General features: G+C 30.3%; 3 protein-coding genes and 1 long non-coding RNA gene across 7 annotated transcripts in view; 1 reads left to right on the top strand and 3 right to left on the bottom strand.

Moving 5' to 3' along the window:
- Positions 1-20,384: 20,384 nt before the first annotated feature.
- LOC128292610 (transcription factor bHLH162-like) lies at positions 20,385-21,754 on the bottom strand. Its single transcript, XM_053027458.1, has 3 exons — positions 21,622-21,754; positions 21,167-21,490; positions 20,385-20,691 (listed from the first exon to the last, which is right to left on the bottom strand). Exons 1-3 carry the CDS (start codon positions 21,712-21,714, stop codon positions 20,599-20,601), a joined length of 510 nt encoding a protein of 169 aa, XP_052883418.1. The 5' UTR covers positions 21,715-21,754; the 3' UTR covers positions 20,385-20,598.
- Positions 21,755-45,742: 23,988 nt separating this feature from the next.
- Positions 45,743-49,046, bottom strand: LOC108450375 (uncharacterized). The gene is made up of 4 exons (XM_053028913.1): positions 49,009-49,046; positions 48,834-48,909; positions 48,115-48,437; positions 45,743-46,476 (listed from the first exon to the last, which is right to left on the bottom strand). The coding sequence occupies exons 3-4, from the start codon at positions 48,417-48,419 to the stop codon at positions 45,930-45,932; spliced, it is 852 nt and encodes a 283-aa protein (XP_052884873.1). The 5' UTR covers positions 48,420-48,437; positions 48,834-48,909; positions 49,009-49,046; the 3' UTR covers positions 45,743-45,929.
- Positions 49,047-51,647: 2,601 nt separating this feature from the next.
- Positions 51,648-53,851, bottom strand: LOC128292698 (uncharacterized). Its single transcript, XR_008282638.1, has 2 exons — positions 53,695-53,851; positions 51,648-51,849 (listed from the first exon to the last, which is right to left on the bottom strand). It is a non-coding gene; the product is annotated as an uncharacterized LOC128292698 (long non-coding RNA).
- Positions 53,852-67,467: 13,616 nt separating this feature from the next.
- Positions 67,468-72,089, top strand: part of LOC108453016 (uncharacterized) — a 7,881-nt gene continuing 3,259 nt past the window's right edge. The window contains exons 1-11 of one of the 4 annotated variants that reach the window (XM_017750886.2): positions 67,468-67,890; positions 68,729-68,798; positions 69,134-69,754; positions 69,835-70,014; positions 70,135-70,248; positions 70,331-70,389; positions 70,650-70,716; positions 70,848-70,899; positions 71,014-71,106; positions 71,290-71,373; positions 71,495-71,919. In XM_017750886.2, the coding sequence (XP_017606375.1) occupies positions 67,829-67,890; positions 68,729-68,798; positions 69,134-69,754; positions 69,835-70,014; positions 70,135-70,248; positions 70,331-70,389; positions 70,650-70,716; positions 70,848-70,899; positions 71,014-71,106; positions 71,290-71,373; positions 71,495-71,919 (1,827 nt within the window). In that variant the 5' untranslated portion in view covers positions 67,468-67,828. Of the gene's footprint in view, positions 67,891-67,911; positions 68,112-68,728; positions 68,799-69,133; positions 69,755-69,834; positions 70,015-70,134; positions 70,249-70,330; positions 70,390-70,649; positions 70,717-70,847; positions 71,107-71,289; positions 71,374-71,494; positions 71,920-72,089 lie in introns of those variants that run through there. The other 3 variants (XM_053028306.1, XM_017750885.2, XM_053028305.1) reach the window with 3 other exon arrangements.

The raw sequence follows: 72,089 nt of genomic DNA, 5'->3' as shown, positions 1-72,089 counted from the left end.
AATTATGTTAGTGGGCCTCTAGAAGGCCCAAGCTAAGATAGAACCCGTAATTTTAGTTAATTTTTGTTCCATAAGAAAAGGGAGTGAAATTATGAAATAGGACCTATGTGAAAATGTTTGAAAATGCTATAGGCTAAATTGAAGTGGCCAAATAAATAGGAGTGCAAAATAGGAGGACTTGCATGACAAACCTCCCATTTTACATGAAGTGGCCAGCCATCATGTTGTTGTAGACAAAATGTACACTTGATATCCATAATTTATGGTACAAATTGATACAAATTGATAATAGGTTAGGTAAATGTTTCATGATAATAGGTTAGGTAAATGTTCCATGATAATAGGTTAGGTAAATGTTCCATGATAATGGGTTAGGTAAATGTTTCATGATAATGGGTTAGGTAAATAGTTCATGATAAGAATTTCATGTCTTTTGTATTAAAGAATTAAATGGATGAAATAAGAAGTTTTATTAAAAGAAAAAGGGGTGAAAAGAACAAAGTTTTGTCCATCTTTGTTCATCATAGCTGAAAGTTAGAGAAGAGAAAGGAGAGGAGAAAGCTCTTGAGTATTCGGTCATTAGGAGGAGGAAAATTGAAGGTAAGTTCTTGGTACCTTGCTTCTATTTTGAGGTTCATGAGTTCTTCTTGATTCTACCTTAACTCTTGAAGTATATTTTGATTTTTAGTTGTGTTGTGAGCATTTAGTCATGAATTAAAATGAAGGAAATGGTTGTTGTTTCATGTTCTTTTGATGAAAAATGGAAGATAGGTGAAGTTGAGCCAAACAAATGAGCATGCATGTGCCTTAGATGTTAAAGGAAAAATCAGCTAACATGTTGTGCTTTAAAATGATGAAATGGAGATTATACTTAAGTAAAATCATAGATATGTGATGATTGATTGGTGATATACATGTTTAAATAACATGCATGCAAGATAGGTGTATGAAAGAGTGATTTGGTAATAAATCTGCTTGGGACAGCAGCAGTAACGTGACTTTGGAAAATCACCATAAATTGTGGGAGATGAATTAGAAGCTGCATAAATTATGTAATTAAAGCTTGTTGAGTCTAGTTTCAAATGAAATAAACGAGAACATATTTTGAATTCTTTACAATGAGAAATTTGATTCGTAATGAAGAGTGGTCAGATTAGTCAAACAGTGAAACATGGGAAACTTTGAGAAAAATCTGGTATTGATTGGCTAAACCAAAAATTCTGAAAATTTTATGGATAGAAGATATATGAGTCTATTTTCAAGGAAAATTAACGGCACTTGATTTGGAGTTTCGTAGCTCCAGTTATAAATGATTTAGTGACTGTTGCTTAGGAAGACAGGTTGCAGTGAAATTATGATCATGTGGTAAACATTGACAAAGATTTGTTAATGAGTTGCTTATTGTTTTCTTATAAGCTTACTATGATCTGTAGGTGTGGTTGGCCGAATATTGTAAGGGGTTAATACGTAGTTTGTATTTGAATAGTTAGATTAACGTGTTAGTAATCCAATTGTAGGCAGTTCGTGTGTGGATCTCACAAGATATCGTCGCAAAATGTGTGTAACTAACACCCTCTTTCTTAGTCTAGATCGGCAAAAGCCAAAAGCCGAAATGCCAAAACCGATATTTTGTAGATTTGCGAGTGTGCGAATGCTCGTGAGGTAAATCGATTAATGTTTTTGGTAAGCTGCAATGTTTGGACTGCACATTGCATGATTTACGTGCCTCGATATTTTTGGGCTTAATGGGCCAAAATTGGAATGATGGGCCAACGGGCCCAATTCGTAAGAACCCTCGATGCGTGATTCTGTTAGTACGTGAAAAGTAGGAATATGCATGAAAAACCCTAAAATAGATAAATTACTGAAATACCTTTAAAAGTGAAAAATTTACAGTTTTACCCCTAGGAGATAAATTACCGACATACCTCTAGGGTTAAATTGACCTAAATGCGTGTTTGATCGTTGTTATTTATTGCATGCCATGTTGTTATTATCTCGATGCATGGGACCGGGATATTGACGGAGGAAGTACTGAAAGTGGCTTGTCCACGCATCGGAGGCTTTGTCTCAATTTATCGTTAACGAGCAAAGCAAGGTCAAAATCGTGGAGTGTTGGGTGGGTGGGTTGAGCTATTCCCCACATGGAGTGTATGGCTGGTAATGGGTGGAGTGTAGTGGTTGGTGGGTTGAGTAGTCTCCCAAATGGGCTTGCATATGTTATTGATGTTGCATGTATTTTGAAATGGGCCTATGGGCCATCTTATTATCTGAATAAGGGCTAAGGCCCGCTTTATTGTAATGAAAAGGGCTCGCCTAGTACCACTGTTACCCAAATGGGCTTGGATATGTTTATCGATGTTGCATGTATTTTGAAATAGGCCTATGGGCCATACTGTTATCTCAATAAGGGCTAAGGCCCAGTTTATTGTAATCTGAAAAGGGCTCTGGCCCAGACCATGTTACTGAATGGGCTTAGGCCCAATGGGCTTGAGCTGACATGGGCTTTGAATGGGTTTTCCTTACATACTGAGTTTCCCCAAACTCACCCCTTTTATTTTCATCCACGCAGGAAATCCCCAACCATAGTGGGCTTGGAGCTGTGAGGGAATTCGGAGTGGCCACCCGCTCAAAGTTTGATTTTCTTCCGTGAACTGGACATCCTTTTAATTACGTTTGAGGTTTTGGGCTTTTAAATGTAATAAGGCCGCTTATTTATTTTTTATGGTTTTTAATATGTATTACTAAGATAGGTAACACTTATTTTAACTGTTAAAATTGGATAGCTTTAGGGCGCATTTTCAAAAACAACAGTTGATTTCAAAATAATACGACAACAAGCAAAGCTTCCGCAATGAAAGTATTTTCCAAAATTAATCACTTTTCCTAAAAATGACTTAATCGAATAAGTTTCCTAGAAATATCCATGACGTTAAGGTGTGGCAATGGCGGTATGCATGTCTAGGATTGGATCCGAAGGAGCTTGGTACTTAGCGATCCGATGGACTCACCACCTCTTTACTGGCTTCCTACCGGTGCACGACTTCCATTCACTTTAATCCTTAATGAATTAATCTTTTGAACATCAAGTACGATTTTCTGGACTTAGAATGGAAATTTTTTTTTTTTACGTTTTTGATGTGGCATGCCGGATCCGGCCATAACTTCTGGGCCAGGCTCGGGGTGCTACAGAGGCAATGTTCGATGTTCGAAAATTCGAGAAATCGTGCCCTACTGTGCTGGTTTTCGGTTTTTCGTTGGACTGAATAGTTGGGCATCCTTTTGTCAAGTTTAAATTGTAAACTTTCGGACATCGAAACAAGAAAGTTTTGGTAACCAACTCGGGTTATTCAAATGTTATTAGAAAAGAACCACATTTCAAAAACATTTTTAATTTTAGACATAAGGACAGTATTTAATTGATTTGGTACCAATTTTGGGCATAGTAAGGGTGCTAATCCTTCCTCATCCATAACCGACTCCCGATGTAACGCCCCAATTTTTGGGAATTCTGTGAATGTTGGCAAAATTTCATGCTTTAATTTTTGTCATTTGTGAGTGAAATTACGAAATAGGACCTATGTGAAAATGTTTGAAAATACTATAGGCTAAATTGAAGTGACCAAATAAATAGGAGTGCAAAATAGGAGGATTTGCATGACAAACCTCCCATTTTACATGAAGTGGCCAGCCATCATGTTGTTGTAGACAAAATGTACACTTGATATCCATAATTTATGGTACAAATTGATACAAATTGATAATAGGTTAGGTAAATGTTCCATGATAATGGGTTAGGTAAATGTTTCATGATAATGGGTTAGGTAAATGTTTCATGATAAGAATTTCATGTCTTTTGTATTAAAGAATTAAATGGATGAAATATGAAGTTTTATTAAAAGCAAAAGGGGTGAAAAGAACGAAGTTTTGTCCATCTTTGTTCATCATAGCTGAAAGTTAGAGAAGAGAAAGGAGAGGAGAAAGCTCTTGAGTGTTCGGTCACTTGGGGAAGAAAATTGAAGGTAAGTTCATGGTAGTTGGCTTCTATCTTGATGTTCATGAGTTCTTCTTGATTCTACCTTAACTCTTGAAGCATATTTTGGTTTTTAGTTGTGTTGTGAGCATTTAGTCATGAATCAAAATGAAGGAAATGGTTGTTATTTCATGTTCTTTTGATGAAAAAAATGGAAGATAGGTGAAGTTGAGCCAAACAAATGAGCATGCATGTGCCTTAGATGTTAAAGGGAAAAATCAGCTAACATGTTGTGCTTTAAAATGATGAAATGGAGATTATTCTTAAGTAAAATCATAGATATGTGATGATTGATTGGTGATATACATGTTTAAATAACATGCATGCAAGATATGTGTGAAAGAGTGATTTGGTAATAAATCTGCTTGGGACAGCAGCAGTAACGTGACTTTGGAAAATTACCATAAATTGTGGGAGATGAATTAGAAGCTGAATAAATTATGTAATTAAAGCTTATTGAGTCTAGTTTCTAATGAAATAAACAAGAACATATTTTGAATTCTGTACAATGAGAAATTTGATTCATAATGAAAAGTGGTCAGATTAGTCAAACAGTGAAACATGGGAAACTTTGAGAAAAATCTGGTATTGATTGGCTAAACCAAAAATTCTTAAAATTTTATGGATAGAAGATATATGAGTCTATTTTCAGGGAAAATTAACGGAACTTGATTTGGAGTTTCGTAGCTCCAGTTATAAATGATTTAGTGACTGTTGCTCAGGAAGACAGCTTGCAGTGAAATTATGATTATGTGGTAAACATTGACAAAAATTTGTTAATGTGTTGCTTATTGATTTCTTATAAGCTTACTATGATCTGTAGGTGTGGTTGGCCGAATATTGTAAGGGGTTAATACGTAGTTTGTATTTGAATAGTTAGATTAACGTGTTAGTAATCCAATTGTAGGCAGTTCGTGTGTGGATCTCGTCAGCATATCGTCGCAAACAGGTGTGTAACTAACACCCTCTTTCTTAGTCTAGATCGGCAAAAGTCGAAAAGCCGAAATGCCGAAAACTGGTATTTTGTAGATTTGCGAGTGTGCGAATGCTCGTGAGGTAAATCGATCAATGTTTTTGGTAAGCCGAAATGTTTGGACTGCAAAGTGCATGATTTCTGTGCCCTCGATATTTTTGGGCTTAATGGGCCAAAATTGGAATGATGGGCCAATGGGCCCAATTCGGTAAGAACCCTCGGTACGTGATTCTGTAGTACGTAAAAGGTAGGAATATGCATGAAAAACACTAAAATAGATAAATTACTGAAATACCTTTAAAAATGGAAAATTTACATTTACCCCTAGGAGATAAATTACTGAAATACCCCTAGGGTTAAATTGACTTAAATGCATGTTTGATTTGTTGTTATTTATCGCATGCCATGTTGTTATTATCGATGCATGGGATTGGGATATTGACGGAGGAAGTACTGAAAGTGGCTTGTCCACGTCTCGGAGGCTTTGCCTCAATTTATTGTTAATCGAGCGAATGTCAAGCAACTGTGGAGTGTTAAATTTGGGTGGGTTGAGCTATCCCCACATGGAGTGTATGGTCGGTACGGGTGGAGTGTAGTGGTTGGTGGGTTGAGCAGTCTCCCAAATGGGCTTGCATATGTTATTGATGTTGCATGTATTTTGAAATGGCCCTATGGGCCATATCATTATCTGAATAAGGGTGAGGCCCGGTTTATTGTAATCTGAAAAGGGCTCGTCCAAGACCACTGTTACTGAATGGGCTTAGGCCCAATAGGCTTGAGCCGACTTGGGCTTTGAATGGGTTTTCCTTACACACCGAGTTTCCCCAAACTCACCCTTTTATTTTCATCCACGCAGAAATCCCCAACCATAGTGGGCTTGGAGTCGTGAGGGGATTCGGAGTGGCCACCGCTCGAAAGTTTGATTTTCTTCGTGAACTGGACATCCTTTTATTTACGTTTGAAGTTTTGGGTTTTAAATGTAATAAGGCCGTTTAATTATTTTTGATGGTTTTAATATGTATTACTAAGATAGGTATTACTTATTTTAACTGTTGAAATTGGATAGCTTTAGGCGCATTTTCAAAAACAACAATTGATTTCAAAATAACACGACAACAAGCAAAGCTTCCGAATGAAAGTATTTTCCAAAATTAATCACTTTTCCTAAAATGACATAATCAAATCGGTTTTCTAGAAATATCCATGACGTTAAGGTGTGGCAATGGCGGTATGCATGTCTAGGATTGGATCCGAAGGAGCTTGGTATTAGCGGTCCGATGGACTCACCACCTCTTTTCCGGTTTCCTACCTGGTGCACAGCTTCTATTCACTTTAACCTATAATGAAATTATCTTTTAAAACACTAAGTAAGTTTTTCTAGTTCAACAATATAAAATGTTTTGAATGCTTCGATGTGGCATGTCGGATCTGGTCATAACGTCTGGGCCGGGTTTGGGGTGCTACACCCGAGCCCATTTTCTCATATTTTCGTTGTTTTAGTAAACTAAAAATGTTTTATTTTTAAGTGATCCAATCACACCAAAACAAACGATCGGTGGCGACTCTATGCATTTGTTTTTGAAAAGTCGATTACCCCCTTTTTTTTAAATTTAAAATTTTTAAGCCGAGGGATGGTTTCGAAAATCTGTTTGTATGCGTGCTGTTTGTGGGGATGTACACACTGAGTTTGCGAAAACTCATCCCTTTATTTATTTTATGTCAGGCAATCCTCAGCAGTAGATGGATCGGTGTGGCGAAGGGCTCGATGGTGACTATTGTTAGACTCATGCATTTTTGAGTAACGTTTATTTCATCTGTTCAATTTTTTTTCCTATATTTTTTTTGGGATTTAATATTTGGACTTGAGCTATTTGTTTTGGGTTTATTTTGGGGGTTTTTAAATTGTTAAGTTGTTGATTTACGAATTATTGATGTTTTAGCTTTCGCGTAAAAGAACGATTTTCAAATAATTAATGGAACAAGGATTTCCCAATTTAAGTAAAGATAATAATCTGAACGATTTTAACTTACTAAGCTTTTATAAAAACACTCTCATGTAACGCCGCCAGATTCGACTATAACGTTTGGGCCGGGTTTGGGGTGTTACAACCAAGCTTATTCATATTTGGCCATAGTATTTATGGCTTCATACATTTCTTTCCAGCATACATATTTAATATTAAACTACAATTAAACACGTTTATTTGCTTATAAACTTATCTCGGACGTTATAGAACGGAGCAGGGCAGCTAGTCGACGACTTTCGTTTTTTCCCGATTCAAATTCGATTTCTTTGGTTCTTGATCTAAACATATTCAAATTAAGCTCGTTCAAACATATTTTCATTCAATTTAGTCCAAAAACACATAATGGGAAATTTACCATTTTACCCTTGACATTTACAGTTTTTACAATTTAGTCCCTATTGCACAAAACACAAAATACACAAAATTTCAAGATACCCATGTTTGGCCGAATCTTACCCATTACCATACAAGTCCATATATTTTATTTATTTTAAATTTTAGTCCCTCAAATTATTATTTTTGCAATTTAGTCCTAATTACTCAAAATCATCAAAAACTCTAATACAAAATATGTTAATCTAAAACATATCTTTCATATTTCATCATCAAACAGCAAAAATCACAAGCCATCAATAATGGCATAACTCAAAATATTCATCAAAATAAAAAATTAAAGCTTGGGTCTTGAAGATTACTAAGCAACGATCTCAAAAACGTAAAAATTATCAAAAATCGAACAAAAACGAACCTTGATTGAGCTTGATTATAAGCCGAACCCTAACTTGTCTTCTTTTTTTTTATTTTATTAAGTTTCAGCAATGAGAAAGTATATGCACTTATGTTTTTGTTTTATTTTTTTATGGTATGTTTTATATTATAACATATTACCACATAATTTACTAATTTACCCTTAGCTTAAGTTATTCATATATTACCTATTAATGGCCGAATGTGTCCATGCAATGATTCAAAGGTATATTTGCATTATAAGTGCCTCCATTAATAAAGACAACAACAATTAAGTACTTTCACATTTAACCACCAAATTTTTATTTTACGCGATTAAGTCCTTTTATTTAATCGGACACTCAAACGATAAAATTAAATCACGAAAATTTCACAGATATAAATTCACACAAAATAAACACAGAAAATAATTTTTAAATATTTTTCTAACTCAGATTCGTGGTTTCGAAATCATCGTTTCGATTAGGGTCTAAATCGGGATGTTACAATAATAGCCATGAGATTTGGCTTGCTAATGATGTAAATGTTGGTGTGTATTTGGCCATTTAAGTTGGCTTAAGATATGTGTTTGATAAGTAATATATGCGATTTATATATTGCCGTAGGTGTTGGCTTGTTTGGTATGGTTATATGGTTGCTCTTTTGGATATTTGTAAGTAGAAGTATTATTGCTCGGAAGTTGGCATATTGGTTTGATTTTGAAATGATGATATGGTGTGTTTTGTGACATGAAATAGATGATAATTTGATTAGCATATGTATTTAGAATATGTGTAAGTTTTGATGATTTTGGCATAATGATTTGGTAAGTTTTGAATATGGAATTAAGTAATAGAAATGGTTGAGGATAGATGGTTTGATATGTGTATGTTTTGGCATGTTTTGGCTGCCTATAAATTTATGGAAATGGCATGAAATGTCTTGTTGTAGGAAGGCATGAGGAAGATGAGAAATGTGGCTTAAATCAAGCTTATTTTCACTCCACACGGCTGAGCATACGGGCGTGTGGCTCAACCGTGTGTGACACATGGCCTTGGTACACGAACATGTGTCCCGTGAGGAATAATTAGAAATTTAAGTCAGTCTTGTGCACGGCCTAGACACACGGGCGTGGCTGGTGGCCGTGTGAGGCATACAGCTTTGGCACATGGGCGTATGTGGCCAATTCGAAAGGTACATGGGCTAGACACACGGGCGTGTGGTCGGCCATGTGACCCAATTCAGTAACCCTTCTAGATTTCATATGGCTTGGCACACGAGCGTGTCCTTGGTCGTGTGGTGCAAGTCGGTATGTATGCCCTATTTTCACACGACTTGTGACACGGATATGTCTGGTAGCCTTGTGAAGCACACAGCCTGTTCACAAGGGCGTGTAACCCTGAGTGCATGATAATTTTCTAAGTTTTCAGAAATTTTTATATGTGATCGGTTTAGGCCCGAACCTCTTTTAAGCATGTTTTAAGGTCTTGTAGACCTATTTAAGGGATGTTGTGTATGCGAATGAATGATGTGTGATAATAAATGTTTAATGAGTTGTGAAATGTTAGATAACTGTTGTGTTTGATCGGTAATATCTCTTAACCCTAATCTGGTGACAGACACGGGCTAAGGGTGTTACAGTTTTCTTTAATAAGACACTTAGAAAATTACTCAAAAAAATTCTTAATTAAGGTTTAAATTAAATTATTATAATAAATTAAGCAAAATATAAAATGTTTGAGATGTAAAAAAATAAAAATAAGCAATCTAACGACCCAATTTTGCCCGGCCTAACCCAAACTAAACCAAAAAAACAAATAAAAAATTAAATAAAAAAACAAAATCCATTATTAAAAGTCCAATTACAAAATGGCCAATAACCCAAAGCCCAATAAGCCTACAACCTAAACATTTTTTCGAAAGTCAGAATTCATCATGTCAGCGAACACGCCGCCCGAGGTCTGACACTATCTCTACCACCGTTACACCAAATAGCAAAGGCACGAGTCCCATCGTCACCATTGACTTCTGTCACCACTACCAGCAAAGAAGAAAGAAGTAAAACAGAGGCAGAAATGGCATAAACAGCAAGGAAAATACAGCAAAAAATTTAGATATTATGAATATATGGCTATAAAAGCCATAACAGTGCATGTATTATTTACAAAACAATCAAACACACACAAAAAAAAATACAAAAGAACAAAAAGCGTTAAAAGAAAAAAAAACAAAGGTGATTCTATTTTTTTTTCAAAACATTATAAATAAAAAGATAAAAATCGTCTTTTACTTGAATCGCTTCACCTCCCTCCGTCGTCCGAGGCCTTTTCCGGCATCGAATCTCAGAACCCATTAAGGTTCGGCCTAGGCTTCGATGGAGCAAGGCCTAAACGGCATGAAAAGAGTCGAAAGTTTTTTTTTTCGCGAATAGAAGGCCTTGCCTTCAGATCAGAATTCAAAGGGAATAAATAGTTTTTTTTTTTTTAAAAACGCTAAAAGGTACTTTTCTGGCCACCGTCACCGATGACTGGTCGACCACGGCGAGGTGACGACGGCCCTATGGGTGGACCCTGGGGCATGTTTCAGAGGAAAAAAGAGTGTTTTTTTTAAAATGCAGTTGAAATGATTTTTTTCTGAATTTGTTTACTTATATAGGGCCTCGGTACAACATCGTTTTGGCTTGGCTTCAGAGGCCCCAAAACGGCTTCGTTTTGGCGTTACCTGACGACCCGACCCGAATTGCATAGGATCTGTGTGTTTTCGATATGGGGGTTTATTTATTCTTTTGGTCCTTCTTCTTTTTAATTGCATTTCAATCCAGTTTTGTTTCTTTTTTTCTTTTTCTTTTTTAAAATTAATTCTATGAGATTTTGGATTTTTCGTTTCGGTCCCTCTTGGAATGGTTTGTTTAGGGGGTCTGGGAATAATTTCCCATTTGATCCTGCTCCTTTTCGAGCGTTCAGTTTTGGTCCCTTATTTTGCTTTATTACTTTATATTTTTATTTAAAATTTATGCCCTTAATTTTATTTAAATTTCAATTTAGTCCTTTATTTATTTAATTTCAACCTTTTCTTTTTATATATTTAAAATTATATTATTTACATTTCCTTTTATTTGTGCATTTTTGCTCAGTTATTATTATTGTCGTTATTTTATTTTATTCTTGTTATTTTATTATTTCTTTTATTACTCTCACGTCATTTATATTTACCTTCGTAATTATGCATATTTCATTTTTATTTTTATTTTGAGTTATCTTATTTATTTTAATATCTAGCATGGTATTATGATTGTTATTGTTATCCTTATTGCTACCAATCAAAGTTATCATCATTATTATTATAGTTATATTATTCATGATACATTATTATTGCTATTGTTACTATTATTTCATTTCTTATATTTTATTTATAGTATTATTTGAACTCAGTATAGCAACTTCATTTTTGCTAAGCATTCTATTATACTTCCATTTTATTTTATTTTTGCTACAACCATGCCACAAACCTTGTTTAAATATACTTATCCATTTTTATACTTTGCCTGAATAAGTTAAATGCACATTACTTTAAATGTTACATTCATTTTTACTCGATGCATAAAAAAGGGAAAATTTTAAAATCAATGCAATGTTCTGTATTTGGAGATTCGCGAAGTTGCGCCCTAACTTACAGGGTTCGACTTTCTCTTTGAACCTAGATAACTGAACATCCTTTTTTAAACTAAAATGCGTGAGATTTAAGTAGTAACTAATTAATGAGCAAGCTTATTTTCGAGGATTCGAGATGTCGTAGCCTAACTTACGGGATGTGATCTTTTCGTTTTGGTTAGCTCGAGATAAGGAGTAATTTTAATTAAAATACCATTATGCAAGGTGGGATCGTGTTTTAAATTCTATTCAAACTTTCAATTCTCGACACTAAGACATCAATTAATCAACTAGGTACCAAGTTTAGGCGTTACGAGAGTGCTAATCCTTCCTCGTACGTAACCGACTCCCGAACTCATTTACTAGGTTTTGTAAACTAAAAAACATCGTTTTAATGAATCTAAAACTTTTATTAAAATGATCAAATACAAAGTGATCTTGTAATGAACCGAAAGTTACGGTATCGAAAATCGAGTCTTGAGTACTGTTTCCGTGAAATTATTTCATGAATATTTATTAGAAATATTTATGAATTATAGTTGAGTGGTTGATTAATGCTTGATTAAGTTAAATAGCTTGAATTTAGAATAAGGACTAAATTGCATAAGGTATAAAAGTTTAATTATAGATTAAAGATTAGTAAAGGGCCTAATCTAGCAATTAGACCCTAAGTGACATGTGTGTGTTAATATTGTATAACATGTGTAATAGTTGGTAAAAATATTAAATGTGTTAAAGTAGTTTTTCTTATAGATTAAGTTATTTTATTATAATAATATTATATTATTAATATTATTATATTGAATATAGATTTATGAATGAAGGAAATGAAATAAAAAATAAAAAGAAGATAGAAAGAGTTACTGGAGTAAACGTGAGAAAAAAAAAAGATTAGTAATGGGAAAAGGACGAAATTGAAATTTTTGTAAAAGTTTGATAGAAAGTGAAAATGTGTTTTATGAATTAGTATATTGATGATTTTTAATTGTATGATTGTCCGTAGCTAACGTAGCACCGGATACGTCATCCAAGAAGGGAAAAGAGAAAGTGAACGAAGATATCGATTAAATTTGATAAATAGTGGTTTGTATTTCTATAAATCGAGCTTAATCGTCATTGCTATATTTGATATTTATATTGTATGAAAATGTGAATGAGGTAAGTATTCTTACCATATTGAAATGAATGTGATTTTGAATACCCTATTAACAGTGTCGGGCTAGTCGGATATAGTTGACATGTCATAGGAATTGGAAGTATTGGGATATTCCGACATTGAGTCGATGAGACACTATGTGTCGACTACTGTTAAAGTTTTGGATTTGTTCCGATGAAGTACTTTGTGTACTATAATGTTAAAGTTCCGGATTTGTTCTGATGAAGTACTTTGTGTACTATAATGTTAAAGTTCCGGATTTGTTCCGATGAAGCACTATGTACTTATCCCAGAGTGTGGGTTGAATCCGTGTATCCGTCAGTGTCCGAGTTATGTTAATAAGGGTAAATAAAGTAAAGATTATTAATGTACTGATTGATTGACTGTTATTGAAATGATGATTGATATTGAATAATAGCAATAATGTGTTTGAATTACCATGTTTTAAAGTTGATTAAGCTATTGTTTATAGAAATACCATCGAGAGTATTCTCAAGATACGGTTTGTTTCGTCATGCATGCCCTAGGAACGAAAGTATAAGGACTCAACATACAAGCCGATCCCCGAACTCAAATTGGTGAAGTTTCTATCTTTTTGGAAAATGGCATTGTACCTAGAATGTCTTTTGGTCATTTTAAAAGTACCTAAGTTGTTAAGTGATATTTTGGTATGTTTTGTAAATGTTACCAAAACCTTAAGTATGGTATGTTTTTGATATTTTAGTGAAGAGTAATAAGAGGAAGTGGTGGTAAATATTGTAGAGAGAAGAAATGAAGATGTTATAAACTTAGTTATCAATATTTTATACTAAAATAGATTTAGACAATGTGAGTCCAATTTTAAAATTACACCAAAAATAGCATAAAATGAATTAGATGATGAATAAAATATTTAATTGAAGCTTAATGAATCTATTTTTATATGAAAGAAACAAAATAGTAAAAGAGTTGTATTTTATGAGATATTTACGTTTTGGTGAAACAAGGTTAGAGCAATTTCTGGATTCCCTATTCTGATTTTAGAAATTCACCATAAATTGTGTATAAATAATTAGAACTCACACTTTATATATATGAATTCCGTATTGAGTCTATTTTTAATTGAAACAAACAGCATAGTTATTAGATTTCTATACAGAGAGAAAATTGATTCGTAGTGAATAGAGGTCAAAGTAGCTGAACACTGAAATAGGGGAAACTTTAATGAATAAACTGTACTAATTGGCCTGACAAAAAATTTAAAAAAAAAATATTAATAAGTAGATATATGAGTCTAATTTCAGGTAAAATTTACAGAATTGGATTTTGAGTTTTGTAACTCAAGATATGATTTTTTTTAGCAACCGTGACGCAGATGGATAGTTTACTACGAGAATTGTTTGAACTTGTTTAAATGCTAAAATAAGTTTTGTAATGTCTAATGCTCGACTCCAGCAACGGTCTCGGGTAAGGGGGCGTTACAGATTTGATCACACCTAATAAAAAGAATTGGTGGCGACCCTATTCTCGTTTTTTTAAATAAAAAGTCAATTTTAAAAAAGGTTTCGACAAGTAAAATACACTACACTCTCAAAAATAACATTAATTTGATATAAATATACAAATTTATTAAAATGTACATAAAACAAATTATCGACTAGTCAAAATTATATAAAATTATAATAGTTTCAACACAAAGAAAAAAGGTGAACCCAATATAAAAATATATTTCCTTTTAAATTGAATATTTATGATAAATAATGATAAATATTATGATAAATTATCAAAATAGTCACTTTTGTTTACCTCAAATTACATTTTAGTCACTTACGTTATTGTTATGCTACAAAGTGATTACTCAATCATTACCTCCCTAACGGCAGTCCTATGTAGCAGTCCAAATAGGTTTTAAATGTCAACTTGGATGTTCAGTTGCTGGGATGAAAATAGGTTTTTAATTAAATAAATTTTATTTAGACTGCCGTATAGGACATCCAAGTTAGCATTTAAAACTCATTTGGACTGCTACGTAGGACCACCATGAGGGAGATAATAGAGCTTAACGGTAGAGTGGTCACTTCGTAACAAAGCGATAATATAAGTAACTAAAACGTAACATTTCAAACATAAGTAACTAAAACGTAATCTGAGGCAAACAAAATGACTATTTTTATAATTTACCCTAAATATTATAATCCAAAAATAAATTCACTTCATTATTTAATCTTCATAATTAAACTTCTTTGTAAATATAACAATTCATTTAATTATGATTCAAAATTAAATTTATTGAAGAATATAAATAAACTAAACCATATAATGATGGTAAGACTCAATTTATGCCCCGCCTTACACAAAAACTAAAAAACAAATTAAAATATAAAAATAAATAAATAAATAAATAATAAAGTCCAATGTCCATTTCTTACATAGCCCAACAACCAAAAATAATATACCCAACAAAATACATGTCCCAAAACAACAATTCCTAGCCTACTGCCTAGTGCTGCAACATACACCAGCAGCTTCCGCAGAGTCCCCAGCCTCCATGCTCCACAACGGCTTCTACGCGCATCATTGCTCCTCCACACACGTCACGCCATGCACACCTACAACAGACTAACAATCACAACAGCAAGCAGCAATTGACAGCAAATAATAGCAAATGACAGTAGGAAAATTTGTATTTTTGCTTATTTATTTTATTTTCTATTTTTAGCTATAAACCCGAATGAAAGGATGTAAAAAGGGGGGGATACGCATACAAATCTGTATAAAAAGTTTGAATAGAGAAATGAATTCAAAAACAGTTTCCAAGAGGTGATTTTAAGTCCCGTTTTTTCTCTTGATTTGGCTTCTATTTCTTCTTTGATTTTCATTATTGTAAGTAAAAAACAAATAAATAAAGGCGTAGATACTTATCTTCTCGAAGAGGCTTTGAAATCCTTGTTTGCTTCGTGGTAGTCGAAGCCTAGATGAGGATTAAGGTTAAGCCTAGCAAAACTCTCGGATTCATGTTCGAGCGAGGCCAGATTAGGCCTTCACACGATGTCCGCCGGCTAAAATATGGAAGCAAAACCGCGATGGGGCAAGGAACCGTCAGGTTCGGTTGAATGAGAGAGAGATGGGAAGGGTTCTTTGTTTTGATTTTGTTTAGAAAAATTAGGGATTCATTTTAGGTTTTTTTTCCTTTTGTTTTTATGAAATATTTGAAGAGGTGCCGTGTAGAAAAGGGGGAAAATCCGCGTGCACACCCAATCCATGTACTGGATCCGCGCTTTGGCACTTAGAATGGTCAAATTGCGCGACTAGTCCTTCGTCCTCGCGCAAACCATTAAATTGATCCTTATTTACATTTTATTTTGTTACAATTTGTACCTAGAATTTGCCTGTCTTTGCAATTAGGTATGCATCTAGGCGCCATGTTTTGGGATCTGGGTTATTTTCAGTTTTGATCCCTGAACGTTCGCACGTACTGTGATTTAGTCATTATTTCAATAGTTTTTTTTATTAATTATCTTTTTAAGTTTGATTATACTTCAATTAAGTTTTTCTTTCATCTCAATATATTTTTTTTAATATTCATTTCTTTAGAAAATTATTTATATATACATTTTGAATTGCTCTAATCATTTTTTTTACTTCATTTCAATCTATTATTTCATCTACATTTGTTTTTTTTTATATTTGGTTAATTATATGGTTATTATTTTAAGATATTCTATATTATCATATTGTTTGAAATTTTTCCATAATATTTAATTCAACTACCCTTATGTATATACATTAGTAAAATATAATTTATATTAAAATTAGTTTTATATTATAAACACTATTAATTATATGTTATTATATATATATATATATATATTTCTTTTAAATATGTTTATTTGTATTTCCTTTTAAATTTATTATGTATATAATTTATTTTTTAAAAATACGTATATTATGATTTCTTTGTTATTTAAGATTCTCTCATGTATATATAGTTTTATTGTATATTGATTTGTTCTTCTTTCATATATATTGTTTATTCTTTGTTATTATATTATATTTTCATTATATATTGTTTTATTGATTTTTATTATTGTATGTACATTAATACCTTTAAATATATAGGTCTCGTTTTTAAAATATTCTTGCATGTTATTAGCTCCAAATTTTCTTCTTTAACAATGTTTATTTTGATATTCATTTACATATTCTTAGTTTTATTTTATATATGTACATCATTTCAAACACAATCATGTGTTGTTCATTTTGTAAGTTTTCATATATTTAATAGTTTTCAAATTGTTTCCAAATTGTTTTGTGTGCTATGTGTCGCTTTTGTTTTCATATTATTCCATGTATTATTGTTTCATATTGATTATTAGCCTTTTTGAGCTATTACTTAAATTTTTGTCCATCTATGTTCGAAACTTGTTATATTTCCTTCTAATTTGTTTCTTGGATGTGAGCCCATTGCTATTGTGCGTATGTTAATTTGCTCTTTTTGTTTACTTGTATAATATTTCATATAGTAATCCATGTTTGCAACTTTGATTTTTCCTATATTATTGCATCGTGACTCAAATTTCAATGTTTTGATTGATATTAGTTGTCTCATTTTTATTTCAAGAAAAATAAATGCGTTTTGAGCAAATTTCTAATTTTTCTTATTATTCAGAAATTCTGAAATAAGGCAATATCCAATATTTGGGAATTCGAGAAATCGTGCCCTACCGTGTTGGGTATGATTTTTTCGGTGAACTAAATATTTGGATATCCTTTTATAATTTTAGTGTACGAGTTTTTTCATATTTTTTAAGGTATAAAGGATCGTATCCAATCGTGCTGGGTATGATGCTGCATATCTTTGAAACGAGAGAATTTTGACAGTTAACTCGAACTATTCACACATTTTAAAGAACCGTGCTTTGAAAGATTTTTTTTAAAAATAAAAATCTTTGACATAAGGATAGCATCGAATCAATTTGGTACCAATTTTTTGGGTGTAATGAGAATGCTAACCCTTCCTCATACGTAACCGGCTCCCGAACCCATTTTTAAATTTACGTGGACCAAAATTGTTTTAAAATGTTTTATTAGGTGATTCAATCACACCTAAACAAAATATTGGTGGCGACTCCACATTTTTGTTTTCAAAAGTCGATCCCCATTATTTTCAAAATAAAAAGGGTTTCGACAATGATATTAATCATGATTTTTTATTGAAACTTCACAAAGAAAGCATGTAAAAGATTCATTAATATTATGGATCAATTTTGAAAGAAGATTCATTAACATTATGGATCAACTTTGAAAGAAATTATTATGATGAAAATTTGTCCCAATTACATGTGCCCCACCCAAGTGAATGCAACATTGCATAATCAATTGCTAAGAAAGTACCACATCATTATATCTTAAATGAATCTAAACTCAAATTTAAAAAATGTTTTTGAGATTAATGTGGAACAAAAAAAAATTAAGGCCTAAGTTGTCAAATTTAGAGATAAAATTTTGCTTTATCCTTTATTATAATAATAATAATAATAATAATACTTTAATACATATTTGGTCTCTAAACTTAATACTTTATTAAGATATTTTTGTCTTTTGAATATTTTTGTGTTTATTATTTTGATACTTTTTAATGATGATATTAAAATTTAATGGCTCATGTTATCACTTCAAAATTAAAATATATAAAATTTAAAAAATATAAAAAATCTAAAAAAACCTCAAAAAGGTACTTCCTACTGCTATAAATCAAATATTCTGTCATAAACTCTGACAAAAATTTAAAACCCTATTTCTCAAAAACATTGTGAACCCTCAATTGGGTTGTACTATTTCGGTGGTTTAAAAATGGTGCAATCTAGTCAGAGACAAAATGATGGATCGGAGGCATTGAGTCTTGTTCACAACTTCAAGTTCAAGCTACCATGTTTGAAGCGGGAAAATCAAATGCTAAATCGGCTATTTTGGTAGTTGATGTGCTGAAGCAAATGGTGGGTTTTCTTGGAAGGATCTTATGAATTTCTGAGAATAATCTCAAACTTTGGGTTGAAATATTCAAATTTATATATAAGGAATAATGTTTGGTATTCATTTTAGACGGTACAAGTAGGATTAATATTGACTAGTGTCCTATAAAAATATAATAAAATATTAAAAATAAATATTTAAAAATTGTGGAATAACAGTATACCAAATATTAACTATATATATATATATGCGGTCTATCTATGTTATATATAAAATGAATAATTGAGTTGGTATCATTAGTTAACTTGATACTAATTCAACTGTAAAATTTTCAAAATACTCTTATTTTAAAGTATAATTAATATTATTATAAGGTATTTTATATAATTTTCAAAAACAACAATTAAAAAGCTTTATTTATAAATCAAACACAAAATCAACAAATTATATAAAACCCTTATCACTCCGCTAATAATTATTTGTTAATTTTATTTCATAAATAATATTTTTAATATAATATATTTTCATCATGAGTGTAGGCTTCAAATTTTTATTTAAAGTATTTAGTTTGCACTAAATAGCATTTCATTGAGAATTATTTGAAACCTAAATTTCTAAACTTTAAGCTTTTATTTAAAGTTTTAGCTTTTATATTTTAATATAAATTTTAATTTTTATAATTGTTATATTTTCTAAAATTAGTTTTCAATTTTCAAAGATGACATCCTTACGATGTTATCATCATTATGACTACTACAATTTTGTCATGCTACGTATCATACCAGGGAGAAGCTAAGGGATTGGCATGGGTTCCGCCCTCAAAAAATATAAAATTATTATTTTGACCTTTAGAATTTTTAAAAATTTTAAATTAATAAAGATAAAATTTTACTTTGGCCCTTTAAAATTATAAAATTTAATGTAATTATTTATAAATTATAAAAATATAAACTATAAAAATTAAAATTTCATCCGACCCTCCCAAAAAATTTTCTAACTTCACCCTTGTGTCATAATAATAATAATAATAATAATAATAATAATAATATTCTATATTCTTATTTAAACTTCAATTGATGCCACGAATTAATCAGCCACTAATTTGATAAACGAAATTATAAAAATGCCTTTCATGTAAAAATAAATTACATTATTATAAGTGTAATTTTGTCTTTTTACATTTTAAATAAAAAACAGTAAAAATTTTGCTTACAGTGAGATTTGAACCCATGCTACCAGCATCTATAAAATATTTTTTTTTATGAAACCCAGAGCTTTTACTTGATCCAGGATAGTGTGATGTATATGTCATTCGGAAGTGATCTATTAATCTGCTAATAAGCCGTTTAATGGCAGTTCCATCTATCACTTTATTGTGAAATACCATATTGGCCTGTTCTGCCATAAATACCCCCTTATTCTGCTGAGTGGACTTCGTCAATAGGTTTGAGTCAATGATTGGAAAACTTCCGTTTCTCGATCTTGATTTTGGTAGAAAGTCGGGTTAGGAACTGGGGTCCTAGTTGAACTAAAGAGACTCGAATTCATATTGGTGTCATAGAATTTTTTAGCTTAGATACCATATGATTGGGTATCATATGAGTAGGCTGGAAAAAACCCTTGTATAGCTTCTTCGATTTCTCGGTAAAGAGAAATGTGACCAATAGTGGTTCGAATGTATATACAAAGAATTTTTTGACTTCATCCAAAACTTTTTTTGATATTTTTATACGTTCTAGTGTTTTACACAAATTGTTTCTCCTACATTGTTTGTATATATTGAGTCACAAGTAAACTCAAAACAAATTCAAGAAAAATGACCATACCATAATAAATAATTGGAGTGCATTTAATATTATTAATCATATTTATTTCCCAATTTAAGTTTCCTTTTATTTACAATTTAAATTAATTTATTTTATTTTAATTTAGTTTATAATGCATACATGTTATTATTATTAGTTATAAACTTTTTTTTTAGAATTATTTAACGTGATTTATATACTCACACATGATATAATTCTTTGTAACAATAATAAAGATTTTTTTGCTGGTAGAAAATAGCTAATTCAATGAGAACTTTATTCTTCAATCACAATCCTCAATCTCTGAAGCAATCTTGAACGATCAATTCCATTTATATAACTGATTCCATTTATATAAGTGATTGCAGCCTGTAGAAAACCAAGAATGCCAAGGTTTTAGCATTAATTAAAAGCAATATATATATATATATATATATATATATATATATGAACTAAAACATTTATATTAGATGAAAAAATTGATGAATACGTTCAACACCATTTTATTTTGATGAATATAGTGAATAATATATATATATATATATATATATATCCATGAGTAAAGCTTTGTCGAATCTACTTATTCTTTCAAAATTAAGGTTATTACTTACCAACATTCTAGATATACAAAATGAAGCAAATGCATTATAGTCGGATCTCTGGTTCTAAAAGGTAGAAACCAGTTTACATTTTTTTCATTAATGTATTAACAATTTTATTATTGAATTTATCTATATTTTATGCACACAAAGTTTTGAATCAATTCCATATTACGAAATGTGTAAAATTAATGTGAGTGTCTCGCATATATATTTGAAGGAAAATGGAAATATTAGAGATTTACCTCACAATGAATGGTAAGGATGTTCCTATTGCTTCCATTACTATACGTAAGGGTTAGAACTTCAGCTCCTTCTTCTTGAATGATTCTGATAATCTCATTCAACGAAAGATTCAACTCGGATTCCGCACTTAGATTTATTTCCATACCAGAAACATGTGAATATTCTGATATATTTATAACTGGGGACATCATCGTCCTCCTTCTACTTGTCCCTATGTTACCCTCTTCAAGTTGCAACCTCCTTTGGTTAAGTCCCTCTAAACGTGTTCGAATCTGGTTTATATACACAGTGGCTTGCTCCAATCTGTCGGGAATCGCCGACCTCTACAAATACAAAAAAAAAAAAACAACAACGAAACCCATGTTCAAACAAAGAGAAAAAATCACACTAGAAACATGAATCCAGACTTAACTGAACTAAGAAGGAGGAGGAGGAGGAGTTAACAACAACATACTCGAGTGGTGGGAGGAGGAAGGAGAGAAAAAAGCCTGGAAAAGAGATGTCTCATGTTGGATCTCCGCTCCCTTTCGATTAAATTCCGGTTCATTTTCGATAATTGAGATAGGTAGGGTTTTTTTCTCTGGTCTCTCCAGGTATTTGATCTTTGATTATATATAAGAATTACGATATACCGGTTCCAACCCGGAAAACGCGGAACATGAATCTTTTTGCAGCTAATTACAAATAACAGGCGTGGAATTTCCTTTTTAGTACTGTTGCCAGACTCTGCTGTCGCTTTATGTTTCCTTACGCCTCAATTTTCTTCCGACTTGGCCCATTGTTTCTTTCTGGGAACCCAACAAACAGGGATTCTTATCATTTAATTAATTAATTTTTAAATATTGTTTTATTACTATTCACAAATCGGTTCTTGGCATTTTGGACCTAGATGACACAATAAATTAGATCCCTTTAAATATATATATATAATGTAATACAATAAAAGTTTAAAAATTTTTAGACCTTAAAAGATAAAACATTTATAGTAAAAATTAAATATTTTAAATATTTTATTATTTTATTTTAATCTAAAAAATTTTCTACATGAAAAATTAAAAATATTTTTTTAGACCTATCTTATTTTAAACAGCACTCTCAAACAACCCCAGGCCTCGCATGATATTACTATGTGTATTAATATTTGTAATCGAGAGACCATTAGTCAGACATATTTATGGTTGATGACAATCCAGAAGAAAACTTTGCTACATTTTTTGCTTGTGCCCTACTATTTACATTGCACTTGGAAAAATATTCAATTCATGAAAAAATGTGGTTTAAAATTTTATTTCTTTTACTATCACTCATCTTTGGTTGATTTTCAGTGTTAGATTTATTTATCGGTCGGGCTATTAATTAGGCTTAAAGGCTCATTCGAAATTTGAGAAGGTTTGGGTAAAAATATTAAGCTCGAAAAATAAACTTTGGCAAAAATTAAGCCCATTTAAAATATAGGCTGAACTTGGGCTTGAACATTCAAGACTCAAGCCCAGCCCAACCCATTTTTAAGTTTATAATACTTTATACTATGTTATGTTTATATATTATGAAATTTATAACACTGTTAAAAAATAAACTTATAGTGAATATATAATATTACTCTAATATAAACATTAAAATAATGCGAGGATAGTTATATAAAAAAATTTTAATAAATAAAAATATATAAAACTATTAAATATTAAATTAAAATAACATAAATATTTTTAAAAAAATAAAAATAATATGGGCGGGCCTAAATAGGCTTGGATTAGTATTTTACAAATATGAATGGGTTTGAGTAAAATTTTAGACCCATATTTGAGGTCAAGTCGAGCTTAGGCAATCATAAAGTATATTAATATCATGCTTAGGCATAGCTCGACCCATGAGCTCCTCTATTCTGGGTTTGTGGCTATCCCTCCCAACAATGTTGTCTCTAAGGTTTGAACTTCAGTTTTCCCCTTCGAAATGTAATGTACTTTACCATTACAGTTGATTTGATGAAAATTAATTGTCAATATTATTAGGTTTGAATTTTTCGTGATTTTGTTAATAGAATAAATTTAGTGTTAACAGTGTATTTGTTTAATTATGCGTTTAATTCATCAAATACAATTCAAACAATGGGATGTAATTCAAGTTTTAGGGTTGATTGATAATATTATTAACTAATTATAAATTTTCATCAAATTAATTCTAAAACTTGAATTAAACACAAAAATGTTAACATTGTTACCTTCATATATATGTGCCAAAATGTATAACTTTTGTCAAATACATGTACCACATTTGATATAAAAAATACAAATACTACATTAAAAGTATCAAATTCAAATGCCAATTTATATATTAAATCTAAAAAATTAGAAATGAAACATTTAAATACATAGATTGAACTACTTGTCGGACCAAAAAGACTTGGCTCATACAAGATTAAGTGTGGGCTTGGATTGACGGTGAGTTTATCTATGGTTAGTGTAAAAAAAAGGTAATAGTGATATTAGATATTTTAGTGATACTATAACGTGAGATAAAAAATAAACTAAACACACCGCACCATCCATCTAAACTCACAATATAAATAATAGTTTTCTAATACAAGCTAACTCAATCCAACCCTAATTAATAGTTATCAATTAAAATTTTATGTTTTATATTTTTCTTTACAACCATATTAGAATCAATAAATGGAGAAGGAAAATTAGATTAAAAACACAACCATTCTATCTTAAACCTAAACTTAATCATATGAAACCGACACAGTTTTTTCAGACTAATTTGATTGGTAATTTTATTAATATATATTTTAAATTAATGTTTTTATAATTGATTTGATTGGTGGGTGGATGAATTAGGCCACCAATTTTTATTTGATTGAATTGTCTAATTTTATTAAATAAATTATTAAAATTATAAAAATATAAAATTATTTAAAATAAAATAATTGGTTTCACCGGTTCTTACCAATTCACCAATTAACTAATTTTACTTCTTTCTTTGCTCGATATACTAAACGATTCTCAATCCAACTAATCCAATCTGATTTCAATTACTTTATTTTTAAACAACCATTTGATCTTTCCGATAAACCTAACGGATCCCAACTTAGTAAATAATAGCGTAATAATAATAATAATAATAAACTATTACCATATCTAATAATAGCGTAATAAAATAGAAGATACTTTAAATTAGACTTGTTAATGGGTTGGATTACCTTCCTAAGCTTGAAAGTCCACTTAAAATTTGAGAGGGATTGGGCAAAAAAATTAAAATCTTTTGAAATATTAGCCGAGTTTAGGTTTGAGCATTCAAGGGTTGAACCTGGCCTAGCCCTGCCGACTTTTAAGTTTGTAAGGTTTTATATTATATTATTTTAAAAATATATTATGTAATTTATAAACATAAAAATTAAATCTATAGTAATACATAATAATACTATAATGTAAACATTAAAAAGTTAACATAATCAAATATAAAATTTTAATGAATAAAAATCATTAAATATTAAATTAAAATAATATAAATATATAATTTTAAATTTTTTTAAAATAATATAAGCTAGCCAAAAATAAATTTAAATTAATTATTTATAAATATAAAAACCTTAAATAATAATTTTAAACTCATATTTCAGATAAATTGAGCCTAAATAATTACAAAATATATTAACATCGTATTTAAGAGAGAGAGTTTAAATAGTAAAAACGTTTTATGCCATATAATATATGTACTATAAGCACTGACGCAGCATATTCAATAGTTTTGATCACGTGCAAAGCCGCAACCCAGTATTTATTTTTTATTTCAAGTTTTCAAATCTAGTTTCTAACTTTGATTTTGTTTTCAACTATGATTTGTCAACTCTTAAATATGCGCCTAGCTATATTTGAACATAGGGTGCTGTATAATAGAAATTGAGTTTTCTAGGAGTAAAACTATAATTTATTTTTATTTAAAAATTGATAAATTAATATTTATATATTAGATAAAAAGTAAATTAATTTTTTGTTATATTTATTTCTACTATTAAAAACTAATCCTTATATATCAATATAAGGTACATACAAGACATTATATGTAATTATTTGATTATTCCGTTAACCACACTAATTTTTAACGAAATGATTAGATTCCTCTTTGAATGTACAAGCACTAATTTACTTATTTTCGGTGAAGAAGGCAAAATATAATCGACTACTAATACAATGACCTCTATAATATTTTTGCTGATATAATAATCTAAAACTTAAATAATTTTACAAATTTTCTTGATGTTTTAAAGGATTAATATTTTTAAAATCCGTTATATTTTGAATAAGAAAATGTATTAATAAAACCGAAAAAGTTAATTTTTTATTCGAGTTGATTCGAATAATTTGATTAACTCAAATAACTCAAACTATTTAATCCAAAATTTGAATTTTTTATCGAATTTTTCGAATTGAATCGAATTTTGCTTACCCTAACGAAATGTATTCGATTTTTATCATGGTATTGTTATCAATATTGAGTTGGATTCGATTAATATTATTAATATATATAATTGATGGATGTAAAAAGTGAGCATAATAAAATTAAAAATATATAAAGAAATGTTCAAATAAATCATTGATTGAGTGGTCAATTTATGACTTTTAACCCATTTTTCATAGGATTGAATCCCACCATATCCATATTTTCTATTAATTTTTTAATTTAAATGACTAAAATACCCTCAAATAATATAACTTATTTTAAATATGAAAAGATATTTTAGTAATTTTCTTAATCGAGTTGGTGTCCTGTTAACCCGACATCAACTCAATCAATGATTTAAATAATAGTATAAAGAATTTTGAGAATTAATTAATAATATATATTTATATATAGCACGAGTTTGGAGAAACTTTTGAACTAATGAGAATACCCTTTATTTTTCACCATATTATATAATTCACATTTAAAAATCATTATAATTTTAATTTAGAATTATTAGTTAAAAATTGAAATAAAATAGAAGTCGTGATAATTGCACATTAAAAATATTAGAATTTAAATTACAATTATTAGTTAAAAAATTACACTACTTTTAAAATAAATTTATCACTCGATAGAACTCTAAGTATAAAATATAATAAAAGTTTGTTATAATTATAATTTACAATTATTTTTTATATTGTGTTAATTTTATTGTTGTAAAATAAAATTATTACTTGAATAGAATTCTAAACATATTAATTAAAATTAGAATTAATTATGCTAATTAAAATAAAAATATCATTTTATGCTAACTACTGCAATTAAAATAAGATATTTAAAACATAACTAAATATTAAATATATAAAAGCAGATAAAATGTATATACCATTAAAAGCTAATATAATAAAAATATAAAGTAATTTAAAAATCATATAAACAAATATAATTACATAAATTAATAAAATTTGAAACTTCTCCAAATGAAAAAAAAGTTAACAAACATGTAAAACTCCTTAAAATTATGATAAATAACTTCTCTTTCAAAAAATAGATCAGTCTAAAATGAGAAAATTAAAATTTTAAAAAAGAAACCTCGGTGGAAAATAATTTATAAACGAGATTAAAAATAATTTATTTACTTTCCTTGATTTTTAATAGTTTAAAAATATTTACCCATGGTCGATTGAGTCTTAATTCGATTGACATTGGTATTGTTGTCAGTGCAGGAGGACATGAGTTCAAGCGTGTTGAAACGTGTTTATCTTCTTATTTAAAGGTTGAGGTGGATTATAGGTAGTTCTAAACATTCTATCAGCTTAGAAACTTTCAAATGCTTTCACAATTAAATTAAATGTTGAAAAAAATATTTACCTACGAATTTTTCAAGAAAATTAAAATAAACTAATTCATCAAATTATCAAAGTCAATTGTTATTTTTGTTACTTATTTATCAATATAAATTGTTAAATTAATATTTTTTATCATATAAATTGGGGTTGATTATTTTCAACTCAACAAATTTAATTATAAAGTTTAACAATGATAATTTGATTAAGTCACTGTTTGGCAATCGGCTAATAGCCGATTGCAATGGTTGGTTTGACTAACTGATTCTATTAATTGTTTATTTAAAAGTGTTTGATAAAATATAGTTGATAGTTGATAGTTGAAAGTTGATGTGTGTAAAATGATAAATAAAGGCATTGCAACAACCCATTTTCCAGTGGTGTTGGAAACAATGGTTTCAGTACCACAATGTCGACGAGTGAGTCTATAGATATATTTAATTAGTATTTATGAGTTAAATATAGTATAAGGAATCATGATTTAACAAATTTTATTTATTTGGTCAGTTAGTTGATGTACAAGTGGTGTATATCGAAAGTCAAGTGGTTTTGAAAAATGAGGTATCGAAATCTCGTTTTTGTAAATCGAGTGTAACACCCCAAACCCAGCCTGGACATTATGGTCGAATCTGGCGAAGTCACATGAGAATGTTTTAGAAAATGAATTGACCTTCAAATCGTTCCATTTATTAACTTTTATTCGGTTCGGGTATCTGAGTTCTAATTGATTGATTTAAAACATTTCTTTTAAGCGAAAGCTTTTGAAACCCAAATAATTAATTTTAGGCAAAATTGTTTTTATTTACGAAAACCTTAGTTTTTAGGAAAACTGTATTTTGATGAGCTGTAGTTTAAATAATCACAAAATCGTAATAAGTCCCAAATTAAAACCAAACAGTCCAAGTCCAGAATTACATCAAAAACCCAAATAAGTAATAAAAACCGGATGTAATCAGAAAAACACTCTAAATATTTACATGTGGCCACCCACGAGTCATCCGCCTCACCGATTCGTCAAGTCTGGGGATTAACTACACAGATTAAACAGAAAAAGGGTAAGTTTTCGCAACTCAGTGTGTAATTACCACAGATAAACATGCATACAGACATACATTAGATCATAATCAGAATCAGTCTGGGCCAGAGCCCTTTACAGAAATCAGTGTAAGCCTTGGCCCACTCAGATACAGATCCAGACATATATATTAGGGCCTTGGCCCATTTTAGATACAATATGCAAAACAGTACGGATTAAACAGAGTCCTACCCACCAGCCTCTACACACCAACTCTGTCCAACCCTACACACCATGTGGGGATAAAATCGACCCACCCATCCCTACACACCATGCTGTACCAAATGCGGCACATAATCAGATAATTGCAGCTGTGCTGCCAAATATCAGGCTTAAGAGTCTTTCAGAATACTTCCTCCATATACATTAACCCAACCCCGATGTAATACATGACATGCAAATAAGTAATTAACATATCATACATACAAATTGGTGCGCATGCTAAGGCACGTATAAAACATAGTCAAATCACGAAATTAGGGGTCCAATAACTCTCACCGACCCTACAGTAGGTCCCAGTCGACTTGGGCGACCCGAGCAACCATTCAGAGTGTTTCAGAAAATTGGCAAATAAGGCACTAAGTGTCAAATTGGTGTATTGATTGGATCTGTGTATCTGTCTGATTCCAATTCATGTTAATAGGGAAATAAATGACAAAAATGAAATATATGATATTTGAAATGGCAAATTATGTGAAATGGAATATGAAATTGTGGAATGAGTTGGGAACATTGATTGATTATGTTCAATGAATCCATGAATTTCAAAGTTGAGATGAAATGTGATTCATAATTCGTATTATGAAATGAAGTTTATATGATTTAGTATGAATTTGATTGAGAATTCAAACTATGAAATGAAAATTATTGTTTGACATTAATTTGAAATGGGATGTATTACGGGTATATAGATTGTATCATATGATTAAGATAATGAATTTATTAAATGATTGTTTTTTTTTATGAATGATAATGAAATGTTGAATTAAGTGAATTGAACTGTTAAATGATTGAGTTATTATATAGTATGATAAATGTTGAACTCACCTTTTTTTATATGTGGTTTTCCATGATAGGGAAACTTTACCAAGCTAAGTAGCATGTAGTGTATAATTCTAACCTGAGGTAAGTTATTTGGTTTTAAGACATTTGAACTTGATGAGCAATTATAATACTTACTCTTTTGTTTCCTTTTTCCCAATAATGTCAACTTGCGGAACGTGTCAAGCGGATCATCGAGAAGCTCACACTATCCCGGTATTGATTCAATAGTCTTTTTATCACCTAAAACTCGGTTTCATGGCATGTATATATGCGATTCATTTTTAGTCACTCTTGAATGTTAGTACTTTGGTTCTTGATTGTGGTCTGAGTTTTGAATGAATATATATTTTGTATATAGAATGGTCAAATAATTGTAATCCAATGAATGTGTTTGGGTTTTGGCATTGTTAAGCTTGGATAAATGTGAACATGTGCATATGGTCATCTAAGTAAAGGTTGAATGAGATTTGCAAATGAGAATGACAAGCTTAAGTAATAACATATATATGTTTTGGTTTAGGTTGATTTTGTTTATAAACATATATCTCTATATGTTAACTTTATAAAATGATGTTTGGTTTATGGTAAAGTTTGGAATGTGACATGCATATGGTCTATTTATATTATGAATTGAATCATGGATTAAGTATGAATTATAATTGCTTGTGTCTAATATGTGTGATGGTGCCTATGAGGGCATATTGGTTGTAAGCTTGGAAATGAGTTTATGTTAAGAATTGTCATGAATTGGTTAAGTTTTGTGATGCATTTACATTGATTATTGAATGCATTATAAGTCATTACGGGAAGGATGAGTATTGATATGTGCATGGTGAATTATAGTATCATTGACGAGAATGTTATTTGAATACCAACTGTGGTACACTTGAAGTTAAAATGATTGGAATATGACTTGTACGTGGAAGGTATGTGCAAGTGAGTAAGAATAGGTTGTACGGAAATGGAACAATTTGGTGTATTATATGAGGTTGTTAGTTGTTTATTGAGTATGCTTGGATTGGGACTGTTGGAAATGAATTTGAATGATATTATGAATATCTTTTGATATTTGAGTTGTTTAATGAATGGTGTCTAGATTTTGAGCATGAAAATGTTTTCAAACTTGTGACTTTGACCATCTGGGTAAAAATATCGATATTTGGGATCCAAATACCGATACTTGACCAAATGAACAATGTTTTGAAAATGGCAGAATGCCAAAATGATATCGGTATTGATTTTTGGTATCTATAATTTTGATAAAATTATCAGTACTTGTTCCTTTTGTATCGATACCTAATTTCAAGTTTTGAAAAATTTCAAATTGGTCCTTAATCATGGTCGAATCTATTAAATTATGTTTGTATGTTAGATTTAGTCTCTGTTTGGTTCATAACTCCTATTATGCATGTATTTAGAACAAACTGATGATTTAAATTGAATTCAATGTTATGATTTGCATGTGAATGTTTTGATAACTATAGTAGTATCTTGAAACTCAGGTTCGGTGATTGGACCGGGTGAGGGGTATTAGAGGCATGGCACTTCTTATTGTTAAATATTTATTTGTTTATAATACTTTAGTCTTTATTGGGTGAAATTGTTGAAATAAAACACTATTATCAAGGAATTAAAACATTCATTATGGAAATTAATTAGTGAATAATTTTGAAATTTTAAATAAATAAGTTCCTTAAGTTTCTTATTTGCAAATATTAACCTTGTGAAAATTAATAAATATTAATAGTGTAACAATATAATTGTAAACTATATTCTTAGTGATACTTATGTCATGTTCTTAGTATGTAAATTAATGATAATTATGTCACACTTTGAATAAATTTGTCAAGTAGCATATTTCAATTAATATAAAGTCTGCATAAGAAATCATTTTACACAAGTAAATTGAAAATAAATTAAGAGTACATAAATATTCAAGGATGAATGGGCTCGATTGAAAATTTCTCGTGACAATGTTGATTTTGTATATTCATGGTGGAGTTATTTTATTTTATTTTTATTTTGAGATTTACTTTACACTTTGGAGATGAAAAATGAAAATGATAGGATGAAGACTACTAATATCTTAGCATCTCTGTTAGGTTTGAGAGCATATGACAAAGGGAATAATTTTTTAGCAAGCCTAGTCAAATATGTCTTATTCCCAATTAGTTGAAAAAAGTTGCTTATCCTAACATTTTTTTCTTTTGAAAGTTTTAGCTCAACAAACTCTTACAAATTTTAATTTATCAAACACTTCAACAAGAGAGTTTAACTATTTAATCCTCCATGTGTACCCAAATTAACTAAAAAAAAGCCTAAAACTTTGTTTTCTGAACACACTTGAATTTTTAAATTTCATAAAGTAAATTCAAATTTTATAAATTAAATTAGAGAAATTAATTTTAACTTTTGTAAAATAAAGGAATAAAATTCATAACTGAACTTTCGAATTCAAGAAGATGAGAGTAAATAGTCAAAAACCGTTGGTTCATGATTGATTTTTTCCTTCAAATTTTTGACGAAAACAGTCTTAGGTCACGTCTAGAGTCCACGGCAAAATGTGATTCTCATCATTGGAACAGTGAGATTTTTTTTTTTTGGAAAGAGCCAAAACAGTTATTGTAGGAGAATCATAAAAAAGTGGTTTTTTTCAAAATTTACTCAAATAAATTAATTATTTACAAAAGTTATTTAGGTGCAAAATCTTTTACAAAAATAACTTGTTTTTTTATAGTTCATGTTGGTTCCAAAAATCTTACGCAGGCACCGCTCTCCATCATCCCGTAATGATTATCTGGTCTATAAAAAATAATTTTCTTAGTGTTAGCATTGTGTTCGTCTGTATTGATATGTATTTTTTTTAAATATAATTAAAAATACATGTCTTTTGCGATTATAAAAAAAAGAGAAAATAATAATTTAATAGGTGCTAACGAAAATGCCAGCACAAAAAAAAAATTATTTCCTTGACACCGGTGCCGGCAACAAGAATGTTGGCACCAAAAAAGCACAGATGAATTTTTAAAAAAAATTTGAACCGATGTCGAAAATATGAGTGCCAAAACCTATTAAAATAATTTTTTTTCATTTTTATAATCGCGGAATACTCATATTTTTTTTTAAATACATATCGGTGCAGGTGAGCACAATGTCGTCACAAAAAAAAAACTATTTTTTATATACTAGACAATCATCGGACAATCATTACAAGATGATGGAGGGTAGTGCTGGCAAACTGTAAAAAACATGTTATTTTCATACAATATTTTGTACTTGGGTCATTTTTATAGATAATTAATTTATTTGAGTCAATTTTGAAAACAAAGCCTAAAAAAAGTTTATAACTGGTGTTTAGACTTTGTCATTATAAAATCTGATGGGGTAAATTCTAGAATGAGTCACCTAAATTATTAGTGTATTTTTGTTTTGGTTATTCCATTATAAAAACTTTCAATTTAGTCACTAAAATTGTAGCTCATTTTTATTTTGGTCACTCATATTTTAAATCGTTTCTCCTATAAATGGTTAATGGAAGTGATGATGTGGCCTTTCTTTAATTGGTATGATAATACATGTAGTCTATTAACAACATTATTAATATATACAGTTGATGAAGATAATAAATTATACATATTAAAATAAAAATGTTTAAACTATATCAAAATGAAGTTTTGGTTGAATTGTTAATTTAAAAGTTTATTAATCTAATTGACACGAGTTTAAATATTATTATATGCATATTTTTATTGGTTTTTTAAAGTGAAAAGATTATAATACCCTAAAATAATATTATTTATTTTAACTATGGAAGAGCATTCTCATAATTTTCTAACTAAGTTTATACTAATTTAGCTTGTGACACCAACTCAATCAAGAGTTTAAATAATAGTATAGATAACAAGGCACAAATGTATGATATTGCGACAAATGGCACATCTCTAATTTTTTTTCTATTTAATTTTTATAGTTTTTAAAGATAATTTCTATAATTTTTCATTATCTACAAAATGTGTTATTTAGATTATAACTGAGAATTTTATGTTTGAAATTATAAGTTCTTTTAGATTCAAAATTCATAACCATCTATTAAAAATATTACTATCCATTTAATAATTAAAATGGCATTTAGGATAAAAATATTTTTATCTATAAATGAACTTTAAAATATCTTTTATTTTGAATTTTGAATTTTAGGAAATAAAACTAAATTGACAAAATTTGTTAAATTGAGGGATAATTTTGTTGATCTTTTTAGAATTGAGACTAAATTGATGGAATTTACAAATATTAGATAGCTAATTTTACTATTATGTCAACAAAAAATGCAATTGTTAGTGATTTAGGAGTGACAAAAAAATATTAAATTTTGGCAACGTTTGTGACTAAAATAGAAAATTTTAAACTTCAGTGACCAAAACAATAATTAAGTGACTATATAAGGCCGCGAAAAAATAATTTTTTGTTTTGATGAAATCTGTCATTAGTTGGCACTTGCTTCCGTGGTTAAGTTAGAGAGAGGTCTTTGGTTCGAGTTGTGGTTGGGAGTGGGGTGATTTTATTTTGCTTGTTTTAGGCCAGCTGTCAAGTGATGGTGTCCGTGCGGGTTTTAAACTCTTAGAAGATTGGTTGTGGGATTGTTAGGTGAGGTTTAGAAAGGGAATTTCACTTTTATCCTATTCATTTTTTTTTATAAATAAAATAAATATATAGTAAATAAAAAATCCCACGTTTGTTTTGGCTCCCTCAATCTCCCATTTCACGTCGCCATCATTAATCTCTTCCATTTTGCATTCTGTTTCTTTTTATCTTTTTTATTTTTTCCCTTCCATCTTTTACTTCAGTTTTAATGGTTGATTTAGTTATTTGGGCCCTTTATTCTATTTTATGCTAATTTCTATCATCGACTTTGCTTCCTACTCTCTTGGCTTTTGAGTTCGTATTTGATGACTGCGGTTGTCGTAATTGAATCGTAAGGTAATTTTGGGGTTTTTAATGAATTTGGTTTGGGGTTATGTTAAGTCGGTGTCGTAACCATTTTTTTGGTAAAACGATGGTCGACTTGGATTTGAAAACGAAAATGAAAAATGGGAGTCGCCACTAATCCTTTTTGATGAGGTGTGATCGGGTCACCTTTAAATTAACCATTTTAATAAAAGTTAAGATTTACTAAAATGATAATTTTGGTCTCGAAAATCAAAAATGAGTTCGAGTCGGTTACGCACGAGGAAGGATTAGCACCCTCGATACGCCCAAAATTGGTACCTAGTTGATTAATTAATGTCTTAAGATCGAAGATTGAAAACTTTGAAGACTTTTGAAATACGATCCTTCTTTATGAAAATGTTCTAGTGTTAAAGACCTTCTCGTCTCAAAATATAAAATGTCACATCCAGTGAGTTAAGACACGACATCTTGAATTTTCGAGAACGAGCTTGCCTTTTATTTAAAATTAACGTGTTTTAAAGGATATTCGGTTAGTTAGGGTGAACGAGGAAAATCGAAACCCAGTAAGTTAGGGCACGCTTCCTCGAATTTCCGAACACCGAATATTTCCTTTATTTGCGACAAATCTTATTTCGAGGTAGCAAAATGTCATACCCGGTAAGTTAGGGCACAACATCTCGTATCTCCGGGAATAAGCATTTCTCAAAACTCGTATTACGATTTAAAAAAGTATTCCGTATTTAGGTTAAATGAGAAAAATCGAAACCCAGTAAGTTAGAGCACGGTTGTCTCGAATTACCAAATACGGGATATTTACTTTTATGAAAGAATTATCATTGGGTTGGATAAAACCTAAATCCATGATGGAACGAGATAATAAAGAATGCATAACAAATAAAAATCGATAACCATAACAAGATAAACATAAGCACAAATGTGAATGATAACGATAAAAACAAAAATAAAATAAATCGTCAAACAAAAAATAAGAAAGGGAAATAATAAATAAGCTAAATGTTTGAAAATAAAAACTTAGTCGTTAAATAATGAAGATTATGAGAGTCTATTTAATAAAGTAGTAATAGTGATGATAATGATAAGAAAAATATAATGATAGTAAAATATAATATTAGTACCTAAATATTAATATAGACATAATGCCTAAAGCGGAATAATAGCGAAAATATGTATGAATAAGAAATGTAAATAACTAAGTAATGAGAAAATAGAAAATAATAATAATAATGACAGTAAGAAAAAAAATTAGTGATAACAATAATATGTCAAATAATAAAATTAATAATAATAATAATAATAGTAACAATAATTTTGAAATACAGTAAGGTAATAAGATGGTAATAATAAAAGGAATAACAATATGTTAGATAGTAAGTAATAAAAATAATAACAATAATAAAAATGATAATAGTGAAATACCTATAATAAAATATATACTAATAATAGCAATAATATGAAGAATGAGAAATAACAATACACGAACAGTAATGGATTGCTATGATAATGGTAAATATTGATAATAATAATAATAATAATAATAATAATAATAATAATAATAATAGAGCAACAAATAATAATAATACGTTAATAAAAATAATAAGAATATGTTAGTAACAATGAATTAATGGACTAATAATAAAATGAATAAATAAATAAACACAAAAAGAAAGTATAATCATAATAGCAATATTAACCAAAAAGAATCATAATAATAATAACAACAACAACAATAATAATAATAATAATAATAATAATAATAATAATAATAATAATAATAATAATAATAATAATAATAATAATAATATTATTGATAATAGGTAATAATAAAAATAATAGGAATAATAGTGATAACTACAATATAAACAATATACATATGAAAAATACTGATAATAGTACAAATAATAACAAGAACAATAAAATTAACTAATAAGATAGCTAAACAATTAAAAAGGGATTAAATTGGATTTAAAACAGGAATTTTTGGGGGAAATTAAAATAAAAGAAAACAAAGGAGGGCCAAATTGTAACACGTGCGCGATATGAAGGGACGAAAAAAAAGAATATCCCCATCCCCCTAAACGCCACGTTTTACGCAGGACCAAAACGGAACTAAAATCGAATTACCGGGCGAAATTAAAAATAATGAAAAAACTTAATTTCAACATGGTGAAAAGCGGAAGGACTTGCAGAGAAATTACCCCCAAAGACAAAAACACGCGGATTCTCCTAGCGGGTCGGGTCAACACGCGGATCCCAGGCTTAAAACGGCGTCGTTTTAGCATTAAAAATCATTCTTCCTCTGTTTTTTTAAAAAAATTCTTCTCTTCTCCTCTCTTTTCCTCTGCAGAGGTCTCCACGCCGGTGAGGGCTCCGACCACAGATCCGGCGAACCGCCGCCGTCCTCCGTCGTCACCAGCCACCGCACGCGGTGGCCGAAATTCCCAAAGGTATATTTTTTCTTCCTCTTTTTTTATTTCTTCATGTATTTATAATATGTGTGTGTGCATGTGAGTAAATCGGTAAAAAAAAGAAGAAAGAAAATAATGGTGATAATCAAATAACAATCACCTTGGGCTATCGAATTTTTCTCTGTTTGGACTATTTCTGCCTTTGATATTGCTGGTCTCTATTCCTGCTTTTTTTTGTTTTCAAATCTAATATTATTTTTTATTTATCACCAAAAATGCCGAATCCCCCAATGGTTTTTTGATTTGGCCTCTTATAGGCATTTTTTTTTCTACAACTTGCTTCTTGCTTTCTGTCTCTTCTTCTTTTATTGCTGCAGGTAAACGGTGGTGGAGCAGAGGCCACTTGCAGGCGTCGGTGGTGGATGGGGTGGGGAGCATGTGCTGACGGCTAGGGTTTTAGATATTCTTTTATTTTTCTTTAATGTATTGGCTAGGTTATTTGGGTTTTGGGTAGGTTTAAGTTGGTTTGGGTTGTGGCTTAGTGGGTTTAGGGGTTTTGGGCCCAAAATTGGGCTTGTACAGTCGGTATTAGGTAGTTTTAATGATTTTGATGTGTTTTTAGGTGAAGAACAAGAAACATTAGGTGACCTTCCACTGATTTGATTATCGGCTGTTCGTTGTCTGTGTTCGAGAGTAGGTGATAATTGTTGTTTGGGGGTTATTGGTTGTAGGAAATAGATATGTTTAGTGCCGTTTTTTTTTTTCGAATCAAGTTTGATAAAATCTGGTGTTATTTGACGCATTTAGGTTCTAAAGTGCTTCTGGATGATTTCACATCAATATTGAAACAAGTGTGTAATGAGAAATACAAAAAATAGTAAACGACAATAGGCAAAATTGGAGCCTGTTAGGCTGTGTGTCCAAAGTTTCGGTCATTTTAAATTGTGTGGGCCAAATAGACTTGTGTGGGCTGTGTGTCGGCCCAAATTTCAAATTTTTTTCTTAGGGTCGTATAAGTCATCTCGAGCCACTGTGGGCCTTCCTTGGGATCGATGGGAGCTCGATTGTGTCCACATTGTTGTAAAACTATTTTTACTTAAATTTGGCTTATTTAAATTTTTATTTTGAGAGTTTTGTATAATTTTAAATAACCCTCAGACTTAAATTGTTTTTGGTTGCGGATTTTTATTTTGGTTTTCTAGCATGATGATTGCTAAAATAGTTTTTATGAAAACGACAGTTTTTTTTTTAAATAATTGTTTTCAAGAAAACAAATTGATTTACTAAAATATAACATTTTAAGAAACTCTGCTACAAAATATTGATTTTTTTGAAAGACGTAAACGAACAATGTTTTTAATTAAATAAGTATAACAACATGCTTTCCAAACAAAACGAGCTTACTAAGTAACAACGGTTTACAATGATTTCAAAAAGAAGAAGTCGGATTTATAATTTCTCTTCGTAACACTTTCGGATTCGGCCATAATATCTAGGCCGAGTTTAAGGTGTTACAGACTATTTTTATAATTTACCTTATATTTTATTTTTATTATATCTTTAATGATACTATTTATTATTTTTAAGTATAATTAATACAATTTTGAGTTTATAGCACATCACCGTTTTAACTTTTTGAAAAAATAAAACTATTAAAATAAAAAAATTGAATTAATAAATCAAAAATTAAAATAATATAAACAAATTTAGAACTATATAAGAAAATAAATACAAAAAGTTATGCTAAATTAATGATCATATTTAATAATCCATAAATCGTTTTTCACCTCCACCAAACAAATAATGGATAAACCAAAAAAAACATATTTAAAATTGTTTGCTTTGCATTATATAAACAACATACAACAATTTCAAAAATTCATATCATGATATTGTATTTTACTATTATCAATTAAAATAATATTTTATATCTCTCCGATACCATTGTTTTTCAAATACTAATTAATATTGCCTCTTTAAAGAACTATTACTTGCTTTAATATTCCATTCTTTTTATATAACACCAACTTATTATTGCTACCAACCTCTATTTTTTTACCAAAATTTATTCTTATATATTATTTGATTGAATATTCTTTAACTACTAAATGTTATTTATAAAGCTAAAGTTAAATTTTAATTGGTATATAATTATATTAATAATTAAAAGATAATTAGGATATTTATAATTCTATTTAATTAATAACCTTATTTTATATTAATGAAATTAACACAACTTTTTAAAATAAAAAGGAAAAAAGTTATTTTATAATAATTTTAAAATTAAATTATAATTATTTTTAACTGACAAATGTTAATTAAATTATAATTATCATAACATTATCTTATATTTTATGCATCTAGTTTTATTCAAGTAATAATTCTATTTTAGATTTAGCAAAGCTTTGTTTACATCAAACTTTCTTAACTAATAACTGTAAATTAAATTATACTTATTTTTAAATATGTAATTATCACAATTTTTATTAAATTATAATTATTTTAAATATATAATTATCTCAACTAGACACCAACTCAGTGAGGGAAATTACGGAGATGTCCTTTTGTAATTAGAATAAGTTATATTATTTGAGGGTATTGTAGTTTTTATTGTAACAAAAATCAATAAAACATGTTTATGACTGGATTTAAACTCACACCAATTAAATTAGTAAAACTTTAAATTTACCACTCAACTAGAGATTCATTTTGATGTTTTTTTTATTTATATTTTATTTTAATGTGCACAATTTATCACCTACATCAGTTGTATATCTATATTATTTATAAAACCCTTTCTTGAGTTGGTGTCACAAGTCAATCGGACACCAATTTGGTTAAAAAATTATGAAAATATCATTTTATAATTAAAATAAGTTATATTATTTGAATGTAATTTAATTATTTATTTTAAGAAAAATAAATAAGAATATGCATATAATGGAATTTAAACCCACGCCAATTTTATTATGCATGATTTGTGTTTTAAATACGCGGTTATCATTTTTATTTATTTATTATATATTATTTTTAAATACACATTTGTATTTTAAATTTGTAGTTTTATACACTTACGCTGTATGATAAGATTTCTAGCCTATTATAGATAATAGATTAACGAAATACCATGTTTAACTACAAATTTAATAATTTAAGTTTGCTTAAAATTACATATTAGCCATCAAACTTTTAAAAATTATTATATGATTACTGATATTATTAATTTATTACGTTTTGGTCATAAAATCATTAACCGTGGCAACGAATTGATGTGGCACAATAATATATCATTTATAACTAGTCCTATAATTTTTGTTTTTGAATAATTTAATTAGCTTTTTTGGTTATAACTGTTAAATTTTCTAATTCTAAAGGGATGCCTTTCACGAAGATCTAGAAAACACAGAGATTCAACATTTTCTCTTTATGCAGGAAATCAACATAATCCTGTAAGTCAGTGATATAAGATGCAAAAGCAAGCAGTGGCTTTTGAGGACCAAAAACTTGCCTTCCACACATCATTCCATTTCTTGAGCAGAAGAATTAAAGTTTATACTCCATTCTAACATCACCCCATCTAATACGCAATCATTTTTATTTTTATTTTTCAAAATCGAATAATATTTTTATTATATATTTAATAGTTATTACCTAAGAATAATTATACTAAAATAAATATTTTTATCATATATTGTAAATTAATGTTATGTAAAATGTAAAATGTATTTTAATTTATTTAATTGTTAATTTTATAAAAAAATTATTTTTAACCCTTGCACCGTTATTTGTCAAATCACACACAAAATAGATAAAAATTTTAGTTTGTTAATTTTGTTAATGTAGCGGATACATATGGATTGTCATGTCAGTTATTAATTATTTTGAATTTAAAAATTCTAAAATTTATAAAAATATTTTAAAAATTAAAAAGTATAAAATTATAACTTTTAAAATTTTAAAAAATTAATTACATGGAAATTGATATGAATGGGAATGGAGTAAAATGATAGTTTTGTAAAGTTGAAGTAAAAATAAATATTATGCTTTTCTTTTAACATAAGGATTCAGTATTTTTGATGGCTAATGTTAATGGAAATTGTTGCAATGAAAAACCAAATCCACCGCTGAAGATTTATCGCTGGACAAGAAGTAAATGTTTTTATGTAAAAAAAAAAAAAGGAAATTAATTAATGAAAGACCGCGAATTAGAAAGAATAAAAAAAGACTCGACTCCTTTTCCTACACAAAGAGAACTGAAGTGAAGTAAGAACAAAGCAACCACCGATAACGTCGGTGGTGGCGCTTCTCCAGGTGATCAGATTGAACAACACCACCAGCAGCAACAACATATTTTCTCTAACCATGCTTTTCCTTTCTTAGGCTGAGGCTCCAGCTTAGACGGTGAAGTTGGCCGTCCAGGCGGTGGGTACCCATCTGGCTTTAGAAGCCCTGTTTCTGGAAGTGGCGGATCCTGCCTAGGATGAAATTTCCTCTTTTCATAAGCAGCTTTTGGCTCTGTTTCCTTATGATTTTTCTGTGAAAGATGATTCCCTCCATGGTTGTCAACTGGGCGAGGGTCAGATGATGTAAGCGTAGGGGTCTTGGGATGATCCGTGAGAGGACCTTCAACTGATCTCACTGAGGGATAACTTGACGTTAAACTTGAATCTTTAGGCGGATCCTCGATTGGACTTTGATCTTTTTGATGAAACTCGGATGATGATGAAGGAACGACAAGCGATGGAACGCTTTGCTGACGTTCCAGGTGAGAGTTGTCATGACTGTTTTGCTTGTCAGGCTTGTCGTTTTCTGCAAGAACCATCATCGGAGGAGGAGATGCATGGCGGCTATTGGCACTTTGCGGAGAACACTCGCCGGCGCCGGCATGGCTGCCACCAACTGGTTTCCCTGATGGTGGATAAGAATTATTACGTGAAGGCGAGGTTTGAGGAGAATCGCTCATCTCTTTGTGGTGGAAGTCTCCACTGTTTGTCAGACTTTCCCGCATTTGATTTGGTTTCATCAGAGATGAAGCTGAATCAAGATTTGTATTAGCTTTAGGTTACCAAGTTTAGCGTCTTATACAAATACATTTCATATACATCCATTTAATAGTTTTATATGATCAAACATCATATATATAATTGAGTAGGATTCTCAGCTTAGGATAAACGCAGCATATTTTAATGCAAATTCAGCATAAAGTGTCCCTAAACTTGAGTACGTTATTAGCATAAATACGTATAAGTGTATGTAATATCCAAAGAGAGAGGATAGTATGAAACAAGAATATGTAATATTCATTTCTAATCGTTTTATATCACATTAGAAATTTTATTTTAATTTTAAAATTTTAATTTAGATTTAATTTTTTCAAGATGAAAATACTTAAATTTAATATGAAAATGCTGATATGGTGTAAAACTATTAAAAAAAATACAAATGGATATAATAGAGAATCAGAACAAAAGAAGTTTGATTTTTATATTTATTCATAACTTAAGTATTAGGTTACTTGGGTTTTATGATGAGTGATTATATATTCCATATGTATGATTGTTGGCTACTATTATTATTGATTTTTTTTTTTTGGTTTGAGTAAAATTTAGGGTAAATTATACCAACAGTCACTCAACTTTGGGGTAGCTGACAAAACAGTCACTTAAGTTTTAATTCAGTCACTCAACTTTTGAAAAATAACAAAACAGTTAACGGAGCTACCATTTTCTGTTACAGACTTCCATTTTCCATCCCCCTCTCCCGGTCCTCTCCCTCTTCCCCCACCATCCCTTCCCCCACCATCCTTTTGCTAACCCTTTTCCCCCACTCTAATTCTTTCCTTCTCCCCTACCATCCCCCTACTCCGATTCTCTGCTACACAAAGGGAGATAGTCCCTACAACAACACAGCTAATAAAAATTGCACCACTTAACACACTATTAAGACCCATTTCACCTATATTTGTCCCCAAAAATACAACTACAATGGCAAACACATCCGGTTTCTCATTTCCCAGTGGAAGGAGTGAAACCCCAACACTAGTTGGAGTCAACTTAAGCAGATGTGAAAGCTTTTCCAATGAACAGCAAAAGTAATCCGTTGTCGTGTTGCTTAACAAATAAAACAAAGCAGTAAGCCAAACACCCAATACCACATACCCTGCTATCCTAAATTCTTTGCAATCACAATAGAAAAACTTAATGTAATCAAAGAATCCATCCAAAGAACATTGGGGATGAGCTTTCAAGAACTCACATGGATTAGCAAAACCCTTATGATCAAACAATCCATAACACAAAGCAAGGTTGCCCAAGCTTCCGCTCAAATCATTCTCTTGAGCATTCTTATCAACTAAATTTGATGAATTTGTATCAAGTTCACTAATTTTTGTACGAATATCACTAAAATGATCACACCCATTAGTGAAACCAGGTCCTTGAGTCACATGGTTAATAAGCCGAGACAACTGGTGAATTGAGGGTTTCTTAATAAATCAACCCAGGTGTAAAATAGGAAATTCAGAATCAAAGCAAATAATCTATTAAAAATTCCACGAAATCTAAGATTTTTTAAAGCATAGAGACAATGATTAATTCCTTATTGAAAAACCACTCCAAGTTTCCTAGAAAGTGGAATTAGACTAGGGTTTTCAACAAAAACAGATATGAAACCCCAACCCTGGAATTAAGAAGAGAATTTGGATTAAGAAATTCAATCAGTTACCGATGGCCAAAGCATCATACTTAATGATTTTCAAGAGGAAGAGAGGGGGAGAATTAGAGTAAGAGGAGGGATGGTGGGGAGAGGGAAAGAATCAGATTAGGGGAAGAGGGTTAGCAAAGGGACTATGGGAAGAGGGAGAGGGATGGGAGAGGGGGATGGAAAATTGAAGTCTGTAACTGAAAATGGTAACTGGTGACTATTTTGTTAGCTATCCCAAAATTGAGTGACTGTTAGCGTAATTTACCCTAAAATTTATTGAGGAAAAAAGTAGCCGCATGCTTTCGACCTACGTAGCTCCATCAAAATTGGGATTTTCTCATTCATCAAATCTTAATCTTAATGATTTCTACACAATATAATAATGGCCTGAAGTTGTCGGTTCTTTGGCCAAATTATGGAATATATCATTAAACTAAACTTCAAACTTAACTTTGCTTCTGGTTTATCAAGATTCCTCTAACTGGGTCCTTCACGTCACTTTACTTTTGCAACTAAAAATGTTTAAAATGGTAAATGGGAATTATTCCAACATTCCAATGTTGTTGTTTTTTTAAGTTCTAGCTCAATCTATGAACAAAAAAACATATTTAAGTGTACTTGAATTAAAGTTCTTATGGTTGTTGTAATAACAACGTATCAACTAAGCTACGGTTCAGTTAATATATAATGATTAATATGGATAAAAGAAGTTAAGGATGAACTACAAATTTACTCGCTTAACTTCAATAAAATTTCATTTTGAGCAATAAAAAAAGTTTAAGAGTCAAAAAATCCCTTAATAATAAATGAAAAAAAAATAATTAGGCTCTTGAAAAAAGTGTACCTATTGAGTCCTTAATGACCAAAATAATAATAATTACTCCCTTTTGTTAACGAAAATTAGTTGATCGATTTGACCGTTAAAAGTATTAATATGGCTAATGACAGCCACCACATGGCATGCTATATTAACAATTTTTTTAAAAAAATATTTTTTAAAAAATTATAAAAAAGTAATTAATAAAAATACATCTGGAATGAACTTGGATATAATATTGTCTAGGTTCATCATCTGTCCAGATTCATTCTAAATGAGTTTAAAAACTATTAAAAGTTGAGAAATTATAAAAAAATATTAAAATTATTTAAAAATAAAAAATCAAATTTTAATATTTTTATTTAAAAATACTTATGATTTAGGTGCATTTTTAAGGGCTCAATTGCTTTTTTTCATTTTTAAGGTTTTTTTATTTACTTTTAAACCTAAAAAGTCTCAAATTGTTTTTATAATTTAAATATTATTTTTCCGTAAAAAATTCTCAAGTTTAGGACAAGTGAAGTATAAAAACTCCACAAATAAGACCAAAAGATGGATATGGGTAAAAAAAATGATAAACAAAATAATTGGTCACTTCATTTTATTCAATAGAAAAGAGATTCTCAATTTTTTTTGGTACAATTTAAATATAATTTTTTTTCGGATTGAGTCTTAGTTTAATTGACATTAACATTATTTCCTGTGCAGGAGTACGGAGGTTCGAGTGCACTAAAATGCATTATTCTCCTTTTTAAGGGTTGGAGAGGGATTATGAATAGTTTTAGGCTTTATATCAAAAAGAGCGGATATTGTAAGAATCTATAATGACATTAATGTTAAAAAAAATATCTTTTTTTTGTAAAAAAAAGTTTCTATTTTAAGATTCCATAAACTCCACAAATAAAATTAAAAGATAGACATGGTTAAAAAAACTAATAATAAACTACATAATTGACCGCTTAACTTTAATACATTTTTATTTTGATAACAAAAAAAATATTTTCAATATTTTGGTACAATGTAAATATTATTTTTGGTAAAAAATTCTCAATTTTAGGACATCATAGTTGAGTTTAAAAACTCCACAAATGGCCATGGGTAAAACAAATTAAGGATAAACTATACAATTGGTTATTCCACTTTAGTAAATTTTATTTTGATCAAAGAAAAATATTCTCAATTTGTTTGGGTACAATTTAAATATTATTTAAAAATACCACCAAAAATATCAGAAAGTTACATAATTAGTCATTTAACTAAATTTTATGGTGAATAAGAAAAATCTCAATTTTTTTGGTATAATTTAAATATAATTTTTTGGTAAAAGAAATTCTCAATTTTAAGACTCGTTAAACAAACTTCTCATTTTAGTTGAGGTACTATTATCCACTCCACGTGTTTCTGATTTGTCACCTATTTTTTTTACTATCCTATATGTAATTAATTTATCTTTTAATATAAATAAAGATAAACCGGGAATCAATTCCATTTCCTTATTTCTTTTGTAAGCATGCACGTGATGAAGAAAATGGAAGAACAGTCTTCATCGATGGCTAGAATACAAGTACCCAACGATTTGTTATTGTAAATTACTAGCTTCTTTGATAATCCAAGTAGAAGGGGTTTTGGGTGCCAAATTTATGGGTATGGGTTTCATTGTTCTTGTTGATATTTTAGCTAGTTCGGTCCTCCCATGACTCCTCGGCAAGAATTCTTCTTGTTGGTGAGTTTTGAACATACCCGTATCTGAAATTTTTAAATGACAAATGAGTACCTTCGTATCAAATAAGATTGCTTTAATTATGCACAAGGGGCATCAGTCGTTTGCATAATCAGTTGTCCGTGATTCTACTACAAAATATTAATAATAAAAAAAATTAAACCGGTCAATCATACCATACCAAAAATCGGTGATCGATTCGGTCCGGTATGTATTATTAAACCAAGAATGGTATTGTAGAATTAGAAGCGGTTGTCCTCGTTGCTCTCAACCATTTCTCTGAGGCTCATCCAAGATTTTCTCCTTTTACTTGAAGCTCCAACAGATTTTTCTGCATCAGGTGTCATCGGATTGTTTTCGGGTTCAGCCGGTCTTTTGGACCCAGATTTCTTCCTATTTCTCTTTTTCAAATCCAACAAAGTCCTACCTCTAACAGGAGTCACTGAACCATCTGTGCTCGGATTTTCGGCAGCAGCCATTGCAGGTGAACTTGTTACAATTATCTCATTATCTTTGCTTTTTTCTTTATCTGAACTGATAATAGGCTTCAAAATTCTAGACTTGACAACTTTGGAGATTGAAGACGGTTTTGACTTGGGAGGGTACATCTCTTTCATGTGGCCTTTCGGAGTGCCTCGTTTTAGATTCCGATGCAAACAGAAGTGGCAGTTGTAGACTACAGTATTCTGTGTCGAAATATGAGGTTTCTTACGTCTATGCCTTGTGTTAGCTCGATTCCTTTCGATACGAACAGTGCAATTAAAGCCAGGCTGAAGAATTGTCTCACATCTGCAGAACATTAAATAGAAATCAAACAGAGCGCCATATTTCCTATTGCATATAATGTGACAGTAGAATAAAACAGAGTAGATTGAGCAAAATTATCAAACTAGCAATGGAACTAAACAAATAGATTTGGCAATCCAATGTTTGTATTATCTTTTGTTACTTGGCGCTAAACAGTAGGTGTCGATCACAAATCACAATCACATCTAAAAGGTCAAAAGAAACAACTGAATAGCACTTATACACGGGCTCTTCATTTTTCTTTAAAGTACCCATGCCTGAGATAAATGTCAGGCACATATTAGGACATGAAGGTAAGATCCTCAAAATTATGAGAAAGATTGAAAATAATCCATGTTCAAAGCATCCATATCCAACATGAACCTCTCAAGTCCGGTAACAGACTGGGTAGCATTTCTCTTGCTCATAATTCATAAATGCTAAGACTGAAAATAATTAAATTTTGTACTATCTACAGTTTTCTCTAAAACACACCCAGTTAGTTGATGAATTGAAACAGATACTGATATGAAAGCTACTTAAAGCAACATGTTAATTCCTTAGCTTGGAGACAGACATGAGAGAAAACTAAATGTAAGTCATCATGTAGAGAATTTAGTCTCAAACAAACATCTAAAAACAACAACTACAGCAAGAATCAAGAAGTAAACGAGACAACAAGGCAATACTTTTGAACGGTTTGGATGACATGAACCCTCAAAAGAATCTCCCCACATTTTATCCGTTCTCAATGCCTAACATTGCTAAGAGTGGATTCACTCAAGCTAAACCGGTTAGATTTCAATACATTCAAAGTGTATGATTAATAACAAGGAAACCTACATTAAACAAAGAACTATTTTTTAGTCATTAACTTCATGCAAAAAACGCATCCAAGCACTAAATATCAGTCTAAAGGCTAAACATCAAGAGAAAGATTTATCCAGTGTTTGGAGTCAATTGTATTCCGTTATAGGACCCACCAGCACGATACATGAAACAGGGCTGTAAACAAGACAATTGTACCCACTAGCTACTCTGTCCACAAAAAAAGAAACTCAGTATTCAACTTCGTCATTTTTGAGGGACTTTGAGCTATGGAACGAGCCAAATTCGAGTATTCCAATACTTCATTCAAATAACTCCCCAACCTAATCGATTTTTTTCTTATTTTTAATATATAATTGTTGAATTAAGATCAATTGTGCTACTCTGCCATAAAAAATTCAAAATCGACTTCATTGTTGAGTTGAGTTAAAGCTATAGAACGAGGCAAAGTATTCTTATACTTTATTCAAATGGCTAGAGAATCTAATTGAGTTTTTTTTTTTTTTTTTAATTTCTAAAATATTATTGAATTTAGCTCAATATTTAATAAATAAACAAGACAAATCGAGCGACCTCGAGCAGATGGTTATCTTAAAAATTTAAAAGTGAAACTTATATAACTAGAGATGAACTTAGACCCTCAAACTTCAAATAAAGTTCAAGCTACTTGATTTAGCTCGATTACACTTCTAATTGGGAATATCTTACATGACTTCTATTAAAAATTGCTTAATTTGACACGCACATAATCCAAAGGCAACCAATAGATCTCAAATTCCCATATCATGTAGTTCAATACCAGAAAATACTAACCTCTGGCAGGGAAAGAAAGAAGGGTCCTGGGGGATTGCAGAAGCTTCTCCATCAGCAGCCAATCTGTGCCCAAAGAAGGAAGCCAAAGAAGGGATTGAAGATTCGCCGCTGGCCCAGACGGCTAGGTTTTGCAAGTGCTCGTGTTTCAACACAGCTTTGACGTTGGTGGAACCTCCTCCCCACGTTTGCTTCTTGCCGCTTGCTTCTTCTCTGAGTGACACCGTCTTTTGGAACTTTGATAGCGTATTTGCTGCACTTTTCACGCCTCCGCCGTCTCTGCCGCCGCCTCTTACTCTCCTTCCCATGTTTTTGCTTCTTTCCTCCTTAAAGAAAAGTAGAACTATTATTATTAGTAGTAGCAAAATGATCTTGATTAAAGATTGGGTAATTAACCGGGTAAAATGCTGGTACTTGAACATAGCCATATACCTTATTGTTAAAACTAGATAGATGTTCGAATTGATCAAATCACCCGCTCATCAGTAGATAGATTAAAAATCACTTAAATTCATTAAAAAAATTAAAATAAAGGAAAAAAATATAAAAGAATTAATAAATCATAAACAAATTGAGGAAACGAAACAAGTACTAATGGTAGAAAGGAAATTATATTTGTTTTGAGCTAAGTAAAATAAACCAAGTGAAAGATACAAACCAAAACAATGTATTTATATTGAATTTCTAAAATTATAAAGATACGGCAGGCAGCAAGAGAATACCTTAGCAATGAACACAACCCGCAGATGGCAGCAACAGGGCCGGTGAGTTAGCACTTAGCAGCAAACCACACTAAGACTGTAAAAGTAAAAAATTCTATCTGTCATTCTTAAGAACAGGGGGAAAAATGGGATCTGGTAGAAGAAAAAACTTGCTAGAACTAGTAAGAATACTGACCTTCAATATACTCTTATTTGGCCCGGGGGTGGGGACTTGCTCTTTAACTTGGAATTAATTTTGGTTTGATTAGATTTCGAGTTTATTTGTAATTTGGTTTGAAGGACTTGGGATTAAACCCAAAGTGAATTTAGGCTTAGATGGTTTCTTTTTATTTTAAATAACTTTTTTGGGCTTTAGCCCATTAGCTTTTAGTTTTATAATTTTTAATAGATCTATCTATGTATGTAGAGGCCGGACGGCGGCGGTGGCACTGGGGTTCTAGACTTGGAAAGAGCTGCGCACCGCGGAGGCTAGTGAAGGAGAAGAAAGGAAAAAAGTCCGGCGGTGACTCTGTTGGAGAGCGCACAACGACGGCGACGGTGACAATCGCTGACGGCTTAGCAGAGCGGCGGCGCTATGGATTTCAAATAAAAGACGAGAAAGAAGTAGGTGGGAGAGAAGGGAGACAACGGAGGCCGAGAAGAGGTCGAAGGCGTCGGACTGCGGCGGTGCCGACAACGGCGTTGAGAAGCAAACGGCAGGTAGGGGGTGTGAGCAAAAGAAAAAGAAGAGAACAGAAGCGGGAGAGAGAAGAGAAAGAGAAGGAATGAACGGTGGCCTTTGATTGGAGACCAACGAGGAGGCGCCGGCAGTATTGAGGGTGAGGGACGGCTAGGGTTAATTTTTTGGGAGAAAGAAAAAAAGATAGAAGGAAATAAAATATATATATGTATATATATATCAGATTCGAATGCACATATTTGAAGATTATTAGAGATTTTTATTTTTAAATAAAATGTGATTTACTCTAAAATATATAAATAAATAAATTTTCACTTCATCCAATCACAATTAAATATTGAATAAGGAAGCAGTGTTAAAATCTTTCTAGCTGGACTTATTTTTTCTACAAAAATAGTGACAACTTTTTCTTTAAATAAATTCTTGTATTTTGGTAAAATCAAAAAATTTTAAATTTTCAATAAATATATAGCTGAATTTTGAATTGGAAAGGATCCTACACTTACTTTCATCTTCCTTTTGCCTTCTTCTCCATTAAGATTTTGGGATTTCTGTTTATGAACTTGTCTATTTAAAGATTGAGGAATCAAACTTTTACTATTAGGGTTGAAATAAAATGGTTTTTTTTTTGTGTTTAGGGTTTGAAGAGTATATGAATGAGTAAATTTTGATTTGATTTAAAAAAATTATTTTTTTTTAAAAATTTCAAGTTAATTAAATTGAGTTATTTAAACTATTTAAGTCAAATTTAAATAAGTAATTCGAGTTTTGAGTTCGAATCAAGTTGAATTTTACAATTCGAATAAATTGAATAATTAGAATAAGAGATTGGCGTAAATACTCGAATTGCTATCAAGTTTGAAAATGAGTAAATTAGTTTCTCTTTCAACAAAAATTACAAAAAACAACAACACAATTTTAAAAATTCAAAATAATTTTAAAATTCTAAATATTTATAAAATTCTAAAAAATTCTAAAAATTAAAATAATAATGTTAGAACCTAAATAAGTTAAGTAATGATTCAAGTTTATCATACTAATGTATTTTTTTTTTTGCATTGAAAATGTTTTCAAATATATATAGTTTCAATTTTATGTTTATTTGTTAGAACTTAAATAAATTAGTTATCTTTGTAGCAATATTTTAATTTGACATGTTAATTTTTAATTTAAATCAAATAATTTCACTCAATTCGATTCGACTCGACTCAAATTCCATTTCACTTGTCAACTCAATTAACTCAAAAAATTAGCACCCGATTCGATCAAACGCTCATCCTTAGTCCAGACTTCTAATGTGTTACTTTAAGTTAAACTCAAACTTTTACTTTTACTAGTTACCTTTAATTATTGTTTTTTAACGGAAATATATTTGCATTATTTTTTATAATTCCACATCATTATTTATATAAAAAAAACAAAATTGCCACATCAGATTTCTTTAAGGGAGATAACGCAAAATTTAACTTCAGGTTTAAATTTTAAATATTGAAAAAAAATAGAGGACCAAATTAGAACAAATTAGAGTAAAAAGACTAATTTCACAAGTTTCTCAAAGTATCGGAACGATTTACTGAATTTGATCAAATATGAAGTCACACTACAAACATAATAATAACGCTAATTGAAATATAAAAATGTTCAAATACAAAATTAGCTTTAAATAATATCATTTTTTTTGTCAAAAAAGTGATAATTTAATATATATATATATATATATATATATTGTAGCACCCCAAACCCGGCCTAGACGTTATGGCCAGATCCGACATGCCACATCGAAGCATTCAAAACATTTTCGATCCAGAAAGAAAACTTACCGAGTGTTTTAAAAGATGATTTCATTATAGGTTAAAGTGAATGGAAGCATGCACCGTAGGAAACCGGAAAGAGGAGGTGAGTCCATCTGACCGCTTAAGTCCCAAACTCCTTCGGATCCAATCCTAGACATGCAAACCACCATTGCCATACCTTAACGTCATGTATATTTCTAGGAAACCGATTTGATTAAGTCCTTTTAGGAAAAGTGATTAATTTTGGAAAATATCTTCATTGCGGAAGCTTTGCTGTTTTAGTGTTATTTTGAAATCAATTCTTGTTTTTGAAAACGCGCCTAAAGCTATCTAATTTCAACATTTAAAATATAAATATTACCTATCTTAATAAAACATATAAAAACCATCAAAAATAAATAAGCGGCCTTATTACATTTAAAAGCCCAAAACCTCAAACGTAATTAAAAGGATGTCCAGTTCACTAGAAGAAAATCAAACTTTCAGAACGGGTGGCCACTCCGAATTCCCTCACAGCTCCAAGCCCACTATGGTTGGGGATTTCCTGCGTGGATGAAAATAAAAAGGGTGAGTTTGGGGAAACTCAGTGTGTAAGGAAAACCCATTCAAAGCCCAAGTCAGCTCAAGCTTATTGGGCCTAAGCCCATTCAGGTAACAGTGGTACTGGGCCAGAGCCCTTTTCAGATTACAATAAACTGGGCCTTAGCCCTTTATTCAGATAATGAGATGGCCCATAGGCCCATTTCAAAATACATGCAACATCGGTAAACATATGCAAACCCATTTGGGAGACTACTCAACCCACCAACCACTACACTCCACCCGTACCAGCCATACACTCCATGTGGGAATAGCTCAACCCACCCACCAACACTCCACATTTCTTGACCTTCTTCGCTCGCTTAACGATAAATTGAGGCAAAGCCTCCAAGACGTGGACAAGCCACTTTCAGTACTTCCTCCGTCAATATCCCAATCCCATGCATCAGATAATAACAACATGGCATGCAGTAAATAACAACAGTCAAACATGCATTTAGGTCAATTTAACCTTAGGGGTATTTCGGTAATTTATCTCTTAGGGGTAAAAGCGTAAATTTTCCACTTTTAAAGGTATTTCATAATTTATCTATTTTAGGGTTTTTCATGCATATTCCTACTTTTCACGTACTAACGTAATCACGCATCGAGGGTTCTTACCGAATTGGGCCGTTGGCCCATCATTCCAATTTTGGCCCATTAAGCCCAAAAATATCGAGGCACGTAAATCATGCACTTTGCGGTCCAAACATTGCAGCTTACCAAAAACATTAATCGATTTACCTCACGAGCATTCGCACACTCGCAAATTTACAAAATACCGGTTTTCGGCATTTCGGCTTTTCGACTTTTGCCGATCCAGACTAAGAAAGAGGGTGTTAGTTACACACTGCTTATGCGACGATATCTTGATTTGATCCACACACGAACTGCCTACAATTGGATTACTAACACGTTAATCTAACTATTCAAATACAAACTACGTATTAACCCCTTACAATATTCCCCCAACCACACCTACAGATCATAGTAAGCTTATAAGAAAACAATAAGCAACTCATTAACAAATTTTTGTCAATGTTTACCACATAATCATAATTTCACTGCAAGCTGTCTTCCTGAGCAAAAGTCACTAAATCATTTATAACTGGAGCTACGAAACTCCAAATCAAGTGCCGTTAATTTTCCTTGAAAATAGACTCATATATCTTCTATCCATAAAATTTTCAGAATTTTTGGTTTGGCCAATCAATACCAGATTTTTCTCAAAGTTTCCCATGTTTCACTGTTTGACTAATCTGACCACCCTTCATTACGAATCAAATTTCTCATTGTACAGAATTCAAAATATGTTCTTGTTTATTTCATTAGAAACTAGACTCAATAAGTTTTAATTACATAATTTATTTTGCTTCTAATTCTTCTCCCACAATTTATGGTGATTTTCCAAAGTCACGTTACTGCTGCTGTCCCAAGCAGATTTATTACCAAATCACTCTTTCACACATACCTTGCATGCATGTTATTTAAACATGTATATCACCAATCAATCATCACATATCTATGATTTTACTTAAGTATAATCTCCATTTCATCATTTTAAAACACAACATGTTAGCTGATTTTTCCCTTTAACATCTAAGGCACATGCATACTCATTTGTTTGGCTCAACTTCACCTATCTTCCATTTTTCATCAAAAGAACATGAAACAACAACCATTTCCTTCATTTTAATTCATGACTAAATGCTCACAACACAACTAAAAATCAAAATATACTTCAAGAGTTAAGGTAGAATCAAGAAGAACTCATGAACCTCAAAAAAGAAACAAGGTACCAAGAACTTACCTTCAATTTTCCTCCTCCTAATGACCGAATACTCAAGAGCTTTCTCTTCTCCTTTCTCTTCTCTAACTTTCAGCTATGATGAACAAAGATGGACAAAACTTTGTTCTTTTCACCCCTTTTTCTTTTAATAAAACTTCATATTTCATCCATTTAATTCTTTAATTCAAAAGACATGAAATTCTTATCATGAAACATTTACCTAACCCATTATCATGAAACATTTACCTAACCCATTATCATGAAACATTTACCTAACCCATTATCATGAAACATTTACCTAACCTATTATCATGGAACATTTACCTAACCTATTATCAATTTGTATCAATTTGTACCATAAATTATGGATATCAAGTGCACATTTTGTCTACAACAACATGATGGCTCGCCATTTCATGTAAAATGGGAGGTTTGTCATGCAAATCCTCCTATTTTGCACTCCTATTTATTTGGTCACTTCAATTTAGCCTATAGCATTTTCAAACATTTTCACATAGGTCCTATTTCATAATTTCACTCACAAATGACAAAATTAAAGCATGAAATTTTGCCAACATTCACAGAATTCCCGAAAATTGGGGCGTTACATATATATTATTTATATTTACAATCATTTAAGCTTCTAATTGAGTTAGTGTCACAAGTTAACTAAGTATTAATTTAGACCAGAAAATTATGAAAATGTCATTTAGTAATTAGAATAAATTACATTATTTGATGGTACTTTAATATTTTCACTTTAACAAAATAAAAAAAAATACATATATATAATTAGATTTGAATTTTTGTCAATTGGATTGATAATACTTTAAATTTATCACCCAACCAAAATTGTATTTGAATATAATTTATATATTTTAATTTTAATATACACAATTTAATCTAATTTTCTTTTATTTTAATATCATATATATTTAATATGTTATTATGATTAATTAATTTCTAACCATACATTTCATTATTTATTGTATGTTATTTTAAAACATACCTATATTCTAAATTTGTGGTTTCCATACACACATACGTATGAAAAGATTTGTAATCTATATAATACCAAACATTATCTCAATTAAAAATTTTCAGAGGTGATTGTAAAATTTTAATTAAATAAAAATATATATCATATTTAGTATTACTCAAGTCTCTCTCAATGACGTAACTTTATGTGGGTTAATCCTAGAGGTGTGCATGGGCCGGGCCGGGTCCAAAAAAATTAGGGCCCTTTTCTAGGCCCCGCCCAGCCCGAAATAAAATTGTTGAACCCTGCTTGGCCCAGCCCATATTAATTTTTTAGCTTATTTCATTAAATAAAAATTTTTAAAATATAATAAATCAAATACATTTAAAACATAAAACAAATATTAAAACAAGAAATAAATAAAAAATGAGACTAAAATAATTCTTAAAACAATACACAAATTGAAAATATAATAAAAAGTTATTATATTAAAATTGAAAATAAAATGTAATTATGATTAAAAATAAAAATATATATTTTTAGTATATAATTGGGCGGGCGGGCCGGCCTCGTAAAAAGTTTTACCCTAGGCTCGACCCATTTTTTAACCGGGCCTCATTTTTTGCCCAAACCCATATTTCGAGCCTATATTTTTACCCGAACCCTCTCATTTTTTTGGGCGGGCCTTCGGGCCGGGCTGGGTAGCCCAGCTCATGTAACGCCCCTAACCCGAATCCGTCACCGGAATAGAGTTACATAGCATTACCGGAGTTACCGATTCATTTATCATATATTTCATTAATCCGATATCTTTTCTTTTTCACGTTCAAGTCTCGTATTCGAGTCATCCGGATCTTTATAAAGAAATTTGATCGTCGTTTTCATTTATTTCATGTTATAATACATTCAACTAATATTCTAAATAAAATTATCATTTTACCCCTAAAGTTTTAATTAATGATGATTTCATCCTTAGGTTAAAATAAAATAAAATTCTTGCAATTTAATCCTTATTTCCAGCCGTTATTCTTAAACAATTTGATAACAACCCATGAATTCTATAAAATATCAGAATTTTTCATAATTTCAACACTTTTCAATTTAATCTTTAAAACATGTTTTTCCCTGATCTTGAGCTAAATTAATAATTTCATTCAATTTTGTAATTTTAAATAATAAAATAATCCATTTCATGCAAATTGGTCATTTCTAACATTTTTTTTACAAAATTGCCCATAAAATTTTACTTTTATTCAATTTAGTCCATGAGCCTAAAACATGCAAATTAGCCATGCTAGCTGAATATTCATACATATTTTCCTCCTCCTCCTCTCCATTCCACATCCTTGATTTATATAACATGCAACAAGTAACATTATCAACAATTTCACTATTTACTTATATGTATATTCAAAACTGTCCATTTGCGTCATAGTCACTAAATTATTTATATCTTAAGCTAAAGAACTCAAAATTAAGATCTGCTAATTTTCCCTAAAACTATACTTAATATCTTATTACCGTAAAATTTTCAGAATTTTTGGTTTAGCCGATAAGTAAAGTTTATTCTTTAAAGTTACCCATGTTCTGCTGTCTAACAGTTCCGACCCTTCTTCACTAAGAATTGATTATCTCATCGTACGAGATTCGGATGATGTTCCTGCGTATTTCTATTGAAAATAGACTCTTTTAGGATTTTAAACATATAAATTTAATCCCTTAATTATTTTTATCCAATTTTTTATGATTTTCCAAAGTCAAAACAGGGGAACCCGAAATCATTCTGACATTGTCTCACAAAACTTATTATATCTCATGATTTACAATTCCATTGCCTACACCGTTTCTTCTATAAGAAACTAGACTCAATAAGATTTAATTTCATATTTTATTCATCCTATAATTTGATTTCTACAATTTTTAGTGATTTTTCAAAGTTAGACTATTGCTGCTGTCTAAAACTGTTTTAGTGCAAAATGTTGATTTTCATTTTGCCCCAAATTTCACAGTTCATACAATTCAGTCCTTATTTAATTAACCCCTCAATTAAACTAATTTTCTCAATTAATACTTTTCCTAGACATTATAAGTTATTTCATAACTATTGAAATTGATAATTTCCACATAAAACTCTAACTTCAAACTCTTTTACAATTTAGGTCCCAAACATTCACTTTCTATTCAATTCTTTCAATAAAATCGGTATATACAATTTAAAGCTCTAATTCCATGTCATATCATCATATACTTCCAGCACATATTCATAGAAACTTTCAATTTCTTTCATAGAATCAAGAACTAATGAATTCAACAAGTGGACCTAGTTGTAAAAGTCACAAAACACAAAAATTTCAAGAAATAATCAAGAATTGAACTTAATTGCAGTAAAAATATGAAAAACCAGCTTAAGGGAACTCTTCCATGGTGTTTTTTCTGATTAGAATGCAGAAAAATAAAGAGAAATCTAGATAATTCCACTTTAGTCCTAGCTTTATTAAGTAAATTTTGCAATTTTCTAATTTTACCCTTAATTCCCCTTATTTTCTTGCTGATTTCATGCTCTTGCCGCCCAACCCAAATAGACCTTGGGTCTATTTTCCTTTTAAACCCTCTTTCTTTTATCATTTAAGCTATTTAATCATTTCCTACAATTTTGCATTTGATACAATTTAGTCCTTTTTGTTCAATTAGCTATTAGTACTTTAAAATTTCTTGACGAAACTTTAATACTAACTTATTAACACTCCATAAATATTTATAAAAATATTTATGGTTCGATTTAAAATTCTCGAGGTCTCGATACCTCGTTTTCAATTCTAATTATTTTAATATATATTTTTTTAGTACACTATTCACTATTTCAAAATTTTTCCTGACTTCACATTTAACTTATACTCACTAAATTAATAATATTTCCTACTCATTTGTTAGATTTAGTGATCTCGAATAACTGTTCTGACACTACTGAAAATTAGGCTGTTACAGCCCATGCACACCTCTAGTTAATCATTTCTTTCTCTTTTTTCTTCTTTGACATTTAATATAATTATCAAAAATCACCACGGAAATCCAAACTCTTGTAACACCCCCTACCCGTATCCGTCGCCGGAACAGAGTACGAGGCATTACCGAGGAGTACAAAACACTTACAGATAATTTAAATATATTTTCATAACAACTTGTCTCGATTTCATACTATTTCATATTTAAGCTTTACTCACCAAAGTATTTAAAATATCATCTTTATGCAAATAGCACACATGAGGTACATAATTCCATAGTTAAGAATGAACACATTTATCAAACATATTCCACATTCATATATCAATGTCTTACATTTCCATATATCAATAACCGTCATTTTTCTTGTTTTTCAGATAATTATGTGTAACCATTGATAAGCATGTAATTCACTGTTTCTTCCTGTCAATCACAATTTCAAATGAAAAATTCGTGTGAATCAGCTCAACCTCATTAGGTGTTTAAATTCTGTCACTTTGATTCACATACTCATAATTTACTAACATATATATCCTGTCAAACACAATCTCTGAATGATAAAATCACATAATTGAGCTCAATAATAATAATGATAACATTACTTACATTTCTTTTTCCACATGTTACATTTACGACTTACCAACTTGTCCATCCAAGGAACACTTACGGTTTGAGTACATCATGATCAAAGCTGAAATCTAGTGAAGCACATAAGTGCTAAACGGAAGCCTGAAGGCTAATCAAGCACATAAGTGCTAAACGGAAACCCGAGGCTAATCAAGCACATAAGTGCTAAACGGAAGCGTGAAGGCTAATCAAGCACATAAGTGCTAACGAAGCTCAAGGCTAATCAAGCTCATCGAATCGAATCGAAACCCCAAAAGGGTTAATCAAACTAATATGAGTTAACGAAGCTCATAAGAGCTAAACGAAAAGCAAACACGAGAATTCGCAACAAATGCTGAATCTCGGTTTACTTGGGTAATTTACCGTCAATTCATCTTTTTCACTGAAAGATTGTACTTATTTTCTGCGTTCCGTTCCTCCGAAATTCTCAGTTTAATTTCATAACTTTTGTACATAATTTACTTATTTTCAACAATTAACATACATAAATATTAATCACCATTCATAAAATAATATTGAAATTTAATAATATTAACAAATGCTCACTAAATTTAGTTATATAAACTCACAAGTTCGATTTTTGTATTATAGCGATAATTATAATTTCATAATAAATATTTCAAATAAAATATTATATCGTTTCTAATTCAACACTTATCGATTATAATTGGGCATGTGATCAATTTATACACAAGTCATTCATATATTTTTGTATATTTTCCTCCTCCTCCTCTCCATCCACATCCTTAGTATAAACAACACACTTGTAGATAACATTATCTATAATTTTCACTATCTACTTATGTGAATATTCAAGCTATCCATCTGTGTCATAGTCACTAAATTATTTTTATCTTGAGCTAAAGAACTCCAAATTAAGATCCATAAATTTTCCCAGAAACTAGATTCACATATCTTCTTACCATAAAATTTTTATAATTTTTGGTTGGGCCAATTAATACAGTTTATTCATTGAAGTCTCCCCTATTCTGCTGTCTAACAGTTCCGACCCTTCTTCACTAAAAATTAATTATCTCCTCGTACAGGATTCGAATGAGGTTACCATTTGTTTCTCTTGAAAATAGACTCATTCGGGATTCTAAAATATAAATTTAATCCCCTAATTATTTTTATCCAATTTTTTATGATTTTACAAAGTCAAAACAAGGGAACCCGAAATCATTCTGACCTTGTCTCACAAAATTTATCATATCTCATGATTTACAATTCCATTGCTTACATTATTTCTTCTATAAGAAACTAGACTCAATAATCTTTAATTTCATATTTTATTCATCCTCTAATTCCATTTCTAAAATTTTTGGTGATTTTTCATATTTAGACTACTGTTGCTGTCCAAAACAGTTTTAGTGCAAAATGTTGATTTCCATTTTGCCCCAAATTTCACAATTCATACAATTCAGTCCTTGCTCAATTAACCCCTCAATTGAGATAATTTTCTCAATTAATACTTTTCCTAAAAATTATAAGTTATTTCATAACTATTGAATTTTAGATTTTTCACATAAAATTCTAACTTAAAACTCTTTTACAATTAGGTCCCAAACATTCACTTTCTATTCAATTCTTACAATAAAATCAACATATAAACAATTTAAAGCTCTAATTCCATGCCAAATCATCATATACTTCCAGCACATATGTATAGAAACTTTCAATTTCTTTCATAGAATCAAAAACTAATGAATCAACAATAGGACCTAGTTGTAAAAGTCACAAAAACACAAAAATTTCAAGAAATAATCAAGAATTGAACTTACTTGAAGTAAAAATATGAAAAACCAGCTTAATAGAACTCTTCCATGGTGTTTTTCTGATGAGAATGCAGAAAAATAAAGAAAAATCTAGATAATTTCACTTTAGTCCTAGCTTTATTAAGTAAATTTTGCAATTTTCCAATTTTGCCCTTAATTCTCCTTATTTTCTTACTGATTTCATGCCCTTGCCGTCCAGCCCAAATAGAATTTGGGTCTATTTTCCTTTTAAACCCTCTTTCTTTTATCAATTAAGCTATTTAATCATTTCCCACAATTTTGCATTTGATACAATTTAGTCCTTTTTATTCAATGAACTATCAGAACTTTAAAATTTCTTGACGAACCTTTAATACTAACATATTAACACTCCATAAATATTTATAAAAATATTTATGGCTCGATTTAAAATTATAGAGGTCTCGATACCTCGTTTTCGATTCTAATTATTTTAATATTTATTTTTAGTACACTATTCACTATTTCAAAATTTCTCCTAGCTTCACATTTAATTTATACTCACTAAATTAATAATATTTCCTACTCATTTGTCGAATTTAGTGATCTCGAATCACTGTTCCGACACCACTGAAACTTAGGCTGTTGCAACTCTGATGAACTTTTGTTGTCACCGGTTACCAAATGCCGCCATTGACCGCCATTCCTCAACTCTAAATTTCTACTACAAGGCTTTTTTTATCTAAATAATATAAAAATAATAATTAAGTACGAAAATATTATGGAAAATAGATTAATTACAAAAATAGACATTTGTTACAGTGTTCTGACAGTGTGGTATGATATATTGGCGATGCCAAACTAAAATGTGATGACTTAAAATATTTAGGAACCAAATATGTAAATATTCCATTTTAATTGGCAGGTGAAAAAAACCTTTAAGGGTACCGCCACACTCTTTTAAATAGGTAAGAGACGTCCATTCTTTTTATGCTAAAAGAGAATAAAAGAAAACAATAAATAAGAGAGGTTTATGAAGAATTTACCCATTTAAAGTTCGGTGTGCCACGGCACCTCAAAGGTTTTCCTAACTGCCAATCAAAATGGGATATTTGCATATCAGATCCTTGAATATTTTAAGTCATCACATTTAATCTAATGTCGTCAATATATTAGACAGCATCGTCAAAACATTGTAACAAATACCTATTTTTGTAATTAATCTATTTTTCATACTTTTTCTTAATTAATTATTTTTTATATTATTTGAATAAAAAAAACCATAAAAACTTTCGTCTAACATTCTCAACAATAATTTTCAATTCAATAAATTTTACCCGCTTCTATGATTGGAAGTAATACCAACACTTCCCCCTAGCATTCATAGCATTCATCGTCATTATGTTAGGTAAGGCATTTAGGCTAAGCTCCTACCGTGACACTAGTATATACCAAAGAACGTAATAAACAAAGCCCATCCCCTAGACATTACTTGATTTGGATTAAAGCCATATTTGACAGGCAGATGGAACCCCATTCTTCGATATATAGATAAAATGGATGTTTCCCCACCATCCCTAACCACATTTGGCCAATCTTCTTCTAAATATCCAAACCTATTTTTTAAATTTTGCACTTAATGTTTTCGACTTCACACGTTGCTATATCGCGAACACCAAGAAAATTACTAACAATAACAGAAGCAAGAGAAGAGATAAATAGTATATCCTTTGAAGATTACTAACTTGTACGATGAAGAAAACTTGTACGAAGGGAACGTGTAAGGCTCTATGACTAGAAGAAGAAGAAGAAGATAGAGACGAAACAATTTCAAAGAAGGAAGATGTTTCTTTTACATTTCAAAAGGGCAGTTCCATTTTTATATTGGTACTTCTTTTATTTCGAATCAAAAACACTTATTATTGTATCTTTATTATATTGTATCCTTTTAAATTTTGCAAGCATTAAAGATCTGTTTGATTCATTAAAAATGACTTTCAAAAATTAATTTCTGAAAATTTATTTACTTTCCTAAAAAACATAATATTTTTGATATTTGGATGAAATTGTGTAAAAAATTTCTGTTGTTTGACACATTTTAAAAAATATTTCATAAAAACTATTTTAATGAAACAAACATACATATGAATTTTTTTATCTTTTCATTATTTAATTAAGTTTATTTTATATCTATAAATTTATATTTTACATTATTTTTCATATATTAAAAATATTTTTAAAATTCAAATCCATTACAGCGTTATTTTTAGTTACATGATTACCAAGTTAATATTTTTATTTAAAATGTGACATCGACATAATTAACAAAAAAATTAACAATGTTAACAACTGAATTTAATTTTCAATATAATAATATTAAGCTTGATTTAAGTTAACTTTTATATAAAATTAAATTACCTATAGAGAAGTTCTTTTCCGAAAATAGCTTCTGTACATTGACTGTAAATCATTTTTCGTTAACCAAGTTATTTTCTGTTAAACAAATATAAAAAAATACAAAAAAATATTTTTCATAAAACTTTTTAGATCTAAACAAATGGTAAACTACACTACACTGCATGTACTTAACCTATTACCTTACATGCTTGATTGCACTAAAAGAAGCACTATCTTATCTCTCTGAACATGCTGTCAATATTAGCCTTAAAAGCTCTCCAGACTTTACTATGATAAAAACAAAATCTCTTGCAACCTACATTTTGTCTATATAAAAACAAAACTTTACTATGATAAAATTAAAAGGTTGATGACTACCTTGCTATCTTCGAGGAATAAAAAACCCCCCATAAGGTATAACTTACTTATGTAGGCTAATGTTTGGCCATATGTGTCAAAATATCCCTTTAGTAAAGAGAAAAAGCCACATTTTTTCGATGTTTAGTTAGCAACAATTATACTACGTATGAAGGAGGGGATTGGCAAAAAAAGAGAAGCGATAAGCCATTTGAAAAAGGACGTTGATATAATTTATCCACTCTTTGGTGCCTATAATTTATTTATAAGTTTTGGTTAAGCCATTGTCCAATTTTGAGAGAGGAACTATTGTTATACCAAGATCATAATTAGAGTCCAAAGCCCATATAAAATATAAGTCCAAAAGAGCTTATCATAAAAGTAAAGGAAGAAAAAATTCACAATTTTCTATACAACTTGTAATATTTGGTTAGCATCAATCGTGCTACGTTTCGACGAAAAGATAGAGGTGAGTCAACAAAGAAAGGACTTGAGGCCCTAAATTGATGAAAAAGAAGAGAAATATTTTAAGGTAAATGATAAAATATATATATACACATTTTTGTATAATTTTAAACATATTAATCTCTTTTTATCATTTTTATAATGATCTATCATAAAAAGATTGATTTAATATTGAGAAGGTTGTAGGTTTGAGTATGTTGAAATACATTATTTTTCTATTTATGGATTGAGTAGGGACTATAAATGGTTCTAGATATTATATTAAGAACGATCAAAATACCAACTCTAACACCTCTTAATTGAATTCCTTTCTTATAGGACAAGTCTCGACTTAACTAATTTGAGAAGGTGGTAACAAATAGTTAAAATAGACAATTTATAAATAAATTAAATTAAATTTAGTGGGTTTCTAAGATTTTAAAATCCAACTAACTAAATGTTGAACCTATATTTCTTATAGTTTAAGCATAATTTAGATATAAATTTCCCCATTTTTATGCCTTGAATGTAGTGTTTGTGCTAAAAGAACAAAAAAAAAAAAGGCATCAAATTCAAAAGTCAAACTTTTATTAAATCATTTTATGACATAGAAAAAGTTGTAATATTGAAGTAAAATTTGTTTATATATCACGCAAAATTTGGAGTTTCATTTATAATTAATTAAAATATATAAAATTTTGCGTGCCTCTCTTTCAAGCCATCAAATTCAAATTTCATAAAATTATGTATGTAGTAATACAATCATGGTATTACTGATAATCGAGGTCTCAAATTTATTTTTCAAATTATGTGCAGGTTATCATTATATTATTTATTTTGATTTAAATTTTATTATATGTGGATTTTCCGTAAAACTATTCACGTATTTTAATTTGGTTTTGGATATATTTTGATCATTAATCAAAAGTTTTTGTAATGAATTATAGTTAATTCAAAAATTTCATTTGTAATGGTTGTACAACTCTTTTTCAAGCCATAAATCCATTCAGTAACCAATGTCATTAAACTATTAATAAGTTTGTGTTTTGATCACTCAACTTTAAAATGATACAAAATAGTCACTAAATTATAAAAAAAAATTATTCAACTTACTGGGCTGTTAAATTTTTTTTTTAAATTTCAGCTAGCGAATAAACAATGATTCGACGATTACTATGGTGGATCAGTACTCATTGATAAGTAGAATAACATACATTAAATCCAAGTTAATCTAATGGTCAATGTCGGGAATCAGAGAAAAAAATTTTAGATTTTAGTTTGCAAATTCTTGATATTCAAAGCTGTCATGAGAAAAATGAAGTATAAAAGAAAAGGGAAAGAAAAACTTTGATTGGTACAAATAGTGTAAACAGAAAAAGGTATATAACAACGATTTTAACAGCCAAATTACTTAAAAGAAAATTTTCAAATAATTCAAAATTATTTTTAACTTTTCAAAGTTGAATAACCAAAATATACATAGACTAATAATTTAATTATCTTTAAGTGTAATTTATATTTATATAAAGTAATGTATTTAGATTTGCATAATATAGGGTTTATTTATGCATTTTCGGCGTTTGTTTAATAAAAATATTAATGGAGGAGTAAATTTGTGGGTCCAATATGATTTAAACCAAACTTTGGGTATATCATATGCAAATTTTAGAAAGAACTATTCACGTTTATGTATACCATTTTTAACCAAAAACAAAAAGGCTGCATAGATTTAGAATGGAAGAGATTTGCTTTTCCATTTAATTCCCAATTTTAAACTTTATACTTATCTCTCTTTTATATTTTCATTTATTTTATGATTTGCCCTTAATTATGTTCGAGATAATAATTATTTAGGTAAAATTCTTTTAATCATAATTATATTAAAATTTAAAGTTTATTTAAATAGTAGAATTTTACGGTCCGATCATATGAAATCTATATATTTTTGTATATTTGAGATTTAGTCTTTTTATTTTTGTATTTCAAAATTTAAGTCTAATTATTAAAATCATTAAAATACTTCAGTTAAATTCGTTAATATGACATCTTGAAATAAATAAATGCGAACTTAATAGCCGTGTGTCTAAAAAGAGTTGTTGTAATGAACTAAATTTAACAAAAAAATTTATAACAATGTCAAAATTCGAACTCTCATTTTAAATTCAAAAAGTGAAGAAACTAATTTTCTTAATTAACGATATTTTAACAAAAATTTAATAGACACAAATAATAATAAAAATGTATTACATTAATAATTAAAATAGATTATAATAAAATTTGTACTAACACAAAATCTTTATTTAAGTAGATATGATAATGCAAAATGTAATATTTATTCCAACATCCTACTAGAATAAAAGATAAAAAACAGGGCAAAAAGTGCAAACATTTTTGTACCCATACTACTACTATTAATAATGATAATGCAATAAACTCACAATTCATAATTAAAATTTTGTTGTATTTATTGTAAATATTTTATTTATGTATTAATATATTTGGTCGAAACCAGGGTATCTATTGTAAGTAAGTATAATTAATATAATTATTCTTCAAAAGGTAAATTAATTATGAAATATTTTCTATTTCGATGATTTGGAATCAAATTCTCGACTCTATTATTAAGGAATTAGGTGAGCAACAGGTAAATTTACTAAATTTATATTTTTTATATTTTATAATTTTTATCGTATCTTGGTTCGATAATTAATCATGATCATGGCCTACATGTTTCCAAAAGGCCCTACTCCATTTTGGCATGCTATTGCTAGTGCAATCAATATGGCCATGGTATGGTCATGTTTTAACATTCACTTGATACATAACTGTGGATAATAATATTACAATTTCAAGCAAATATTTTTCATTGCCGACACAATATGATAAAAGGTGACAGAGAATTGCTTCTTTTTATATAATCAAAAGACTAAAAGTTTTAACATACATCCCTATCCTTCTAACTCATTTAAAAATATATATATGATAACTTATTTACCTCTCAATTTTTTAAAAAATTATTTAAGTCTATCATCTAATTTTATTTTTTATTTTAAATTTATGATATTTATCAAATAACCTCAAAATAAATAAAAATTAACATATGCTACCATGACATCCATAAAGTAATTTATATATGTCACGTTAATTGACGTTTAATTTTTATTTATTTTAAAATAATTTAATAAATAATATAAAATTAAAATAAAAAGTGATAAAAAATATTAAACGAAGGACTAATTTTTTCTTTTAAAATTGGAGGATCATATAAATCTTAATTTTCTCGTAATCACAACTAAATTTCATCATGCATATTTTACTATTTAAAATATATTAATATTTATATATTTTACCTGTTTCGTCTTGTGGACTTAACCCTATTTAATGTAGATACTTTAAGTGCGAGTGTAATTGAGTTGAGCATATTTTAAGGTTGGTCTTATTATAAATAGTAAATTACACTTAATTTCATTAAATTATTAATAAGTTTATATTTTGAATATTTAACTTTAAAAATTACAAAATAGTTATTTAACTATTCAAAAATTTATTTAATTTATCGAGTTGTTAAAGTCACTGTTATATTTAGGGGCAAAGCCAGAACAATTTTTTAGGGGGGCCGGATAAAATTTTAATTTTTTATAGTTTATATCTTTATAATTTGTAAATGATTAAATCAAATTTTTATAATTTTGGGGGGGGCAAAGTGTAATTTTACCTTTACTAATTTAAAATTTTTAAAAAATTTTAAGAACCTAAATAGTAATTTTACATTTTAGGAAGTACCAGGGCCTATGCCAGCCCCTTGGCTTCGCCCCTGGTTGTATGGCATTTTCTATTTACACCGCGTGCACTAATTGAAAGCTCGCATTTCCTTTCTCTTTTACAATTCATTTTTTTAACAACTTTGAACGTCATGAATTTGTGAACAAAAAATCTAAATAATTTTTAATCTCCAATTTCCGACATTGACTATCAAATCGGCTTGAATCTAAAGTATGTTCTTCTACTTGTAGATGAGTATTAGTCCATCATACTAATCACTGAATCATCACTTGGATCTCACTTGTCAAATTTTAAAAAAAATACTTAACAATCTAATGACTTTAAAAAAAACTTTTAAATAGTTCAGTGATTTAAATGAAAACTTTCAAATAATCTAATTACGATTTTATAACTTTTAATAATTAAATAACTAAAAAAATAAATTTATTAATAATTTAATCCCATTCTATGAAATTTACCTATTATAAATTTAAGGATTATGGTCTAGATTCTAACTCTTTATATTATTGAAATTTCTCATATTCACAGCGTTGCCTTTTTCCGACATCGATTTCCGTGCTAAGAAATCCGTCCACATGGTAATAATGTGACGTTAATCTCGCCATTTTGCATGTGCCTCACTTTCCTCCCTCTCACTTCTCTCCACACTTCCCTTCTGCCCAAACAGAGAGCTCCACCCTCCTTCCAATTTCATCTCTCTTTATTATATATCTCCTTTCTTTTCTCTTCCATTGTTTTTTTCCGTTGCAGAATACAGGAGATCCTCTCGTCACCGTCACCGACATCCTCAGTATCTCACAGTCCAATAAAGTCTTTCCATTTCAGCAGGAACTAAATGAGATCCTCCGCCGCCACCACCAATGCGGTGAACCCCCTTGTAACCTTCGACCACAAGAGGTACTCTCTTCTCGCCACGTGTCCCTTCTATCTCTGTGTCTGATCCTTCAACATTTTGATCAGATCTTTTTATTTTCAGTAACTTTTTTTTCACTGTTTTGACTTCGATTTGGACTTGATAATGTGAAATGTGATTTAATTCTTGGAACTAATTTGAGTATAGAATATGAGCATATGTTGTTTCCTAGTGTAACTTGGCAATCTTTGGATGCCGATTGCAGGTAAATTCAAGTTCGATTTTGATTGATTCTTTTTTAGTTAGATTTTTACATGATCAAGACCTTATTGACTACGATCAGAGTTTAGTTTAGTAATTGAGGAATGCGGTGGCTTGTTGCTAGTGATTTAAGCTAGTTTCACTGAGAACGTTGCTGAAATCCGTGATCTTTTATTGACCTTTTTATTTCAATGGAACTTAGTTTGATTTTTTGAGCAAATTGACTGGAAGTTGAGTGATAATGGAAAGTAGACTAGTTTAGATTTGACTAGGATATGTTGTTTTCTAGTGAAACTGTGAAAGTAAGCAGACCTTGAATGTCGATTGCAGGTTGTATTCGGATAACTTTACTTGCTATTTCACCTTTAGTTTGATGTTTCTGCTTATTTGTTGCTCTAGATTTTATTTCGCAATGAGTTGTCTTGACTTGAATTTGATAAGCTTAGGTTAATATTGCTACTTTGTTTATTAGAATGTTGCGGTAATGCAAGTAGTTTAAGTTAATTTTTACATAGAATATCGTGGAAATTTGCAAACTTCGTTTGAGATTTTTTTCATAGAATGATCAAGGTGTCATTGATTGAACTTTTTTGCAAATATAAAGCTATTTGCCATTGACAGGGATGCCTATGGATTTGCGGTGAGACCTCAACATGTGCAAACATACCGAGAATATGCTAATATTTACAAGGTACTTCTCTTGTTTCTATCCTGCTTTTCTTTCAGTTGCTAAAGAAAAGGATACTTAAATGCTAACTCATATATCATGGTAATACTGATAATGTGTCGTATTCTCTGAAACTATAGAATAACTTGAGCATATAAGTAATTTTATGACTTAAATTAGCATATTTTCTTTAATCATTTTTCTTGCCAATTATGGGCCCTGAATTATATCAAGCTCAATGATTCAGAACTTTAATAGTTTCTTTGACTAATTCTTGGGTGACTGAATGGTAATCAAAAGAAATAATTTCAACTAAGATTAATAACAGGTTCATATTGTATCTATACATGTGACTTTAGGAAGAAGAGGAGGAAAGATCAGATAGGTGGAGTGATTTTTTGGAACGCCAGTCAGAGTCTCCTCAATTGCCTCTCGAAGGGATATCCTCAGAGGAAGGCAAGGAGGTCTCACACACTGAAGCTGCAGAGGATGGAAACAATGAAGTGCAGAAGGGAGCTGAAGGAGATGATTTATGTGAAAAGAAGTCTGGTTTGGATAGTGTGTCTGAGAATGATACAGAAAAAGAGAAGGTACAATCTGAGCCAGAGAAAAGAGTTCATCGGATCCAAATATGGACTGAAATTAGACCATCCCTTCGAGCCATTGAAGATTTAATGAGTATCCGTGTAAAGAAGAAAGACAATTTATCTAAAGATGAGCGAGAAACAGGTCAAGGGAAACCATTAGCTCCAACTGAAGATGCTAGAGTCCCAAAGGGAGCATCAGAGGAGGATTCTGAGGATGAATTTTATGATGCTGAGAGATCTGACCCAGTTCAGGATTCCCCTACAAGTGACAGCGGAAGTACAACTACAGGTGCTGCTGCTGCGGATGCAGCACCTATAGAATCTTTATTTCCCTGGAAAGAGGAGTTGGAAGTTCTTGTTCGTGGTGGAGTACCGATGGCTCTTAGGGGAGAGGTATTTTATTTGATGTCCTTTCTCTCTCTTGATTTTCCGCTCTTTCTTTCTTTCTTTCATGAACTTGGTCATTATTACAGCTTTGGCAAGCCTTTGTTGGTGTGAGGACCCGCCGACTGGAGAATTATTACAAGGGTCTGCTTGCTAATGAAACTAACTCTGGCAACAACACTGAACAACTGAGCTTCCTGTCAGAGTGTAAGGGTTCAACCACAAAGTCAATATGTGAGCCTGAGAAATGGAAGGGGCAAATTGAGAAGGTTGTTTCACGTGCAGTTTTCTGAAATCTGTATTTTGTTTCTTCAGCAGCTGGTGTTGCCTTGTTTGGTGTTATTGTTATTAGTTTGAGTTTCATAACTGATTAATGGTTCTAAAAACAGGATTTGCCCAGAACATTCCCAGGTCACCCTGCTCTGGATGATGATGGTAGAAATGCTCTGAGACGGTTGCTTACAGCGTATGCTCGACATAACCCCTCTGTTGGATACTGTCAGGTACTAGATTCAGAAATATGTTTCCTATGGCCATGTCTGGAGTGTTTTAGAGCTTTTTGGGATATGTGTTTTTCTCATGCAGGCGATGAATTTCTTTGCTGCCTTGTTACTCCTCTTGATGCCTGAAGAAAATGCCTTCTGGTAGGTTGAGACTCAGTTGAGAAAATTCCTTGCATATCCCATATTCCTTGTTCTATTCATGAAATTCGTTTTTAAAGTTACAGATCAGGGTATATTTTGTTACTGGAATGTATTTACTCTCTTCATGCACATGATTTGCATGTTCCTATCTTTCTTATTTATTGAGATTCTCTATTTTTAGCGGCAAGAAATGCATTTAGTTTTTAAAAATAAGTGCATCATTGGCTTTGTATTCTTCTAAGTTGTGGTATACATTCCAGGACTTTGGTGGGCATTATTGATGACTATTTTGACGGTTATTACTCAGAGGAAATGATTGCGTCTCAGGTAATAATTTGCTTAACACTTTCTTCTTGCCAATTGATTTCTACTATCTGCTTTCTCCTAATTGAGAACGTTGAAGTGATTGATGGTTCTGCTTTAGATAATTATCCTGGTAACTTGTGGCCTTTTGTTAGGTTGACCAACTTGTTTTTGAGGAGTTGATGCGCGAAAGATTTCCCAAACTGGGTTTGTTTTTCTTTTTCAATATTCTTCTTTTTGTGCTTGAACTTTCCACATGTCTCTTTCTATTGTGTATTTTGGGCAAGCAGTTTATGATAGACATTTTTATGTTCTTTGCAGTCAATCACCTAGATTATCTGGGAGTGCAAGTGGCATGGGTTACTGGACCATGGTTCCTTTCCATTTTTATGAACATGCTTCCATGGGAAAGTGGTCAGGTTTCATGCCGTGTCTTGTAGCTATATTTAACTAGTTGCACAATTTATCACACTATTCAAAAAGTTCCTTCTGCGGTTGCTGCTTTTGTTGCTAGTTTACTAGAGTTGCACTCTCTTTTAGTAATTGGAATCACCTGTGCTTACTCCAAGCTTCCTGATGGGTTTCTCCTCACTACAGTGCTTCGAGTTTGGGATGTGCTCCTGTATGAAGGAAATCGTGTCATGCTTTTTAGGACTGCACTTGCTTTAATGGAGTTATATGGTATGGGGTAAAAGACACATGAGCATTCTGAAATTTTTTATATTATTAGGGAAGAGGAAGTGTGGAAGTAGTGACAAATGAGCTGTTTTAATCTACAAAATATAACTTAATTTTCTTATAGGCCCTGCACTAGTTACAAGCAAGGATGCGGGAGATGCAGTTACTTTACTACAGTCATTGGCTGGTTCAACATTCGACAGCAGTCAACTTGTATTGACAGCTTGTATGGGTTACCAAAACGTCAATGAAAGAAGATTAAAGGAGTTGAGAGAGAAGCACCGATCAGCTGTAATAACTGCAGTTGAGGAAAGATCAAAGGGACTTCAAGATTGGAAGGATTGTCAGGGCCTAGCAACTAAGCTATATAATTTTAAGCATGACCCTAAATCAGTGCTTACCGAAACAAATAAGACAGTGCAGCTTGTTGATTCACAAAAAAATGTGGATCGCTCTTGTTCCGAGTCTGGGTCTGGGAATGAGAACAAAGTTCTTATCAGTCTGAATGGGGATGCTGAGCTAGATGCAGTTCCAGATCTTCAAGAGCAGGTGTCAATTTGCATTTCACTTTTCATGAACAATTCATTATTCAATGTTGCATTTTGTCTGTGTGTGGATGATCTTGGTACCTTATCCAGTAGAATATACCCACTTGCACGACCACTTACATATTTTCATAGTAAATCAGAAATATGTTTATATTTTGAATAATCTGATGT

This window comes from Gossypium arboreum, chromosome 5, assembly GCF_025698485.1.
Source record: "Gossypium arboreum isolate Shixiya-1 chromosome 5, ASM2569848v2, whole genome shotgun sequence".
Taxonomy (NCBI): Eukaryota; Viridiplantae; Streptophyta; class Magnoliopsida; order Malvales; family Malvaceae; genus Gossypium; species Gossypium arboreum.
Note: the sequence above shows the minus strand (reverse complement) of the source record. Positions and strands in the feature narration are given on the sequence as shown.

Bases quoted from the DNA above. Each gene is read 5' to 3' on its own strand.
- LOC128292610 (XM_053027458.1), bottom strand. From the start codon at position 21,714: ATGAACCGGAATTTAATCGAAAGGGAGCGGAGATCCAACATGAGACAT. The intron at 21,491-21,621 runs GTATGTTGTTGT...TTGTATTTGTAG, and splicing joins TTCCTCCTCCCACCACTCGA to AGGTCGGCGATTCCCGACAG. The intron at 20,692-21,166 runs GTAAATCTCTAA...GGTTTTCTACAG, and splicing joins TCCTTACCATTCATTGTGAG to GCTGCAATCACTTATATAAA.
- LOC108450375 (XM_053028913.1), bottom strand. From the start codon at position 48,419: ATGGGAAGGAGAGTAAGAGGCGGCGGCAGAGACGGCGGAGGCGTGAAA. The intron at 46,477-48,114 runs GTTAGTATTTTC...AATGTTCTGCAG, and splicing joins TCTTTCTTTCCCTGCCAGAG to ATGTGAGACAATTCTTCAGC.